At 39.7% G+C, this 72,089-nt stretch overlaps 3 protein-coding genes across 3 annotated transcripts; 2 read left to right on the top strand and 1 right to left on the bottom strand.

Annotated features, from left to right (window-relative positions):
- The first annotated feature begins 39,999 nt into the window (after nucleotides 1-39,999).
- LOC145124288 (phosphoenolpyruvate carboxylase 1) lies at nucleotides 40,000-45,301 on the top strand. Its single transcript, XM_079059565.1, has 10 exons — nucleotides 40,000-40,143; nucleotides 40,305-40,503; nucleotides 40,776-41,167; nucleotides 41,261-41,345; nucleotides 41,453-41,779; nucleotides 41,882-41,969; nucleotides 42,075-42,229; nucleotides 42,809-43,807; nucleotides 44,142-44,528; nucleotides 44,645-45,301. Exons 2-10 carry the CDS (start codon nucleotides 40,336-40,338, stop codon nucleotides 44,939-44,941), a joined length of 2,898 nt encoding a protein of 965 aa, XP_078915691.1. The 5' UTR covers nucleotides 40,000-40,143; nucleotides 40,305-40,335; the 3' UTR covers nucleotides 44,942-45,301.
- A 10,519-nt stretch (nucleotides 45,302-55,820) lies between these two features.
- On the bottom strand, nucleotides 55,821-56,252 carry LOC145127313 (uncharacterized). The gene has a single exon (XM_079062530.1). It carries the CDS (start codon nucleotides 56,250-56,252, stop codon nucleotides 55,821-55,823), a length of 432 nt encoding a protein of 143 aa, XP_078918656.1.
- Nucleotides 56,253-58,186: 1,934 nt separating this feature from the next.
- LOC145124519 (14-3-3 protein 9-like) lies at nucleotides 58,187-61,194 on the top strand. Its single transcript, XM_079059901.1, has 7 exons — nucleotides 58,187-58,355; nucleotides 58,875-59,181; nucleotides 59,286-59,373; nucleotides 59,450-59,556; nucleotides 59,657-59,805; nucleotides 59,912-59,958; nucleotides 60,893-61,194. Exons 1-7 carry the CDS (start codon nucleotides 58,283-58,285, stop codon nucleotides 60,893-60,895), a joined length of 774 nt encoding a protein of 257 aa, XP_078916027.1. The 5' UTR covers nucleotides 58,187-58,282; the 3' UTR covers nucleotides 60,896-61,194.
- The last annotated feature ends 10,895 nt before the right edge of the window (nucleotides 61,195-72,089 follow it).

Genomic DNA, 72,089 nt, shown 5'->3' with positions numbered 1-72,089 from the left:
CGCCTGATCTATCATCATCACATGGGCCTCGCCCATGGGTCCTACTCATCTAAAGCTATATAGGCCCAACTCTGACTCGGTCCCCAACGGTCCTCAACCCAAAACAGAGAACACTCCTCAACAACCCTGACCGTCGTGCCTAAGGCACGAACTAATTCCCCATCACACTTCACCATTTCTAAAAATAGTCTAACTCGAACTGGTGATTGTTACGATCCCATCACAGTCTTACAACACCTCCAACCAACCATGGTTACCACGCCTGGTCTAACCATACCCAAACCGACACAATACCACGCTTCTTGAGCCAAATCCTGCAATCAATCAGGAGTTCGGGTCACACATTCGAATCCCATAGTCTAACATGAATAACAATGATGATGCCGACCTGCGCTTGGGAGTTTCTTGAACCCCTACCAACACAACCTCAATCTAAACGGCCACTTAATTCTCCCCCACTTGGTTTCGAAGAAGGTTTCCCACCTTTTAATCCCTATGGATTTCTGATCCATCTTTCTCAACTGGTCTGAACCGCCCATACCATGTGCTCAACAATACTAGCGTTCCATTGCTAGCCAAATTCATTGATCACCTGATTCCTGAAACCTTGACGAATACCCTTATAATCTCGACCTATCTGATAAACCAGAACACCTCCCACGATGCTATACCAACTCCCCGATCTCTTATGCTGGCGACTAAAACTATAATCCCTTGCCTTGAACCGACGAATCTTATCCCACGTCCGATATGAAAGAATTGTCGGATTCTGACTGACTGCAACCCAGGAGAATATAAAGCTCCTCTGTCACTTCCGAAGACCAAACAACCCCTAAAGACCAGCTGAACACTTCCCGAATCCCAACATTACTGATAACCCCAGATGCTCAAAATGATATTACACTCAAATCTTGAAGTCCCAAGGACGAGTACTCCAATCTAAACTGCAGCAACAGACCACTTCCCTCAGCACCCTCAAAAGCCAATCCGCGCACCAATGCAAAAACCACTGAATCCTGGCGATACTTGATAGCTATCCCGCTGAATTCTGACCATAAACATTCCTCACAATGCCCCTAAACCGATCTTGACTACAAACCAAGATAACACCGAATACTCCAAATCCGCTATAAGGGAAATAACCCTTCACTAAACCACTAATGATTCATGGCATGCAAATGCCATAAAACAGTTCCCAAATATATAACCCAAAGATAAGAATAGAAATAACCCAAAGATACGCTTACCCAAACCGATGCAAGATTCCAAACAACAAAATTTAGATAAAACCGAAAAGAAAGCAAAAGATACATACCCACAACATCGCCTGTTGGAGTCCTGGCCTCCCTTGTCTGACACTGCAAAGCCCGACTCCTCTCCGCTGGGGATCCTGCCCTACCCTCTAGTCCATCGGTGATCCTCAAATTAGTCGGAGCAGGCACACTCACTGCTCATTCCCTCATTGTCGGACAGTCGGCCTTCATGTGGCCTACCTGATCGCAGTGAAAACATAACGGGCTTGCCCCTTGAGGACAATCCCTGCTGCGTGGCCTTCCCTGCCACACTTGTAGCAACACAAACCCCTGGAACGACAAAATCCCTCATGCAATTTCCCGCACGTGCTACACTGACCCAGGCCCTGCTGGCCTCTCAATCGTTGATCTGAAGTCTTGGGTCTCTTCCCGGGACCCTCCACTACATGCACCTGATCTGATCCCCTCTTCCCAAGATGCTCCAAATCGATCTCCCGTTCTCGGGCACTAGAAACCATATCATTTAGGGTCTCGCACCCTGAAATACTCACAAACTCCCAGTTGTCATCCCGCAACATATCATCATATCTCACCTTCTTCATTTCCTCATCTACTACATATTGCGGAACCATCAAAACCCTCTCCCGAAACTTGGCAGTGATCTCTGTCACTGTCTCACTAGTTTGGCAGAGGTCCAAAAACTCTTACGCTAACTGTTGCACCTCAATGGTCGATGCAAACTCAGCTCAGAAGGTGGTAGAGAAGTCATCCCATGACATAGCATCAACAACATCATCACCTAACTCACTACTAACCTCTTCCCACCAATCCCATGCCTTGTCCTTCAAAAGCCAGGAAGCATATCTGACCTTCGCCTCCTCGGGGCAGAAACTCGTCCTAAATGCATTATCCATATCCGCTAACCATCTCCCACTGACAATGGGGTCCCTCTCCTCATGGAAAGTGGGAGCTCCACAAGCATGAAACTCCCGGAAAGAAAGAGTGCGAGCTCCAACAACAACCATACTCTCAGCATGGAACGCGCCCAAGCGCTCATCCAAGATCTCCGAAATACTGCGAGAAATATCCAATGAAACGAACTCCCGCAACTGCTCGCTAATCAGCTCGTCACCTGCACCTGAGCCATAACCCGAACCAGAACCAGAATCGGAACCTGAACCACCTCCCTGAGTGCTTATCGCTAGACTGAAATACAACAAGTCATCAATCAAAACATACCCAAGAATCCTCCTCCTATAAGCTTCTTAGATTCTCCAAGACTCTCACCGATTCGAGTATGGATCATGTGCTTTCAGTAGTACGGGCCCAATACTACCTTCCACACCTATCCATAATTTCCTCAACAATCCTCCTGAATCCTCAAAGTCACTTCCTTAAACCAATGCGCCAAAGCTCACTAAACCACACCACTAACCCACATAAGCATATTTGTAACGCCCTGATTCTCAGGTATTGACTTAAATAAGAATTTCTTTGGTTTTGAGTCCTACTCGACGAGTTGGTTTCCCTACTCGTCGAGTAGCAGCGGGGTGGGATCGCGTGTTTAGTGGCCTACTCGCCGAGTCCATTAAGGGACTCGACGAGTAGGAGCTGGCAGATGAAACCCTAAATCCCGGGGTTTTGCACCCTATTTAAGGAAGCATAAGCCTCCTTTGGCCTCTTTACAGTTCTAGAGAGCTCTTAAGAAACCCTAATTCGTGTGGTGCTCTATTGTGTGTGTTTTAAGCTTGGGAGGAAGATCTTTGGAGAGAAGGAACTTGGAAGGCAAGGGAATTGGAGCAAGGAGAGTGTGGGAATCAGAATCTACCTCAGTTGTCATCTTCCAGAGGTATCAAGTCGCCACCTTTACTTCTTTTCCCTTCTAGATCTCTTTTTGGTTGAGTTTGGGGCTTTTATGGACCTTTGAGTTGATAAGTTGGACTATGGGCTAGATCTGAAGTTGTAACTTCAGATCTGGACCCTTCTTAAGTTCTAGAGTCATAAAGTTTTTGGTTTGGGCGTGAATAAAGCCTCCCTTGGGTAGGAAACCCCATTGTGAGCTTGGATTTGACATTAAGAGTCTTTGTAGCTATGCATGCACGTAAAGTTTGCAACTTTACGTGAAAAGCATGCCTTAGAAGCTTGGATCTGTAGTTTGGAGCCGCTGCATGGCTTAAATGAGTCTGTATGGCAAAAAGGACTGAAGGGACTCGGCGAGTCGCATGGTCGGCTCGGCGAGTCACATGAAGATATGCATGAACTCCGCGAGTTGGAAGAACAACTCGGCGAGTCCGATGAAGATTACCGTAGACTCGACGAGTGTATGAACACTCGGCGAGTCCGATGAAGATTGCCATAGACTCGACGAGTGTATGAACAACTCGGCAAGTCGGTTGAGGTTGCTCCAATTTATGTATGTGCGGGTAACAGTCGAGTTGCAAGAACGAAGCTCGACGAGTGGCCTTAGGGTCTCGATCGTAAACCAAAGGAACTCGACGAGTCACTCAGGTGACTCGGCGAGTGGGTTAGTACTTCAAGGGACTCGGCGAGCAGCCGGGGGTACTCGGCGAGTCAAGGTCAATGTCACAACTAGGAATTTTGATGCTTTGTAACAACAACAATGATAACATTGTGAACCAAAAATGTGAAAGCATGTAAGATGCTTATTCAATAACAACAAAACTTCCATCAAACACTTTATACAAGCACTGCAAATAGTCAACAAGGAATTGGAAACCCTAGAAATCCCGGCTTAAGCCCATTTTGGACTAGGATTTCTTATTGGGCCTAATGGACCAATAAGCTTCCAATTTGACTATTTTGGGCTTAGGACCCTTAAATGGACCCTAATTGGATCCACTTTCTTTTATTTTAACATTTTGGGCCATAATGGGCCTAGAATGAAATAAAATACCCTAATGGGCCATAACAAATCTAATTAACTTAATAAGCCATAAAACTCATTCTTTGAATCATATTAGGCCGTGAATCACCTCCAAGGACCAATTGGACCGAAAATCGTCAAAATGGGCCCCTAATATGGACTTAAGCACAAAAAGGGCCCAAAAATCTTTCCTCCTTCTCTCTTTCTCGGCCCAAGAAGAAAAAAAAAAGGAAAATGGCTAATTATCCAAGCCATGCCACCTCACTAATACATGGAGGTAATCCATGCAAACTAACCACTAAACAATACTCAATCCCATACATCCATGCAACTCTCTCTCTCTCTTCTCCCCCTCTCTTTTTCTTCTTCGGCCGAGAGCAAGAGGAAAAACACACACACACCTTCAAACTCCTTTCAAACTCTCTCTAAGTCTTCAAGAACATCTTCTTACCCTCTATCAAGATTTTCGAGATTTAGAAGCTCTTCAAGGAGGTTATTCCATAATAATCATCACCATTGAAGCTTCTTAACTTTGAAATCAACCCAAGAAAGCTTGTTAGGGCCGAAAAATAGCATCAAACTCTTCCCTTTCTTCTTCAAATCGAAATCAACAAGCAAGGGTGAGTTCATACCCCTCTCTTTTCGGTTTTCACAAGTTTTATGGGGGGGATACAAGTAAAATGTGTAAATTTATGTGTATGTGTATGCTATGTATGATTTTATGCATGTATGTGTGATTTTATGTGCTTATGTGTTGAATATGTAAACAAAAAGGGAAGAAAACTCGAGATCTATGGCATGAGTAAGAAAACAAACATGAACAAAGTTATATTACACTAAAAAAGTCAAGAAAATTACCCTCCAAGATTATGATAAACATATTGTAACATAAAACCAATTTTTGGGCTTAAATTGTCAAATAAACAAAAGTTGAGTTAAAAATTGCCATTCACGGTTTTCTCAAGGGTTAAAAGAGTCAAATCAGTTAAAATAAATGTTTTTATGAATATTATGTTCTTCAAAGGACCTGAAATGTAAATATTAGCTTAATGGGCTAATTTTTGGGCTTTTCGGCCCATTAAGCCCAAAGTTGCGAAAATCATGACTTTCAAAGGGCTGAAATGGTAAATTCTTCAAAACATGGGATAAAAAGTTAAACAAAACTATTTCAAGGCTTAAAAATGCTTTTCTTTTCCAAAAAGGATAAAAAATGTATAGTTTTTGGATTTTGGGCCAAAATTGTAAAATTGCAAAAAGTTTGGGCTTTAACCGTAAAACACTTTTCTGGAAGGGCTGAAACAGCCAAAGAATAAGTTTTGAGCTAAAAATATCACTTGAACAAGTCTATGGGTCAAATGTGTCAAGAAAATGATTTAAGGGCTAAAATGTCTCTTTTTTATATAAAGGACTAAAATTGCTATTTTTATTAAAGAATAGCGGAAAAGGTCAAACCAATATTTTGAATCAATTCTTTTACTATTAAGATGTTTGAGTCAAAAAAAATACAAAACTACAACTCATGAAGGTGAATATATGTATAATTCCAAAAATCGTTAAAAACGACCGAACGGCCCCGTGCCGATCCGAAATTATAAATCGTTCAATCAAACCTTCCAACAATTATGCAATTCCTAAAACAAGTAAACATTCAAAACTTTGGGCTTGAAAGTTCCAATCATGCTAGTTGGACCTTTGTGATCCATTAACATGATCTTTGGGCCCAAGGGATAATGGTAACCAATGTTATTGGGCCTTCTATAACCCAATTCCATATTTAAGGGACCTTCAATGGCTTTTAAGTGCCATTGGGCCTTAGTGGCCCATTAGCATTGCTAGTAAGGTCCAAGTAATTAAATGCGAAATGGGTCATCGTGTCCTTCGTATACCCAACAGCCTAAAATAACTCACGGAAGTAGCAGGACTTTATATTCCTCTTCTCCTCGTTTGCTAGGCTTATGTGTAATTAAAGTAAACAAATTCAGGTCGTTAATCAATAGTAATCAAGGTGGTTTGGATTAAGTGAGTAATAACGGATGACACCTCTATGGGTCGTTCGTAGTTGGTAGTTATAACCAGTCATTACCATGCATGGTTATAACGACTCACAAAAATTGATAATATCCAACACTACCCGAGTAATCAAGGAAGAGTAATCAAAAATCATTCGTTGTGGCGGTGTAGCAATTCGTAAACAAGTATATTTCGCGTTATCGGAAAACATCGGGTTTTTCAAGGAAATCAACACCACTCGCTTGTAATTTCTATAACTATAATACAAAACTCCCTTTTATATACACGTTTTGAAAATCATTCATGCATCAACTTATGGATCTTCACACTTTGATAAACTATTGTCTTTTCAGAAAATATCGGATTTTCTGGGTTTTACAAACTACACAAATCATTTTTATCACAACCTTGCTTATGAACTCACCAACATTTCATATGTTGACGTTTTTCAAAATAACTTATATTCTCAGGTAACAGGTAAGCTGAAGAGTAATATCAAGTATGTTAGAATATTATGTTTTGAAAACTCTCAAACAACTTAGGGTTGTGGATCTGTAATATTTAAAACAATGTACTGGATGTGAACAATATCAGTTGTAATGTATTGATGCATGGTGATGTTTATGTTATGATTCATGTATATTCATTGTGATGATATTCAATTTAAGTCACGCGAGCCCTCGGACGTTTCCGCCGTCTGGGTTCAGGGGTGTGACAGTCAACATGGACTGTTGACCTTGACTGATGACTTTGACTTTGACCAGGGTTGATTAGTTGACTTATGGGGTACCTTGAAGAGTTGGGAACTTATGGTATGATTATACTATGGTAACAGGTGGTGGAGTTTGTGGCAGTGATCCGAGGGTTGAAGTTTATCTACCGAGTCAACATCTGCAAGGTGAGTTATCCTCACTATATCGATAGGGTCTAAGGCACCAAGGTCGGCCCTTTAGTTGTTATCGTTATGGTATGTTACATGTGGATATGATCTGTTAGATCGGAATCAGGATAGACAGTATGTTATACTCTTATGATCCGTAGGGATTAATATGTTAGTGACCTGCTAGGTCAGTGCTCTAATTATGAGTGATTGCTATGTTTGGTGATCAGTGAGATAGATATGTTTGGTGATTGTATATGCCAGTATATGTTAGTTATGCGCACATGATTAATTGTTTGTTGCTTGGGTTGAGGCGGTCTTGCTCTGTGCTGAAGGCTAACACACCCTATGAGCGGTCCGGGGAGACTGTAGGCCCACGTGGCGGTCCAGTCATTCCGAACGCTCGGTATAGATTCAGTTGGACTATAGGCCCTGTAGGGCGGTCCAGTCAGGCCGATGGCCCAGTATGCATGTTGATTGATTGATCATTACGGATGTGGTATTATCAGTGTGGTATTGGTATTTTGGGGGTAGCTCACTAAGCCCTCGGGCTTATAGTTTCCAGTTTATTGTTTCAGGTACTACAGGAGATCATGGCAAGGCGAAGGTGTGACCGTACCGCTCCTCATCCTTATGATCTGGCTTTTGGGACACTCTGATTGAATAATGATTTGAAAACATTTTTGTAAACAATACTATTGGGTTTTATTTATGCTTGAAAAGTTTAAATTTGACGCAAAATTTATGGATGTTACAAGTTGGTATCAGAGCCTTGGTTTGAGTGAATTGGGGGAAACACACGTGTGAACCCAGTCTCAAATCAAGGAAATTTTCAGAATAAATTCTAAAATGGTTTTCAAAATAAAGGATGGAGGATGCAGAGGGTACGATCAGCCGGAGCTTGTAAGTAAACCCAAAATACCATACAGTTATTGATATTATGATATGTTAGAACAGTATGCTAGTGCTAGGCTAGTGATCTTCAGGAATCACATGATAGACTTGCCTGATTATATGATGCCTACTAGCCTAGGGTTTCTTGTATATGGAATTGACATCATTACTGTAGTCGTTAGTGTAGGCATCACGGTTGTGCGTAATCAAGATCTTGTAGCCTGAGAATGTTTGATCCAGTCTTCGGATAGGATTGGATATTCGGAAGTCTATTGGGTCCAGTGTTATGTGCGACTAGCATGTACTAGCACTACAGGGGTTGATGAAACTTTCATGGATGTGTGGGTTGTGAGGATCTATGAGATCAGTTGCGAGATAGGCGATGTTTCCCTAGGAGTGAGGGTTGAGCGCATATTATGTTGATGCTAGTGTTAGGGTGTTGTGGTGATACTTGAGACAAATATGGGTAGGTGTGGAAGGTAGTATGGGCCCGTACTACTGAAAGCACAGGACCCATACGCGTAGCAAGGAAGTCACAACCCCTAGGGTTTGTGGGTTTTGGTCTCCCGATATTATGTTATTTATCTGATGACTTGAGTATATCTTTCAGTATGGTGGTGACGAGACGTTTTGCTGCTGGGCCCGGATCAGGATCAGGGTCCGGATCAGGGTCAGGGTCGGGAGACGGAGGGTCGGAGGTGCCGGTAGCACCTGAGCCCGTGGTACAGATAGGCACAGAGGAGTTGGATGCCAGGATCCGGGAGATTATGCACGACGAGATTGTTGCGGCGTTCCGAGCGCAGCTGCCAGAGATGTTCGGGTCGATTAAGACCGCGATGGTTGAGTACTTTGATGAGCGATATGCAGCTCTAGCAGAGACAGCTGCCGCTGCAGCCACATCGGCTGTAACCGCGGCAGGGGTTGGAGGAGGAGCCGGCAGGGCTTTCCAGTACCGGGACTTTGATAACACGAAGCCCCCGACGTTTGATGGTACACAGGATGCGATCAGGGCTATGAGGTGGTTATCTGACGTGGAGGGATGTTTCTTCACGTGTTCATGTCCTGCTGACCGGAAGGTCAGGTGTGCCCTGAACCTGCTGAGGCTTGGGGCAAAGGACTGGTGGAGATTGACGACAGGGTCGTATAGTGATGACCAGCGAGCTGCTATTACTTGGGGGCAGTTTCGGGATATGTTCTGCACCCGCTACGTTCCATGCGTTGAGCGGGAGCGGCTTGCTTAGGAGTTTTTGACTTTGAGACAGGATGGAGAGTCAGTGATGGAGATCACTCGTATGTTCACGGAGAGAGCTATGTTCTGCCCGGAGTTTGCTTCAGAGCAGTCTCAGATGACTCGTTATCTGAGCATGCTCAAGACTGATATTCGACAGTTCGTTGCTACGCAACGTTGTGAGACTCTTTTGGATCTTCAGGAAGCCGCGAGGCGGCGCGAGTTGGAGATAGAGCTGCAGTTGAAGGAGCAGTGTCAGGTTACGACACAGTCTCAGCCGACACCTAAGCGGTCCAAGACCGCTGATACTCGGACCGGGCGTCAGCAGAGCCGCACTTGTGGAAAGTGTGGCAGGGGTCATTCTGGGATTTGTCGAGTAGGAGGTGATTGCCACAAATGTGGCAAGGAGGGGCACTATGCCAGGGACTGTCGCCAGTCCGCCCCTCCAGCAGATATGAGGATTTGTTATCATTGTCATCAGGTTGGTCACGTGAAGACCAACTGCCCGCAGCTCGCTGCCAATCCGGCGCAGGGATCCGCACCGGCTACTTTGAGGATGGGAGATGGGAGGCCAGTCAAGGTGGAGCCTCCGAAGGCTCATGGGCGCGCCTTCCAGCTCACGGCCGAGGAGTCCAAGGCAGCACCGGATGTGGTTGCTGGTATGTATCTATTTTTTTTTCTCAGTTATTTTATCTTTGTTGTGCTTATCGTTGGTACCTATGTTTAGGTACGTTTTTAGTAAACTCTATGCCTGCATTGGTTTTATTTGACTCGGGGGCGAGTCGGTCGTTTGTATCTCAGACTTTCAGTAGAGAGTTCAGTGTGTCGGTAGATGAGCTTGAGTGTCCGTTGCGGGTTTCGATCGCCAACGAGCACGGGATTTCTGCTTCTTCGGTTTACCGGGGATGCGAGCTGGAGATTTTCGGGGTGTCATTCCCGATAGATTTGATTCCTATTCCCATGGGGGAAGTATGTGTGATCGTAGGGATGGATTGGCTTAGCCGATTTGGCGCCATGATCGATTGTGAGGGACAGCGAGTAGTAGTTCGAACCCCAAGTGGGGGAGAACTGGTGGTATATGGTGAGGGCACCAGAGTAGGATCAGGGTTTTGTTCGGCCGCCAAGGCTCGGCAGTATATTCATCATGGATGTGCAGGTTATTTAGCGTGTGTGGTGGACATGCGGGTCAGGGATCAGACTTCAGTTTCAGAGGTCCCGGTGGTTAGAGAGTTTGCTGACGTGTTTCCAGAAGAGTTACCTGGAGTGCCTCCGGAGAGGCAGGTGGAGTTCAAGATTGATCTGGTGCCGGGTGCGGCCCCTATCGCTAAGGCACCGTACCGACTGGCACCGCCAGAGATGCAGGAGTTGTCATCTCAGTTGCAGGAGCTGCTGGGTAGGCAGTTCATTCGTCCGAGTAGTTCCCCATGGGGAGCACCGATCCTCTTCGTTAGGAAGAAGGACGGTTCGCATAGGATGTGCATCGACTACAGGGAGTTGAACAAGCTAACGGTGAAGAACCGTTATCCACTCCCAAGGATAGATGATCTTTTCGATCAGTTGCAGGGTGATCCGGGTATCACCAGGTCAGGGTCAGGGAGGAAGACGTTGAGAAGACCGCGTTTCGGACTCGTTATGGTCATTACGAGTTCGTGGTGATGCTGTTTGGGCTCACCAATGCGCCGGCAGTGTTCATGGATTTGATGAATCGGGTCTGCAGACCGATGCTCGATCGCTCGGTCATTGTGTTCATAGATGATATCTTGGTGTATTCCAAGACCCGAGAGCAGCACGAGGAACACCTTAGGGAGCTGCCGGAGGTTCTGCGACGAGAACGGTTGTATTCCGAGTTCTCGAAGTGTGAGTTCTGGTTACGAGATGTCCAGTTTCTTGGACATTTCGTTAACCAGGAGGGGATTTTGGTCGACCCGGCCAAAGCCGAGGCGGTTATGTAGTGGGTGATTCTGAAATCTCCCTCAGACATCAGGAGCTTCTTGGGATTAGCAGGGTACTACCGGAGATTTATTTGAGATTTTTCCAAGGTTGCAGTACCCCTCACTCGTCTAACGAGGAAGGGGGTGGATTTCCGGTGGGGCCCTGAGCAGCAGAGGGCGTTTGAGACCCCCCGACGATGTTTCTGTGAGGCGCCAGTGTTGACGCTCCCCGAGGGAGTCGAGGATTTCGTAGTATTTTGTGATGCGTCCATCACAGGTCTGGGGGCTGTCCTCAGGCAGAGGGGACGGGTGATAGCCTACGCATCGCGGCAGCTGAAGCCGCATGAGACGAGATACCCTACGCACGATCATGAGTTGGGAACGGTGGTTTTCGCTCTCAAGATTTAGAGGCATTATCTATACGGGGTCCGATGTACTATATACACGGATCACAAGAGTTTGAGGCACATCATGGATCAGCCGAACCTGAATATGAGGCAGCGCAGGTGGCTGGATGTAGTCAAGGACTATGACTGTGAGATCCTTTACCATCCCGGTAAATCGAATGTGGTTGCGGACGCTTTCAGCCGCAAGTCAGCTGGGACTACTACCCCAGCAAGGTGTATGAGGATAGCGGTGGATTCCCCGCTTGTGAGTTTGATTAGAGATGCTCAGGTTGAGGGCATGAGACTAGAGAACTGGAAGTTGGAGCGAATTAAGGGCGAGAGCACCTGGTTTGTTCAGGATAGTCGCAGATTATTGACCCGACACGGTCGGGTTTGGGTTCCGATGACTGGAGGGGTCCGACAGACAGTGATGGAGGAGGCTCATAAGTCTCACTTTTCTATACACCCGGGGGCCACCAAGATGTACCGAGATTTGAGTTTGAACTACTGGTGGCCATGTATGAAGCGAGAAATCGCTTGGTATTTTGAGAGGTGCCTGACATGTAGAATGGTCAAGGCCGATCATCAGAGACCGCATGGTAAGCTGCAGCATCTGGAGATTCCCATGTGGAAATGGGAACAGATCACGATGGACTTCATTACGAAATTGCCGAGGACGGCAAAGGGGTTCGATGCTATATGGGTCATCGTGGATCGATTGACCAAGAGTGCCCATTTCTTGGCCATACGGGAGAGTTCGTCGGCCGAAAGATTGGTTGATATGTACGTCAACGAGATTGTCTCTCACCATGGGGTTCCGGTCTCCATTGTCTCCGATCGGGATGTTAGATTTACATCCCGTTTCTGGCAGAAGTTCCACGAGGAACTGGGCATGCGGCTGCACTTTAGTACAGTGTTCCATCTGCAGACTGACGGTCAAAGCGAGCGGACCATTCAGACCCTCGAGGATATGTTGAGGGCGTGTGTTATTGATTTCGGAGGGAGCTGGGATTCTCACCTACCGCTTGCAGAGTTCGCCTACAACAACAGCTATCATTCCATTATTGGCGCCCCGCCTTTCGAGCTGTTGTATGGACGGAGGTGTCGCACCCCACTTTGTTGGGGTGAGGTCGGACACAGGCTGATGGGACGGACGGAGGTAGTATTGCAGACTATTGAAAAGATCCAGCAGGTTAGGCAGCGGCTGCAGACCGCTCAGAGTCGGCAGAAGAGTTACGCCGACCGGCGCCAATCCGAGCTAGAGTTTCAGGTCGGTGATATGGTACTCGTGAAGGTCTCGCCCTGGAAGGGTGTGATCCGCTTCAGGAAGAGGGGAAAATTGGGTCCCCGATATATTGGGCCGTTCAGAATCATTGCCAGGGTTGGCAAAGTGGCTTATAGGCTAGAGCTTCCGGAGGAGTTTAGCCGGATCCACAGCACGTTCCATGTTTCGCAGTTGCGAAAGTGCATCATGGACCAGGAGGCAGTAGTATCGCTGGATGATATTCAGGTCGATGAGCGCCTGAATTACGTGGAGAGGCCTGTGGCCATCTTAGAGAGGAAGAAGAAGATTTTACGGAACAAGGAAATACCTTTGGTGAAGGTGCAATGGGAACATCGGAGGGGATCCGAGTGGACATGGGAGCCGGAGGCGGAGATGCACGAGCACTACCCGTGATTGTTTATCCCAGAGGACTTCGAGGGCGAAGTCTAGTTCAAGTGTGGGAGAATTGTAACGCCCCGATTCTCAGGTATTGACTTAAATAAGAATTTCTTTGGTTTTGAGTCCTACTCGACGAGTTGGTTTCCCTACTCGTCGAGTAGCAGCGGGGTGGGATCGCGTGTTTAGTGGCCTACTCGCCGAGTCCATTAAGGGACTCGACGAGTAGGAGCTGGCAAATGAAATCCTAAATCCCGGGGTTTTGCACCCTATTTAAGGAAGCATAAGCCTCCTTTGGCCTCTTTACAGTTCTAGAGAGCTCTTAAGAAACCCTAATTCGTGTGGTGCTCTATTGTGTGTGTTTTAAGCTTGGAAGGAATATCTTTGGAGAGAAGGAACTTGGAAGGCAAGGGAATTGGAGCAAGGAGAGTGTAGGAATCAGAATCTACCTCAGTTGGCATCTTCCAGAGGTATCAAGTCGCAACCTTTACTTCTTTTCCCTTCTAGATCTCTTTTTGGTTGATTTTGGGGCTTTTATGGACCTTTGAGTTGATAAGTTGGACTATGGGCTAGATCTAAAGTTGTAACTTCAGATCTGGACCCTTCTTAAGTTCTAGAGTCATAAAGTTTCTGGTTTGGGCGTGAATAAAGCCTCCCTTGGGTAGGAAACCCCATTGTGAGCTTGGATTTGACATTAAGAGCTTTTGTAGCTATGCATGCATGTAAAGTTTGCAACTTTACGTGAAAAGCATGCCTTAGAAGCTTGGATCTGTAGTTTGGAGCCGCTGCATGGCTCAAATGAGTCTGTATGGCAAAAAGGACTGAAGGGACTCGGCGAGTCGCATGGTCGGCTCGGCGAGTCACATGAAGATAGGCATGAACTCGGCGAGTTGGAAGAACAACTCGGCGAGTCCGATGAAGATTGTCGTAGACTCGACGAGTGTATGAACAACTCGGCGAGTCCGATGAAGATTGTCGTAGACTCGACGAGTGTGTGAACAACTCGGCGAGTCGGTTGAGGTTGCCCCAATTTATGTATGTGCGGGTAACAGTCGAGTTTCAAGAAGGAAGCTCGACGAGTGGCCTTAGGGTCTCGATCGCAAACCAAAGGAACTCGACGAGTCACTCAGGTGACTCGACGAGTGGGTTAGTACTTCAAGGGACTCGGCGAGCAGCCGGGGGTACTCGGCGAGTCAAGGTCAACATAGATTGTTGACCTTGACTGATGACTTTGACTTTGACTAGGGTTGATTAGTTGACTTATGGGGTACCTTGAAGGGTTGGGAACTTATGGTATGATTATACTATGGTAATAGGTGGTGGAGTTTGTGGCAGTGATCCGAGGGTTGAATTTTATCTACCGAGTCGACATCTGCAAGGTGAGTTATCCTCACTATATCGATAGGGTCTAAGGCACCAAGGCCGGCCCTTTAGTTGTTATCGTTATGGTATGTTACATGTGGATATGATTTGTTAGATCGGAATCAGGATAGACAATATGTTATGCTCCTATGATCCGTAGGGATTAATATGTTAGTGACCTGCTAGGTCAGTGCTCTAGTTATGAGTGATTGCTATGTTTGGTGATCAGTGAGATAGATATGTTTGATGATTGTATATGCCAGTATATGTTAGTTATGCGCACATGATTAATTCCTTGTTGCTTGGGTTGAGGCGGTCCTGCTCTGTGTTGAAGGCCAACACACCCTATGAGCGGTCCGGGGAGACTGTAGGCCCACGTGGCGGGCCAGTCATGCCGAAGGCTCGGTATAGATTCCGTTGGACTGTAGGCCCTATAGGGCGGTCCAGTCAGGCCGATGGCCCAGTATGCATGTTGATTGATTGATCATTACGGATATGGTATTATCAGTGTGGTATTGGTATTTTGGGGGTACTTCAGGAGATCATGGCAAGGCGAAGGCGTGACCGTACCGCTCCTCATCCTTATGATCTGGCTTTTGGGACACTCTGATTGAATAATGATTTGAAAACATTTTTGTAAACAATACTATTGGGTTTTATTTATGCTTGAAAAGTTTAAATTTGACGCAAAATTTATGGATGTTACAATATCCTAGGCTTTCCTAGGTTCCCGACCTCACTCTGCCTTTAGCTGCTGAAGAGCTCTTTATAATGCCAGTCATCTACCTCATGAATACTTTCATATTCACTTAGTAGCTGACTCCCATCATCAAGAGTTCCACAAAGCACAAAGCAAGCAACATTCGTGCAGTAACACACCTATCCATGAAACTATCATAGAACATTCAACCCACACGCTATTACTTCAACTATAAATTCCACCCTTACTATCGGTTGCCTTATGCATGCAAATTATATACAAAACAGTATCAAACAGACTATCGAATAACATACTCTACCCTAGAACCACAACCATACAAGGAACAGGAAATAAGGCCAAATCAGTTATTCTAGGGCTATAAGATCCTAACCGTATACAATTTTTAAAGCATGCACTTAACAATTACTAATCCCAATAGGCATTCCTGTCTCAGCGTAGCATTGAATACACCCAAAACAACAAGGTATCTCATATATCAGCCAATCTACCCGGACTAATCAGCCCTAGAATTCTATCATGCAAAAACTGAACAGATCCTTAGCCCTAACTAGCATACGATTCGTAGATTCATAAATCAAATCATAACAGATGACAAGTATAGGTATTTTGGGAAAACTTACTTGAGCTCGGTTGATTGCATGCACCACACCCTTCTCTTTTCTTAGAAAACTCTTTTCTTGAAAATATTTTTCTTTTCAAAACTTTACCAATCCTCAATTTGAGTTCAGACACACCCGAGAGTATGTCTGAATCCCTCAAACCAAGGCTCTGATAACAACTTCTAATGACCCAAAATCACGACACAAAAAAATTATTTTTAAATAGATAAATTGTTAATACAGATTGTTTTCATAAAACCAGAGTAATTCACAATATGCGGAAACATGTGGTGTGTGCTCTGCAATCATCCCGAGCTCTTCCATTTGAAAACCGGAGTACCTGAAACATAAACTGAAAACCATAAATACAAAGCTTAGTGAGTTCCCCAAAATACCATACAACATACAAATACAGATTATAATGCAACATACATATAGTTGCCATGGGTTCCCCCCATGGTCTTAATCTGATATGACATGGGCTCCCCCATGGTATTTACCTGGAATGGTATGGGCTCCCCACATGGTATGATATCCAAATGCCACGGGCTCCCCCTGAGTCTTCCATGCAAGTATCACAGAGACAACTAGCATACCACATAACATGTAATGGGTCGGCATTGGTGCCTTCGACCCATAGATATAGTGAGAAGACTCACCTCAATTGCAGAAGCTTACTGAAAGAAATCCCTAGTTGTTGCCCTGCCGACTTCCCAAGATATCAATACCAACAACACACCCAATTAGCAATTGGGTTCTAAGCTATAATCCATAATCCTCACTTGGGGTAAAATGACCATTTTACCCCTGACCCAACATGAACCAAAACTGAGGCCCAAATCCAAAAGATCCACAAAGGCCCACTAAATGCCTAATTTTCCAAATTGGGCCCAATCCCATATGGGTCTTTTCCTAAGCCCATAATTTTCTTAATTACAATTCTGATTACCTCAAATACCCCCTTATAACAACTTGGTCAAAGACAGGGTTAAAAGTCAAAGTCAACGGCCTGAGTTGACCCAACTCGCCGAGTTTATCCTTCAACTCGCCGAGTTCCTCTAACAACCGCAAAGTCGGGGAAAAACCAAGCCAACTCACCGAGTTTATCCGTAAACTTGCCGAGTTCGCCAGAAACCCACATCTTAATACATTAAGCCCACATTATTAACTCCAATAAACTCCCCAACTCAGATCTCTACCAATATGAGATCTAGAAAGGTAAAGTTTCCAAGTTTATCCCTAGGAACCACCGCAATGGGTCCAAGCCCAAACCCTAGACTTAAAAGAATGAGGGCTTAACCATTAAGCACTTAATACTTAAAGACAAAGCCCCCAAATTGCAGATCTAATACTCTAGAGCTGGAAGACCACGTAAAGTTTCCAAGTTTACGCTCACACATGACTAGGAGAGGCTCAAATGCTCAAAAAGGGCTTAATAAGGGACTTAAAGAATGCATGAAGCCCTTAAATCCATAACGTTGGCACCTTTATGCCAAATAATTCCATGAAAACCCCAGATCTGAAAGAACAAGGCTTTGGGACGTCCTAATCCCATCATCCATCCAACCTATGACTCAAACATAACAATTAACCCAAAAAGGAATATCTAAACATCTAGCCATCAAGATAAGAACTTGATACCTCAAACTCCTTGAAAAATGGATAATGATTATGGATCCAAGGTCCATCCTCCAAGCTAAGAAACTTCGCGGTCTTCAAACTCCTTCACAATGCACATAATGGACACGAAACTTCCTTCCAAGGCTCAAATGCTTGACAATTGAGGCTACAACTCGATTTAGGGTTTTGACAACAATGGAGGCTGATAAGGAGGCCAACCAAAGGAACTAAAGGACTTTAAATAGGGTACAACATCCAAAAGATTAGGGTTTCTTAATCAGCGCCCAACTCGTCGAGTTCCCTTCACCAACTCGCTGAGTTGGTTCATAAGAACGTGCCTCCCAAAAGCCTCCAACACGTTGAGTTTCCCACCATCAACTCGCCGTGTTGGTCCCTAGGAAAGGGCATTTATTCCCACCATTAGTCTTCTAGATTCCAGGTGTTACAGTTGCCAATACACGGTAATGCTTACGTCGTGAGATCCGTCCTGGACAGCTTTGAGCATTAAGCACTTAATCTCTTAAGCCACTCATTGAGACTTTCCATACGACTTTTCCCAACCCTAAGGACCATAAAAATCGTAGCTTTTTAGTCTTGCATGTCCAATGCACGACTTGAACACTAACTATGCCAGTAAGAAGATAATGGAATCAAGACTCATGCTTGGAGTCTAAAACCAACTCCAAACATTAGATCTGAACTCATACTAAAAGGAAATGCCTCAATGATCCATAAAGTTGCTAACTTTATGGATCATATGCATGCTACTCAACCCATCCATGAAAAGTAAAGCACAAATCTTAGATCTAGCATGCATAATAGATAAAGGCAGAAGCTTTATGACTTAAAAAGGTCCAAAAGCATAGCAAATCGATGAGGTAGGAGCTTGATTGCCAAGAGGATGCACCCAAGGAGTTTTTTTCTTCTTCAAAGAGACAAAAACCACCAAATGAACTCTTTAAGGTCACCAAAGGAGGCTAGGAACGTTTTGGGCAGGAAGGAGGTGATGGAGGCTGAGAGTATGAAAACCCTAGCCTCTCACTTCACTTAAATAGGGAGAAAAACATAGGATTGGGGTTAGCCTGATCTCACGACGTGAGCACCTATGTGTCACGTCGTGAGCCTTAAAAATGGCCATGTGTCTCCATCAAATGTCACGTTTTGAGACACCATCTCTCACGTTGTGACCCTCTTAAATTCCGGGTTTTCATTCTTAATTAAATCAAATATTAAAAGATTGAGTGCCTGCAATAGATGTTACAGAAGCTATAAAATACAAAATGAAAACTAAAAGCAATAATCAGGAGCTATGAAAGATAAAGTGATAAACTGATTTAAAAGCAATAATTAATAATCTGATTTAGAAGCTATAAAAGATAAACAATTAAACATTACCTAGTCTATTATCTGGTTTAGAAGCTAACATATGGTTTTCGGTTTTCTAAATAAACAATCATAAAATCATAAAATCATAAAATCATTGAAGCTTTTTTTTTTTTTGAAAAAAACAACTTGAAGATTTTTTTTTTGAAATGGCACATCCAATCTACTCATAAACTACTCTTTAATCCGCCTATGTCCATGATGAGACTTAAACCCTCAACCTCAAGGAGGGAGGACAACACCTGATACCGTTGGATAACAACTTGAAGATTTTATAATGCAACAATCTCACAATATGATTTTGCACACCGATGCTTACAAAAAACAACTACTCATAAAAATCTTTTTTGCAAAACCACTTGAAGTTGAAGCTTTTTGATTAAATAAAAGAATATATAAAACTTGTACCCGAGCTTTTTTGTAACACCTGTTCCAGGTATTATTTAATTTTATAAGTTTTTAGGGTTTTGTACTGGGACTCGGCGAGTTGGAGAGCTCCAACTCGTCGAGTAGAGATCATTATGAGGACGCGGGATTTAAATCCTACACGACGAGTCAGAAGGCCTCGACTCGACGAGTAGGCGTTGTAAAGGAAAACCCTAATTTTAGGGTTTGCACCCTATATAATGGACTTAATCCGCCTCTTGTGGCCTCCTTTACCACTTCACTACCCAGAGAAGAAACCCTAGCCGTTCTTTGCTATTTCCTTGAGATTGAGAGGATAAGAGAGAGCTTTTGGTGCACTTCGTTGAAGGAGTTTGAAGATTTAGAAGCTTGGAGCGGGAATGAGACTGTAGATCCAGCATCTACAACGTTTGGACACCCATTTGAAGGAAACAAATTGTTACCTTGATCATTCTAGCATTAGATCCCCTTTTATTGAACTTTTGGGCCATTTCTAGTATATTAGTGGAGCATTTTGGGTGTTGGGAAAGATCTGGAGTTGCAACTTCAGATCTGGACTCCTCTAAGTCCTTAGAGTTATAAAGTTATAGAAAGCATCAAGCTTCGGTCCTTCTATTTGGTTTAAACCCCTCCCTTAGCTTTGTATTGGCATTAAGAGTTTGCATGCACGTAAAGTTTGCAACTTTACATGGAAACCATGCCTTAGGAGGCTAGATCTGCAATATGGAGCTTTGGGGTAGCTTAAAAACGTCGGAACACATGAAGGACCGAAGGAGCTCGTCGAGTCCCTTAGTTGAATCGAGGAGTCGGGTAGGGTTTACCCGTTTTCGAGATTCTGAATGAGTGCAATGAAGGATTAGAGTTTTGTCCTGCATGAACTTTTGGTCTTCTGGACATTTGATGAACTCGACGAGTCACTTAGGTGACTTGGCGAGTTAACTCGGGATTCAGTGGAATGGACTCGGGAGGAACTCGACGAGTTACATAGGTAACTCGACGAGTTACATAGGTAACTCGGTGAGTTGACGAGTTATTCAATTAACTCGAAGAGTTCTTGGATGCACTCGACGAGTTGAGGTCAACATGGACTGTTGACCTTGACTTTGACCAGGGTTGACTTTGAGGGTATTTATGCTATTTCGGGATTGTGACAAGTTAATCACATGATGATTATAGGCAGTTGAGTTGGAGCAGTGCATGGGATTTATCTGATCTTAGCTTGTTAGTTCAACATTCGAGAGGTGGGTCTCCTCACCAGACCATGGGTCTAAGGCACCAAGGCCGGCCCATTTTGTGATATGTGGTACACTAGTTGAAGTAGAGATATGTGGTATGATAGTTAGCTATATGCTAAGTGGTATGCTAGTGATTATATGATACCTGCAGGGAAGACCATGGGGGAGCCCATGGCACTTGGATATAAGACCATGTGGGGGAGCCCATGGCAGTCGGATGAAAGACCATATGGGAGAGCCCATGGCTTGTCGGTTAAAGACCATGGGGGAGCCCATGACACTGGTATAAGACCATGTGGAGGAGCCCATGACATCCTTCTATGTTTGTATGCATGGCTTATGTTATATATGTAGCTTTTATAGCTAATATGATATGTGTTATGTGGATTGTGTGTGGGGTATGCTCTGGGGAACTCACTAAGAATTAGCTTACAGTTTGTGGATTTGTTTCAGGTACATCTGATCCCTAGGGCAAGGGCATGGCTTGATGGCGCGGCGTGCACTCTCTCTCAGGCATTTTTATGGGACACTCAGATGATTTGAAATAAAATTGTCATTGTTATGAATTTTGAAAACAATTGTATTTGGGATTTCATGGATTGTGGAAAGTATTGTGGTTAATCAAAAATCAAAAATCAAAAATTCCTTTTGAAAATTGGGTCGTTATAATTTGGTATCAGAGCCTTGGTTTGAGGGATTCAGGTATACTCTCGGGTGTGTCAGGACTCAAACTAAGGTCATTCAGAGCCGAGGTGACGAGGGGCATCCTTGACGCTACCCCATTAATCTTTGGGACGGTCAAGTAGGGTATGATGGAGATTATGGAGGAGAGGCTCAGGTCATTTAGAGCCGAGATTGTTGTGGGCCAGGTCGGGGCCTGAACTCCCTCGTTCTGGGAGTTTAAGGCATGTGGGGCGCCAGAGTTTTTCAGGGTCAGGGACCCCATTGTTAGCCGATGTTGGGTGGCGGATATAAAGAACGCCCAACGCACGAGTTCTTTCCCTGATGCGGTAAAGGTGGGTTTTGTTTCATGTATGATGAGAGACAAATCCCGAGACTAGTAGGGAGAGGTGACTAGTCAGGTGGGAGCAGCCGGTATGGCTGAGATGATATGGGCCGAGTTTGTTTGGCGATTTGATTTGGAGTTTGCACCAGCTATTGAGGTGCAACGGTTGGTGAGGGAGTTCCAAGAGCTCCAGCAGACCACTGAGACTGTGGCGGAGATTACCACCAAGTTTCGGGAACGAGTATTGTTGATCCCACAGTATGCAGGTATCATTCCATGTTGAGGGATGATATTCGTGAGTTTTTGAGCTTCACAAGGTGCAAAACCCTGAATGAGATGGTGGAGAAGGCCCGTGAGCTGGAGATGGAGTTGGAGTTCCGTACCAAGCGGAAACCCGAGCAGGAGCCAGCAGGGTCATGGCCGGTGTGCCAAGTGCGGGAAACCGCACAGTTGAGTTTGTCGGATGGCGGGATCAGGGTGTTAAGCATGTGGCCAACCGGGTCACTTGAGTAGGGATTGCCCCAAGAAGAGCTTGATTTGTTTCCACTGCAACCAGACTGGCCATAAAAAGGTCGATTGCCCGAGGTTTCAGGGAGGAGGAGGAGGAGCAGTGTCGGCGCCTACGCCCATCATAATGAGGATTACTGATGGCCTCCATGCTAAGGCGGATGCTCCAGTGGTGAAGAGTCGCGCATTTCAGTTGACTACCGAGGAGCTTCGGGCAGCGCCAAACGTTGTGGCTGGTACGTGTTTATTCTTCCCTGCTCTAGATTTATTGCATTGCTTATGTGTATACTGTTCTTGTGTATAGGGACCTTTTTGGTCAATGGTATGTCGGCTCACGTTTAATTCGATTTGGGAGCTACCCGATCATTTTTGTCTCTTGCGCTTAACAAGAAGTTTCGGGATGCGCCGAGAACTTTGGATTCCCCGCTTGAGGTGAAGATTGCAGATGACCACACCGTGAGTGCTGCGAGGGTGTATCGGGACTGTACCCTGAATGTGCTTGGGGAGAGGTTTCATGTTGATCTAGTCCCGATACCGTTGCGAGGGCTGAAGGTGATTGTCGGGATGGACTGGTTGGGGGCAAACGGGGCCATAATCGATTGTGAGCGCCAGTTGGTGAGGGTTCGAACCCCAAGTGGGGAAGAACTGATTATTCAAGGAGAGAGGGCCTCGAAGGGGCCAACCCTCTGTTCAGCTACGAGAGCTAATAGATTTCTGCAGCAAGGTTGTATGGGATTTCTGGCATATATCTCGGATACGAGGGTTGAGACCACGACAGATGTGGGCAGTGTGCCGGTTGTACAAGAGTTTCGGGATGTCTTACCCGAGGACTTATCGGGAGTGCCTCCGGAGAGGCAAGTGGAGTTTTGCGTTGATTTAGTGTCGGGTGCCGCTTCGATAGCGAAGGCACCATACCGGCTAGCACCACCTGAGATGCAGGAGCTATCTACGCAGCTTCAGGAGCTGCTAGACCGAGGGTTTATCCGTCTGAGCAGTTCCCCATGGGGAGCACCGATCCTGTTCGTGAAAAAGAAGGATGGGTCACACAGGATGTGTATTGATTATCGAGAGCTGAACAAACTAATAGTGAAGAACTGTTATCCGTTACCAAGGATCGATGATTTGTTCAATCAGCTGCAGGGCGCGTCTTGGTTTTCCAAGATTGATCTTCAGTCAGGATACCATCAGATGAGGATTCGGGATGAGGATATACCGAAGACAGCTTTCAGGACTCGGTATGGGCACTATGAGTTTGTGGTGATTCTATTCGGGCTCACCAATACCCCAACAGCGTTCATGGATCTCATGAACAGAGTGTGCAGACCGATGCTGGATCGGTCGGTGATCATTTTTATTAATGATATTCTGGTCTATTCTAAGACCAAGGAGCAGCATAAGCAGCATCTGAGGGAGGTATTGAAGACATTGAGAGTAGAAAGTTTGTATGCCAAGTTCTCAAAGTGTGATTTCTGGCTGCGTGAGGTGCAGTTTTTGGGGCACATCATCATCCAGGAGGGTATTTCGGTTGATCCAGCCAACGTTGAGGTAGTGATGCGGTGGAAAGTACCAAAGAACGCATCCGAGATCCGTAGCTTCTTGGGGTTAGCGAGCTAATATCAGAGATTCATTTAGGATTTCTCCAAGATTGTTGTGCCTTTGACCCGCTTGACCAAGAAGAATGTGACATTTCGATGGGGAACGGATCATCAGTTGGCTTTTGAGACCCTGAGACAGAGGTTATGTGAGGCACCGATTCTAGTATTACCCGAGGGATTGGATGACTTGGTGGTGTACTGTGATGCATCAATCTCAGGGTTAGGCGCAGTACTAATGCAGAGGGGGCATGTGCTTGCTTATGCCTTGAAACGTCCGTGTTTCTAGGCTAGGCATTAATATTGATGTAATAGTCTAGGTTAACCTTTGTAACTAATTTTGAAATAATAGAAATGTATTATTTGAGTATTATGTGTTTTATGCTTAATTGTGTGACTTAAATGAATTAAGAATAAAAATAAGCGTAATAATAAAATATTAGATAAGCCCGATATCTATGAAGGAAGTTGTAGTGGTCGTTGCGAGGATTCCGAAAATATAAAGAATGCCGAAATCCAAGTTATAACGAAGGAGTTATGACCTGTCGAAGTTTCGCGACAAAACCTGTACGACACTGTGTGACGTAAATAGTGAATTTAAGATAGAGCATTATTTAGCCTTAGTAATCTAAACGAAATTCGTAGAATAAGTTAAACCGAGAAAGTGCATAAGAAGAATGTCCAAATCTGACTTCGTATGAGGAAGTTATGATTTTTCCAAGTTTCGACTTAGCAGTATGCAGCCCAAAACTCGAATATGAGATCGAGTGATTTCTAGCCGAAACAATCTAAACGAGAATCGAAGATCTCGTCTATAGTAGTTCAGCGGTAAAAAGACAGACGAAAACGGACGTCAGATGAAGGAGTTATGAATTTCTAACGGAGTTTTCCTGTCCCGACCTACTAAAAATAATATAATAAAAATAAAGTCAAAATTAGCCGACGGAGTCTAAATGAAAGTTGTAGAGCATAGTCTCACCTACGCGTGGATATAAAGAACAACGAAAACGGAGCTCGTATGCGAAAGATACGAATTTTTGAAGTTTGAGAAATGAGAGTACGCCCAGCTTACTCATGTTCTTGGTCTGGGTTGGGCCACGTCGCCCTAATCCACCACTCGAGTGCCTCGGGTCCGAAGCCGTGACGCACCCCGTCTTATCCACCCAGTACGCCCAGCGTACTAGGCGTACGCCCAACGTACATGTCGACGAGTGAGTACGCCCAACGTACATGTCGACGAGTGAGTACGCCCAACGTACTCTGGGCTTACCCCCAATGTAATCCGGTGCTCAGCACCCTATAAATAGATCGCAAGGGCAGCCGAGTTTAGTTGCCAAATTTCTTCTCTCTCACCCATATTACCTTGATTTACGTGCAAGATATACCCTCGAAGCCCCGGTATCATCCCGACACCCGAAACAAGTCCCGAAGCCCCGAAGATCCCGAGAAATTGAGTTTTCGAGCCGAAACTCTACTCGTGAGAAGCCCAGTTTTTTTTTGTGAAGATTTCCCGGTTTCATCGAAGAATATAATTTTAAGAGTCATAGTGTTGTCTGATCATCATCTTATCAAGTGAGTGTATATTCATTTTCTTCTAAGACATAGATACGAAGTATTCTCTACGAAATACGTGTTATGTGTTTGTATATTATTTGCTTATTTGAAATAATTGTTGAATGAATGATTTGTACAGGTTTTAAGCTGTATATAAATGTATATATTTTTATCTACTAATATGTTGGGTAGAACATGGGTAGACAGTTGTTGTGTGATGAAATAAAATGATGAGAGGCCTCGATGTTGTGGTTGATCTAGTCATTTAGCGGAGTATGGATGACGACCACAAACTCTTTCTAGACTGTCCAGTGGAACGCTGGCAGGTTCATAACCTGTAGGTGTTGTGAACGATGTGTTCATTGGTGTACTCTATCCCCCTCATGGTTTCCTTTAGGACATCTATTGTCGAGGAAACCCCTTTTGCAGTAATGTCCATCCCGATGAAAAATCCTAGACTAAGTCCCTTATGATAGTTGTTGTTTTAGGGACGTAAAGTGAGGATAACGGGAATGGGTAATCGGGTTATTGTTGGTTGGTGAAATTAAATATAATTATTTATTGTGGGTTGAAAACCCTATATGCTCACAAGGCTCCCAAGCCTAACCCACTCAGTTTTATTTGTATTATAGGTAGTGGCATGAGAGCAAAAGATGGATGAACCATCAAGTTATTTTGTTTATAGGCCTGTAGTTGTAAATAACCGTTGTAAGGCCTATAATGTGTCGTTTATGCTTTTGGTCTGTATCGGAACATGACATCCTGAGTTTTGTTATATATGAAAATACATTTCTTTAAGAAATACTTTTGATAAATTTTATTTTATCATATTTTGTTTTGGGAACAAATTTCGCAACTCTTTTAATCAAGGGATTACTCTGAAATTATTTTAAAAGCATAAATTAAATCGGTCTTTTCTGGCCGTGATTTTTGGAGATGTCACAGTTGGTATCAGAGCATTAGTTTAAGCGAACTAGGAATTTGTAGGATTTCTAGACTTAAACTTAGAATGCTAAGTGAAGATTGTGAGATGAGTGTCTGTTATATTTTAGACACGAGCACTAGTTTATTTTAGGAAAGATGCCTAAAATGCTTTTATGTGCTAAATGTTATATGTTTGCCACATATGATATCATTTGTTCGGATCTACGGTTTGTTGCCAACCGGATCTGGAAACCATATGTGTTTAGGATTCTAAGCGTAGGACTACGGTATTAGAACTCGCATGTAAACGTTTCGGAGTGATTTGGATAATTTAATAAATTATCATGAATAAGGATCTAAATTCACCTTATTCGTTATATAGATCAACAATGGCAAGAACAAGAAGCGGAGTTGGAAACGTGAACGAAAACAGGAATCAACCACCTGTAATCGAGCAAATACATGTTGTAGAGCAGGACCTTCTGGAAATCAATAACGAGTTTCAGAATTTGAAGAAGGGAAAAATGAGCGTTACTGAATACGCTGCAAGTTTCACAGAAAATATGAAGCTTATCCCATACCTAGTTCCAACAGAACTCTCAAAGGTCAATAAGTTTGCCCGTGGATTACCAGCGGACTTTGGTCCAATGGTTCAGCAAGCAACTACATTGAAAGCCGCCATCTAGGCTGCTAAGAATGTTGAGACCCAGATCAGGGAGAAGGGTAAGGAGAGGTCAGAGGTCGGTGAGAAGAGGAAGTTCGATGGACCTTCAGGGTCTAACAAGAAAAATTAGTTCTCGAAATCCGGTTCGAGAGGAGGTGGAGGAGGCGAAGCGAAATGGTGCGACAAATGCAAGAAGAAGCATCATGGGAAATGTGATGGGGAAGTCACATGCTTCAAATGTGGAAAGCCAGGGCACTATGCCAACGAATGCACCCTTACCAAGAAAGTCTGCTATGGGTGTGGTGAGGAGGGGCACATCTCGAGGGATTGTCCGAAAAAGAAGGAGGCAGCAAAACCCAACATTCCACCAAAGCCGAAGGCGAGAGCCATTCAGATAACACTGGAAGCTGCTAAAGAAGAAGCTATGTGAAGCACCGATTCTTTCTCTACCCGATGGAGTTGAAGACTTCGCTGTCTATAGCGATGCATCTGGTGTTGGATTGGGTTGTGTGATGACAAAGAGAAAAAGGTGATAACATATGCGTCTCGACATCTGAAAGAGCATGAAAAGAACTACCCCACTCATGATTTGGAGTTGGAAGCAGTAGTATTTGCTCTAAAGATATGGAGGCATTACCTCTATGGCACGAAGTGCAAACTTTTCACTGATCATAAGAGTCTCCAATATCTCTTTAATCAGAAAGAATTGAATATGAGGCAAAGACGCTGGATGGAGTTACTCAAGGACTACGACCGTGAGATACTTTACCACCCCGGTAAGGCCAATGTTGTTGTTGATGCTCTCAGTCGGGAAGTCAATCTTGAAAGAAAAAGGCCAAGAGCGTTGAGAATAGAAGTTGTCTCGACAATTGTGGAGAGTATAAAGAAAGCTCAAGAAGAAGCTTCAGAGAAGAGTGACCGAAAGGAGGAACGTTTGGGCAAAACGTTAGTGTTCGGTACAAACAGTCATGGACTGAAGGTATTCCAAGATCGGATTTGGGTACCTAAGACAGGAGGAATAAGAGATCTTCTGATGGAAGAAGCTCACAAAACCATGTATTCGATTCATCCCAGTAGCACTAAAAGGTATAGGGACCTGAAACCCTATTACTGGTGGCCGACGATGAAGCTTGATATTGCAAGTATGTGGCCGAGTGTGTGACATGTGTGAGAGTTAAGGCACAACATCAGAAACCATATGGGAGTTTAGAACCTTTACCTGTACCGATGGGTAAGTGGGAACACATTGCCATGGATTTTGTCACTAAACTGCCCAGAACAAAGAATGGTCACGACATGATTTGGGTGGTCGTTGATCGTTTCACTAAGAGTGCGCACTTCATAGCAGCCAATGAGAAATGGTCTATGGATAAGCTTGTGAATTCTTACGTGAAGGAAATTGTGAGGCTTCACGGTGTTCCGTTAACTATTGTATCAGATCGTGACAGCTGTTTCACCTCGCGATTTTGGAGGAGTCTACAAGAGGAATTGGGTACCAAGTTGTGTTTGAGTACAGCTTACCAGCCACAGACTGATGGGCAGAGCGAACGAACGATACAAACACTTGAAGATATGCTGTGGGCATGTACCCAGGAATTCCAAGGTAATTGGGATGAACATTTACCTTTGGTAGAATTTTCCTACGATAATAGTTTCCACTCAAGCATAAAGATGGCACCTTATCAAGCTTTGTACAGACAGAAGTGTCGTATGCGTCTTGTTGGCTTGAGGCTGGGGAAAAGCAGTTTATGGGACCTGAGATAGTCCATCAGACTGCTGAAAAGTTGAAAGTGATTAGGGAGAGAATGTTAGCAGCTCAGGATCGTCAAAAGAGCTATGCTGACAACAAGCGAAGACCGATGACTTTTGAAGTTGGAGATTCGGTTTTGCTTAAAGTCTCACCGTGGAAGGGACTAATAAGGTTTGGAAAAAGGGGAAAGTTAAGTCCAAGGTTTATTGGATCGTTTAAAGTTCTTCATAGGATTGGGAACCAAGCTTACAAGCTCGAATTACCCGAAGAACTGAATGGAATTCATAACACTTTCCATGTGTGTTATTTGAGGAAGTTCACAGGAGAAGTTACCGACATAATTCCAATTTCTGAGTTAAGGATTGATGAGAACAAAAGGTTGATTGAAGAACCAGAAGCAATCGTTGACCGAAAGACTAAGAAGTTACGACGCAAGATGGTCGAATTAGTGCTTGTCCGTTGGAAACATACGAATGGGCCAAATCTCACCTGGGAGACGTAGAGTGACATGATGAGTCGCTATCCGCATTTGTTTGTTGATGTGTGATTCTGGGGACGGAATCATTCTAAGGGGGAGAGAATTGTAACGCCCTTGTTTCTAGGCTAGGCATTAATATTGATGTAATAGTCTAGGTTAACCTTTGTAACTAATTTTGAAATAATAGAAATGTATTATTTGAGTATTATGTGTTTTATGCTTAATTGTGTGGCTTAAATGAATTATGAATAAAAATAAGCGTAATAATAAAATATTAGATAAGCCCGATATCTATGAAGGAAGTTGTAGTGGTCGTTGCGAGGATTCCGAAAATATAAAGAATGTCGAAATCCAAGTTATAACGAAGGAGTTATGACCTGTCGAAGTTTCGCGACAAAACCGGTACGACACTGTGTGACGTAAATAGTGAATTTACGAAAGAGAAATATTTAGCCTTAGTAATCTAAACGAAACTCGTAGAATAAGTTAAATCCAGAGCGTGCATAAGAAGAACGTCCAAATCTGACTTCATATGAGAAACTTATGATTTTTCTAAGTTTCGACTTAGCAGTATGCAGCCCAAAACTCGAATATGAGATCGAGTGATTTCTAGCCAAAACAATCTAAACGAGAGTCGAAGATCTCGTCTATACTAGTTCAGCGGTAAAAAGACAGACGAAAACGGACGTCAGATGAAGGAGTTATGAATTTCTAATGGAGTTTTCCTGTCCCGACCTACTAAAAATAATATAATAAAAATAAAGTCAAAATTAGCCGACGGAGTCTAAATGAAAGTTGTAGAGCATAGTCTCACCTACGCGTGGATATAAAGAACGACGAAAACGGAGCTCGTATGCGAAAGATACGAATTTTTGAAGTTTGAGAAATGAGAGTACGCCCAGCGTACAGGAGTACGCCCAGCGTACTCATGTTCTTGGTCTGGGTTGGGCCACGTCTCCCTAATCCACCACTCGAGTGCCTCGGGTCCGAAGCAGTGACGCACCCGGTCTTATCCACCCAGTACACCCAGCGTACATGTCGACGAGTGAGTACACCCAGCGTACTCTGGGGTTACGCCCAGCGTAATCCGGTGCTCAGCACCCTATAAATAGATCGCAAGGGCAGCCGAGTTTAGTTGCCAAAATTTCTTCTCTCTCACCCATATTACCTCGATTTACGTGCAAGATATACCCCCGAAGCCCCAGTATCATCCCGACACCCGAAGCAAGTCCCGAAGCCCCGAAGATCCCGAGAAATAAAGTTGTCGAGCCGAAACTCTGCCCGCGAGAAGCCCAGTTTTTTTTGTGAAGATCTCCCGGTTTCATCGAAGAATATTATTTTAAGATCCGTAGTGTTGTCCGATCATCATCTTATCAAGTGAGTGTATATTCCTTTTCTTCTAACACATAGATACGAAGTATTCTCTACGAAATACGTGTTATGTGTTTGTATATTATTTGCTTATTTGAAATAATTGTTGAATGAATGATTTGCACAGGTTTTAAGCTGTATATAAATGTATATATTTTTATCTACTAATATGTTGGGTAGAACATGGGTAGACAGTTGTTGTGTGATGAAATAAAATGATGAGAGGCCTCGATGTTGTTGTTGATCTAGTCATCTAGCGGAGTATGGATGACGACCACGGACTCTGTCTAGACTGTCCAGTGGAACGCTGGCAGGTTCATAACCTGTAGGTGTTGTGAACGATGTGTTCACTGGTGTACTCTATCCCCCTCATGGTTGCCTTTAGGACATCTATTGTCGAGGAAACTCCTTTTGCAGTAATGTCCATCCCGATGAAAAATCCTAGACTAGGTCCCTTATGATAGTTGTTGTTTTAGGGACGTAAAGTGAGGATAACGGGAATGGGTAATCGGGTTATTGTTGGTTGGTGAAATTAAATATAATTATTTATTGTGGGTTGAAAACCCTATATGCTCACAAGGCTCCCAAGCCTAACCCACTCAGTTTTATTTGTATTATAGGTAGTGGCATGAGAGCAGAAGATGGATGAACCATCAAGTTATTTTGTTTATAGGCCTGTAGTTGTAAATAACCGTTGTAAGGCCTATAATGTGTCGTTTATGCTTTTGGTATGTATCGGAACATGACATCCCGAGTTTTGTTATATATGAAAATACATTTCTTTAAAAAATGCTTTGATAAATTTTATTTTATCATATTTTGTTTTGGGAACAAATTTCGCAACTCTTTTAATCAAGGGATTACTCTAAAATTATTTTAAAAGCATAAATTAAATCGGTCTTTTCTGGCCGTGATTTTTGGGGATGTTACATGCCTCGAGGAAGTTGAAGCCTCACGAGGCGAATTACCGCACTCACGACGTGGAATTGGGGCCAGTGGTGCTTGCCCTCAAGATTTGGAGGCACTACTTGTATGGACTGCGGTGCACTGTTTATATTGATCATAAGAGTTTGAAGTATTTGATGGATCAACAGAACCTCAACATGCGACAGAGGAGGTGGTTGGATGTGCTGAAAGATTATGACTGTGAGATCTTATACCATCCAGGGAAGGTCAACGTGGTGGCTGATGCTTTGAGCCGCAAGACGGCAGGTTCCCCGATTCGGAACGTTTGTTTGAGGATGAAGATAATATCTCCATTGTGGGATATGATCAAGGAGGCTCATGTCGAGGGTGTGAAGAAAGAGAATTGGAAGATAGAGAGGATTCAGGGTCAGTATCCCTTATTTGTTCAGGATAGTCGAGGTCTTCTAACACAATGTGGCCAGGTGTGGGTACTGGTGACTGGAGGAGTGAGACAGAAGATATTGGAGGAGGCACACAAGTCCAAGTTCTCTATACATCCTGGAGCTACGAAAATGTATAGAGACCTGAGACTGAGCTATTGGTGGCCCTGCATGAAGCGGGAGATCGCTTGGTTCGTGGAGCGGTGCTTGACCTGCAGGAAGGTCAAGGCCAAGCATCAGTGGCCTCATGGCAAGGTTCATCCGCTACCCATTCCCATGTGGAAGTAGGAAGAGATCACTATGGACTTCTTCACGAAGTTACCGAGGACAGCGAGGGCTGTGGACGTCATATAGGTGATTGTGGACAGGTTAACGAAGAGTGCCCACTTTATTCCAATCTCTGAGAGTATATTCGCTGAAAAGTTGGCAGATATTTATGTGCTAGACACGAGGTGCCAATGTCGGTAGTCTCTGACAGAGATGTTCGATTTACATCTAGATTCTGGAAGAATTTCCACGAGGAACTGGGCACTCGGTTGCATTTTAGCACGACATACCACCCCCAGACAGATAGCCAGAGGATGATCCAGACACTTGAGGATATGCTTAGGGCATACGTGTTGGATTTTGATGGGAGTTGGGATACATACATCCCATTGGCAGAGTTTTCATACAACAACAGTTACCATGCCAGTATCGACCGACCTCCGTTTGATATGTTGGATGGTAGGAGATGTAGGACCCCGGTTTGGTGGGGTGAGGTTAGACACCGAGTCATGGGGAGCACTGAGGTAGTGCTCAAGACTACCGGGCTGATTCAGCAGGTGCGCGACCGGCTGCGAGTCGCGCAGAACCGTCAGGTTTCGCAATGGAAGGGAGTCATCAGGTTTCGGAAGGGAGGCAAGTTGGGGCCCCGATATATTAGACCGTTCAGGATTACAGCCTGGGTGGGCAAGGTGGCCTATCGCTTGGATCTGTCGGATGAGCTTAGCCAGATTCACAACACCTCCCATGTGTCACAGCTTCGGAAGTGTGTCACCGACGAGGCCGCGGTCGTTTCTTTGGACGATATTCAGGTGGATGAGAGCCTGAACTACATTGAGATACCTGTTGTGATTCTAGATAGGAAGACCAAGGTCCTTCGGAACAAGGAAGTGAAGCTATTAAAGGTGCAATGGCAGCATCGAAGGGGCTCCGAATGAACATGGGAGCCGGAGGACGAGATGCGAGACCACTACCCGAGCTTATTTGGGTTAGCAGACTTCGAGGACTAGTTCAAGTGGGGGAGATTTGTAACACATGTTCCAAGTATTATTTAATTTTATAAGTTTTTAGGGTTTTGTACTGGGACTCGACGAGTTGGGGAGCTCCAACTCGTCGAGTAGAGATCATTATGAGGACGCGGGATTTAAATCCTACTCGACGAGTCCGAAGGCCCCGACTCGACGAGTAGGCGCTGTAAAGGAAAACCTTAATTTTAGGGTTTGCACCCTATATAATGGACTTAATCTTCCTCTTGTGGCCTCCTTTACCACTTCACTACCTAGAGAAGAAACCATAGCTGTTCTTTGTTATTTCCTTGAGATTGAGAGGATAAGAGAGAGTTTTTGGTGCACTTGGTTGAAGGAGTTTGAAGATTTAGAAGCTTGGAGCGGGAAGGAGACTGTAGATCTAACATCTACAACGTTTGGACACCTATTTGAAGGTAACAAGTTGTTACCTTGATCATTCTAGCATTAGATCCCCTTTTCTTGAACTTTTGGGCCATTTCTACTATATTGGTGGAGCATTTTGGGTGTTGGGTAAGATCTGGAGTTGCAACTTCAGATCTGGACTCCTCTAAGTCCTTAGAGTTATAAAGTTATAGAAAGCATCAAGCTTTGGCCCTTCTCTTTGGTTTAAACCCCTCCCTTAGCTTGGTATTGGCATTAAGAGCTTGCATGCACGTAAAGTTTGCAACTCTATGTGGGAAACCATGCCTTAGGTGGCTAGATCTGCAATCTGGAGCTTTGGGGTAGCTTAAAAATGTCGGAACACATGAAGGACTGAAGGAACTCGTCGAGTCCCTTAGTTGACTCGACAAGTCAGGTAGGGTTTACCCGTTTTCGACATTCTGAATGAGTGCAGTGAAGGATTAGTTACCTCGGCGAGTTGACGAGTTATTCAGTTAACTCGACGAGTTGTTGGATGCACTAGACGAGTTGAGGTCAACATGGACTGTTGACCTTGACTTTGACCAGGGTTGACTTTGAGGGCATTTATGGTATTTCAGGATTGTAACAAGTTAATCACATGATGATTATAGGCAGTTGAGTCGGAGCAGTGCGTGGGATTTAATTGATCTTAGCTTGTCAGTTCAGCATTCGAGAGGTGGGTCTCCTCACCATACCATGGGTCTAAGGCACCAAGTGTCACACCCCCAAACCAGACGGCGGAAACATCTGGGGGGTGGAGGACTTCAATTGTAGTATCACAACACATGCATCATAGTAATCAAAGTACAAACAACCATTGTATTTAAAAAGTATAAGTATTTACATGTGTTCAATCATTGTATATTGAACCAAAATGTAGTTATACAAAAGAAGATATGACTCAACAAAGCTCCATCTTCTCAAAAGCTCGGGGAGTACCTGTGTATTATTTCCCTGAGAATACAAGTAATTTGAAAAGAGAGTATCAACATAAAGTTGAGTGAGTGCATAAGTGTTTATGTTTAAAGGATGTCTCTGTATCTTGTATATGTAAATTGTTTCAGAAAATCCTATATTTTCTGTTGTATATGAAAAGTAGTTTTATTCTCATAAAACCGTTCTCTCTGTATCAATGTTTTGTATTTGTATTCCTTTATGAAAACTTGTAACTGAGAGTGTGCCTAACTCCGCCAGCTGTTATTAAAAACTGTACTGAACCATTGTAGTTTGTATTATGTAAACTGGTACTTTGAAGGTATACTTCCGTTTACTTGTTTATATACTAACGTATTGTTGATATCTTTTTAATGAGTTCTTATAACCATACTGTGACGGATGGCCTGAAACAAACGCTTTGTGGGGGTTTAAACTGTTGATAACAATTGCCACTCATTGGCGTGTATGCCGGACTGTAGCTAGCAGCCTGAGTGCGGGGTTGTCAATCCCGATATAGATCTACACGCAACTTGTTTCGATCCCCGAGGCTGGAGATTCTGGTTATAATGTCAGGACTTTACCTTGGTTGTCTAAAATGAATTAAACAACCTGAATTGAATGTCTCATAAAAAGCATATAAATGTTACATGTATATTAGTTATGAAAACCCAATCATTCTGAAATAAATGATTGACAGTATGTTCTTGATTTAGTATTTCAAACATGTATTTGATAAGTGTAAACCTTGATTTGTTCTGTATCAAAACTCTAGTTTCTTATAAGACTGTATATTCTTGTATCATGAATTATTGTTCTATGTATAAATTATACCTATTATAATTTATATGTACTTTCTGAATGTGTATATAATTGTATTTAGCATGTAACCCCTTGCTCAACGTGTTACAAAGGTGTTTGAATTGATGAAATAACTTTTATATTTATATACATACACAATTTTATATACAAGTAAAATTTAAACGACACTCGGACAAATAACCGGAACTATAAGCCCACATCCAAACAAGGAAAAGGACCCAGAATGAGTTATCAGTCCTAAGCCTTTTAAATCTTATTTATATACAAATATGAATTTTGGGAAAAAAAATATAAGATTATAAAAGAGTTTGATGTTTTGAGTATTTTTGGATAATTTAATGTTATTTTATCATGATTTGAATCATGATTTTATAACACAAAGTTCTTGTGTTATGCTTGTATTCCCCCCCTTAAAACAGTAGAAATTATGAAAATACGGGGGTATAAACTCACTTGATAGGTGGTGAATTGGACGGAGTTTCGTTTCACGAAAAGGAGTTTGTTTGTCGAGAAATCGGCTCAAATTGGGCAGAGTTTCGACAGGAGAGAGGTTACTTCTCGGGAATCTTGGGGATGCGAGGCTTGCTTAGGGTTCGAGACTTGATACTGGGGCTTTAGGGGTTGTATATGAGTTTGTGGAAGTGGAAAATGTGAAAGAGAATGAAATTAGGGGTGAAAAGTGTAAAATATTTCGGAACCCTCGCATGCCTTATATAGGCCGAAGCCTCGGATCCGAGGCTATGCGAGGCTGCCACGCATCGGACAGGTGGCGAAGGGAGGGGGCTTCTTCGGACCGCAGGCTCGCTGTTGGCTGGCTCGGATTGGACCGGACTTCGGTCCAATAGAAGAAGGACACGTGCGAAGGTGGCATCCGAGGGGCGTGCGAGGGTGAGGTCCGGTGTGTCTCATGCGAGGCTGTCCGAGGAGGATTGGACCACGGAGTTGGTCGAATCAGGAGGTGCCACGCATGGCTTCGGTCCACTCAGCAGCTGCCACGTGCGAGGTGACGTGTCACATGCGAAATTGCCCGGTTTTCCTATTTTTCTTTATTTTTGTGCCAAAACTTGCAAAAATCATAACTTTCGCATACGAGCTCCGTTTTTGGCGTCCTTTATATGCACGCGTAGGTAAAAACATACTCTACGACTTTCGTTTAGACTTCGTCGGCTAATTTTGACTTTATTTTTAATATTATTATTTTAAACAGACCGGGACGGGAATCCGTTAAAAATTCATAACTTCTTCATCCGACGTCCGTTTTTGTCTGTCTTTTTACCGTTGTACTACTACCGACGAGACCTTCAATTCTCGTTTATGTTGTGTCGGCTAAAAATCGCTCGATCTTTATTTCGAGTTTTTAGCTGTACACTGCTATACTAGAACTTAGAAAAATCATATCTTCGTCATACGAAGTCAGATTTTTCCGTTCTTTTTATGAAAGTTCTCGGTTTAACATAAACTACAACTTTCATTTAGATTGTTAAGGCTAAAAAGCCTTTTCTTGAAAATTCAGTTTTTACACTGAACAGTGTTTTGTCGCGGATTTTCGTTTGGTCATAACTTCTTCATTATAACTCGGATTTTAGTGTTCTTTATGTTTTTGGAAACCTTGTTACAATCTCTATTACTTGGTTCATCCCAATCGAGATTGCTAAATAATGTATTTTTGAGGGTCAATTATGTAAATATGCACATTATGCTAAAATTTCTCTTTATTATTATAAAAAGAAATACACATTGACCTATACTATTACATAGGTTTGAAATAACGATTTGTTACACCAAGGCCGGCCCATTTTGTGATATGTGGTACACTAGTTGAAGTAGAGATATGTGGTATGATAGTTAGCTATATTCTAAGTGGTATTCTAGTGATTATATGATACGTGCAGGGAAGACCATGGGGGGAGCCCATGGCACTTGGATAGAAGACCATGTGGGGGAGCCCAAGGCTTGTTAGTTAAAGACCATGGGGGAGCCCATGACAGTCGGATGAAAGACCATGTGGGGGAGCCCATGGCTTATCGGTTAAAGACCATGGGGGGAGCCCATGACACTTTGGTATAAGACCATGTGGGGGAGCCCATGCCATCCTTATATGTTTGTATGCATGGCTTATGTGATATATGTAGCTTTTATAGCTAATATGATATGTGTTATGTGGATTGTGTGTGGGGTATGCTCCGGGGAACTCACTAAGCATTAGCTTAAAGTTTGTGGATTTGTTTCAGGTACATCCGAGCCTAAGGGCAATGGCAAGGCTTGATGGCGCGGCGTGCACTCTCTCTCAGACATTTTTATGGGACACTCTGATGATTTGAAATAAAATTGTAATTGTTATAAATTTTGAAAACAATTGTATTTGGGATTTCATGGTTTGTGTAAAGTATTTTGGTTAATCAAAAATGAAAATTTTCTTTTGAAAACTGGGTTGTTACATTTTTGAACTAAGTAAAAGAACATATGAAACTTGTGCCTAAGCTTTTTGAAGTAAGTTCTTTTGAAAAACATAAAAAAGTCGATCCTTGGCTTCCTAAAAACAACTTGAAATCAATGCTTAGGATAACCAAATTAACATTTCACCTATTAAAGTCGATGCTCATAGATTCATCGCTACATTGCGTGGGAAGTGGAAATTTTTTAAGTGTATGAGGGTCGATTGGGTTTTTTAGAGTGAAAGAGGAGAGTATGAGATGTATGAGCATCACCCATGGTAATTCAGAGTCAAAAGAGGCTTCAACTTCAATTTACTCAAAGTCCCTTTTATGTTTTGTGCATCAAGAATTTTAGGCCCAAAAGGTGGGATCAGATCGTATCCGATTTTACGATCCCACTTACGATTTTACGATCTTGCTGTTGATCCCATAAAGACGTGATATATAAGATTTAGATTGGTATGCTACCGTGGGATCGTATGATCGTACCATCCTACGATCAAACTCGTGATACTCATCTTAAACACATAGAATTTGTGGAGTTGGGGTAGGCATAACACTATTAATCGGTATCAACTTAGAAACGACATACTCAGGTATTGTTGTATGAAAATAATTAAATCAAGATCATAACCAATGACTAGAAACTTGAAGGACGTGAAAAATCACATTGTAAATGTCATATATCATATATCTTATAGGTAGAATCCCCAAACCTTTAAACATACACGTATTCAAATACGTTGCCTCACAACTAAGTAACAATCTTAATTTTTTAGCTCATGGTGAACGACACATTAAGAATAAACAAAAAAGTATTATTCACGAGGAAGGTTGTAAACAAACTGAATTTTCAACGAACTGTTTGTGAACCATTCGGCAGGAAGTTTGTTTATGTTCGTTTATTTAATAATTGAATACACATGAACACGAATTCTCGCTCGTTTAGTTAAATGAATGAACATGAACAATGATTTTGTTCGTTCAATTATGTTCATGAACATTCGTTTATGTTGTTTGTTTACGTTCGTTTATGTTCGTTCATTCAAGTGTTTTTTATGTTCATATATGTTCAATTATGTTTGATTCCATTACTATATTGTATGTTTGTCTATGTTCATATGTGTTAAATTATGTTTGTTTATCTCCGTTCGTTTATGTTCATTTAGCATGTTTACGAACATAAACGAACACACATGAACAATGAAATTTGTTAAACGAACGAACATAAACAATAAAACTCGTTCATTTATCTGTTCGTGATCGTTCATTTGTTCGGTTAACTTAAGTGAACGAACATGAATATATGGTGTGGATTTATGTAACCTTTGTATCTTTCGTAAATATTTATCACGAAGCATAAATATAGATTGCGAATATATAACGGGGTTATTTTATGTTAAAAAAATATTATTGTAAGTACACATACAAATATTCACGGTAATTATGATCATTTTGTTAAAATATAGAAATGGTCTTGCAATAAAAACACCAGTTATTTGCTTAGTAAACATCTACATAAAAATTCATTTGAGACCAACCAACCATTATCACAAAAGGTAGTGACTCATTTTATTATATTGTTTACATTACCCTCTCATAATATTCTATCTCTCCATTATTACTTATCATCCAACTAAACAAATCATTAATTTAGTGTACAAGTTTAATTTACTAAAAACTTACAAATATTATAAAGCCCAAGTTCCACATGGTTTTTCAGATTCTTCAATAATCTACACATATAAGAATACCTCAATTATATCATTCAAGCAAGGTTCTTCAATGGTATCAATTGAACAATTACTATAACAAAAATACATGTTCTAGAAATAGCATACAATTTCATAACTTTTAAGACTAAAACAAAATTAATTTAATTTATGATTTATGAACCACATAGAAAACTATTTGCTGTAAATAGGGAAAGAATTGAATCAAGAAACAAAAAAAGCTACATTTATCAAAAACCCATTAAAGAGTTGCATTGCAAATAGGGAAATGGAAATCAAAATTGGATCTTTCATATCACCAAAAGGCATGTGTTCTTGAAACTTGACCAAGAGGTGTTTGTAGAGCCATTGTTCCACATTAATACAAACAAAACAATCAATGTTGATGAATCAAATTGCTTTTTTGATTTTGTCTCTTTATTCGAATGATTTTTTACTTGATTTTATATAAGTTACATATATGGAAAATAGGTCATAAAGAGATTATAATACGGTTAACAATCGATCATATGATTGATTGTGTTTTTTTCGTACAAATTGAAGTGGATGGTTGCAATGGTGTTCTTGATTTTCTTGGAACTTTAGTAAAGTAAACAAGGAAAAAAAAAATAAATGGAATAAAAAGAAAGAAAAAGACTTTTATTTATTAGATAAAACTGGATTTTAATAATAATTATATTCTATAAAAAATATTGGAATAATTTAGGCGTGAAGTTTGCCGATTTGGCAGGGGAGTTACTTTATTGTTGCTACTTGCAACTATAAACTTCAGTGTTCGTAGTTCCTCTATATATACCCAATCCCAAATCCATATTATTTAGGTCACAAACACTCCAAAAAAACCCCTCTTTCTGTCTAATCGATATTCACTTCGATTCTTCAGGTGATCTCATAATAAGTTTTATGTTTAATTTTTTCTGGGTTTACGGTTTTCTGTTGGATGGATTATTATTTTTTTCAATTGTTCTTGATTTCATTATGTATGGCGATCAGAAGTTTGTGATGCGATATATAAAAGGCGTTAAATTTATGTTTACTTTACAGGACTGGTGGGAAATTGAAAAGGCTTTGTGTAATGGCTAATCGGAACTTAGAGAAATTGGCATCGATTGATGCTCAGTTGAGGCTTTTAGTTCCTGGAAAAGTTTCTGAGGATGATAAGCTTATTGAGTATGATGCCTTGCTTTTGGATAAGTTTCTTGACATTCTTCAGGATTTACATGGAGAGGATCTCAAGGAAACGGTACGTTTACTCGAATCATTGTTTGTTTTTGCTTCAGATTTCGATCTTTTTCTGTTGATTTGTAACCTATCGAAATAATTTTAATCTCAATTGAGGAATCTACTGATAATGAAACTGGTTATTCGTCCTATATACAATTGGTGAATCCCGATTTCGTTATCTTATATGCATTAGGCCTGGAAACCGTTCGACAAAATGTCACACTGGAATTAATCCATCGGTTAACGGATCCTTTGGTTGCATGAAACTGATTAATGTGTTTGTGTGTTTAGGTTCAAGAATGCTACGAGCTTTCTGCTGAGTATGAAGGAAAGCGTGACCCAAAGAAGCTTGAGGAACTTGGAAGTGTGCTCACAAGCTTAGATCCAGGGGACTCCATTGTCATCGCAAAAGCTTTCTCTCACATGCTTAACTTAGCAAATCTGGCAGAAGAGGTCCAGATTGCTTACAGACGCAGGATCAAGCTGAAGAAGGGTGACTTTGCTGATGAAGCTAATGCAACAACTGAATCCGACATTGAAGAAACTTTCAAGAGACTTGTGCATCAGCTTAAGAAGTCCCCTGAAGAGGTTTTTGACGCACTCAAGAATCAAACAGTTGACTTGGTCTTGACTGCTCATCCCACTCAATCAGTCCGCAGATCTTTGCTTCAAAAGCATGGAAGGTATAACAATAAAACTATAAATTTATAAAATAAAACAGATCCAAGTTTTATCAAATAACAAACTTCAAAAATTGACCCTTGATTACTTTTCAGGATTCGTGACTGTTTGGCTCAGTTATATACCAAAGACATTACCCCTGATGATAAACAAGAACTGGATGAAGCTTTACATAGAGAAGTAAGTATCAATAATCCAAATCCAAATCCAATATCTTGATTTCCTCTATAAGATCTTTATGATGAATTGATGATTAATTGGTGTTATACTGTTATGTGATTTTGTAGATTCAAGCTGCTTTTCGTACAGATGAAATCAGAAGGACTCCACCAACTCCACAAGATGAAATGAGAGCTGGAATGAGTTACTTCCATGAAACAATCTGGAAAGGTGTCCCTAAATTCTTAAGACGTGTTGACACTGCTCTTAAGAACATTGGAATCAATGAGCGAGTTCCCTATAATGCCCCTCTGATTCAGTTCTCTTCATGGATGGGTGGTGATCGTGATGGAAATCCCAGGGTTACCCCTGAGGTAACCAGAGATGTTTGCTTGCTTGCAAGAATGATGGCTGCAAACATGTACTTTTCCCAGATTGAAGATCTTATGTTCGAGGTATATCATATGTGATTATGTAAATTCCTTTTCTACCCTTTACAACACTTGATTCATGTATTGTTAAATCTTAATTCTTGTTAATCACATTGTTCTTTTTAGATGTCTATGTGGCGTTGTAATGATGAACTTCGTGTTCGGGCAGAAGAACTGTATAAATCAGCAAGGAGAGATGTGAAGCATTACATAGGTACTATTATTACTAAATACTATCAAGTAGCATTAACAAAGTGAAATTACGAGAATACCCTTTCAAAGTTGCTTATGTAAATTTTGGGTGTTTTGTTTTGTTCAGAGTTCTGGAAACAGGTTCCTCCAACTGAACCTTATCGAGTGATTCTTGGTGATGTAAGAGACATGTTATATAAAACCCGTGAAAGATCTCGCCATCTTTTAGCCCATGGCAAATCTGAGATCCCAGAAGAAGCAGTTTACACCAATGTTGAACAGGTAACTTTTAATATTTAATTATTTATATTAAATCTTAGATAACATTTTAAGTTAATCAACAAAATAACCAAAAGATAAAAATGTTAACACCAAAAGACCACATTTTCAATATTTATCACAATATGACAACCTTTTTTGCTAAAAAAAAGGTCGTAAATTCAAGATATTGATTTTTCAGACATCATATTTCATGATTTTTTATTTTTGTTTTACAAAATTGACATGATATAGTGCGAAAATGACATCATATTCGTGAAATAAAAAACGATTTTTTTTTTTGTAACATGGAGAATTAGGAAATAATATAACTAATGGTTTTTTAAGTCGGTTATCCATATACCCTCATTGGGAAAGAGCCATCTACATCCCAAAGTAATAAAAATATGTTTTTATAGTTATAAAAAAAACATCTATTAGTTCCCAATGCACTCATTAGTTTTATTATTTCTAAGCCCACCAATATTTTAATATTCCCCATGTAAATTAGTTTCATTTTTATTATTTTTAAGTTCTCCATGTACCCATTAGTTCTATTTTTATTTCGCAAATTAACATATATATATTTTTTAAATGTTATAGTTTTTGGAGCCCCTTGAGCTATGCTACCGATCGCTATGCGCGTGTGGCGACCGTGTAATCGCAGACGGGAGTCTCCTCGACTTCCTCCGCCAGGTGTCAACATTCGGTCTGTCCTTAGTCAAACTCGACATCCGCCAAGAATCCGATCGCCACACAGACGTCCTCGACGCGATCACCCAACATCTAGAAATCGGGTCCTACCGCGAATGGTCCGAAGAAAAACGCCAAGAATGGCTCCTCGCGGAACTTTCCGGAAAGCGTCCCCTCTTCGGCGCCGACCTTCCAAAAACCGAAGAAATCGCCGACGTCCTCGACACCTTCCACGTCATCGCCGAACTCCCATCCGACTGCTTCGGCGCTTACATCATCTCCATGGCCACGTCACCATCCGACGTGTTAGCAGTCGAGCTTCTCCAACGCGAGTGCCACGTCAGCAAACCGCTACGTGTGGTCCCGCTTTTCGAAAAGCTCGACGACCTCGAAGCCGCCCCCGCAGCCGTTGCGCGTCTCTTCTCGATTGAATGGTATAAGAATCGGATTGACGGGAAACAAGAAGTGATGATCGGGTATTCCGATTCCGGGAAGGATGCCGGGCGGCTTTCGGCGGCGTGGCAGTTGTATAAAGCGCAAGAGGAGCTTATAAAGGTGGCGAAGGAGTTTGGGGTGAAGCTTACGATGTTTCATGGACGTGGTGGGACGGTTGGGCGAGGTGGTGGGCCCACGCATCTTGCTATTTTGTCTCAACCACCGGAGACGATTCATGGGAGTTTGAGAGTTACGGTTCAAGGGGAGGTTATTGAGCAGTCGTTTGGTGAAGAGCATTTGTGTTTTAGAACTTTACAGAGATTTTGCGCGGCGACACTCGAACACGGGATGAACCCGCCGATTTCACCGCGACCGGAATGGCGTAAACTTATGGATGAGATTGCGGTTTTTGCAACGGAACAGTATCGGTCCATTGTATTCAAGGAGCCACGCTTTGTCGAGTACTTCCGCCTTGTAAGTATCCGATTCCGATTCCGATTCCGATTCCGGAGTATTATAATTTATAAAGTGAATTGCTTTTTTTGTCCCGGAGTATGGCTGATTTTTTCAATTTTGGTCCTTGTGAACAATTATATTTTTGGGAGCAAAATTGCAAAAATCAGCTATAGTTAGGGACCAAAGTCGTAATTTACTTGGGAGAGGAAAAAAAAATGTTGAAAGAACCTCAAATTCAAATTAGTACCAACATTGCAATGGAAAACTTTTTGGGACCAAAACTGCAAAATTCAGCACTATTCGGGGACCAAAAATGTAAATTATCATAATTGATGTATTAAAATTGTTGTAGGCGACACCGGAATTGGAATACGGGCGTATGAACATCGGGAGTCGTCCATCAAAGAGGAAACCGAGCGGAGGAATAGAATCACTCCGTGCAATTCCATGGATCTTTGCCTGGACTCAAACCCGATTCCATCTCCCGGTTTGGCTCGGATTCGGGGCGGCATTCAAGCATGCCATTCAAAAGGACGGAAAGAATCTTCAAATGTTTCAAGAAATGTACCAAAAATGGCCCTTTTTTAGGGTCACCATCGATTTAGTTGAAATGGTGTTTGCTAAAGGTGACCCCGGAATCGCTGCACTTAATGACAAACTACTTGTGTCTGAAGATTTATGGTCATTTGGAGAAATGTTGAGAGCAAATTACGAAGAAACCAAAGCTCATCTCCTCAAGGTACAACTTTTTCACAATACTTAACAAAACAGGTTGTACTGTTTTCTTTTTGTACGTGGAAAAGACATAAATACCCTTTTTCTGATTTTGAAATTTTTTTCTCTTTTGTTTTGTAGATTGCGGGACATAAGGATCTTCTTGAGGGAGACCCCTACTTGAAACAAAGACTTCGTCTGCGTGACTCGTACATCACAACCCTAAACGTGTGTCAAGCATACACACTAAAAAGAATCCGTGACCCTAACTATCATGTCACATTAAGACCTCATATCTCAAAGGAGTATTCAGAGCCAAGTAAACCAGCTGATGAACTTATCCATCTGAATCCAACAAGTGAGTATGCACCGGGTCTTGAGGACACTTTGATCTTGACCATGAAGGGTATTGCTGCTGGAATGCAAAACACCGGTTAAATTAATAAAGAAATAAATAAATAAATTAATAAATCGTGTTATGCAAGTATCTATCTTGTGTTTTTATTTAATGTTTTTGGACATCGGAAAGGCGTTGCCATGTTTATGTGTAATTTCGAGTTTTTTTTTTTCTTGCTTTTTGTGGTGAACCGCTTTGTTATGTTATTTCACCTGATGATCTGAGTTATGGAGTTGTACTGTAGGCAGTGTCGATGGTACGAATGAACCATTGTACACGTGATTACAAGTGATAAGTGAAGTGGTTAACATGTTATATTGGTCTTTTCATTGTACCAATATATGTATTGGAACGAGCCATGACTTTTTAATAAATGGTTTAAGTAAAAATGTTTTGATCTAGTGTAACAATTTATTTAATGGTATATTTGCAACATATTGAAGTTGAAGGCAACCGTGCTAAAGAAGTAAAGGTGGATTCATCAAACCACCCGAAATATTATACATGATACAATGAGACGACGATAAATACAAATATTCCAATACTAATTTGGGGTCACATGCTACACAAAAAGAATCTAAAGACTTGTACAAGATATGATTTGGAAAGAATTCCACTACGCATTATCTTGGTATATGGATAATGTCAAGGTTTTGTACTATGGATTGTTTTTTGATAGCATCAGGGTAGGATTGTAGGAGAGCATCATCTTGAAACCTTTGATAATGGGCCTCATGTCTATCATAGATTCCTACCATGATCAAAGTCTACAAATAAGTTTGATAATGGGCCTCATGTATTATTATAGATTCCTATTTCATACCATGATCAAAGTCTGGCAAATAAGGATTTGTAAGAAAGATTTAGCATTCTTTGATTCATTATCCATCCACAAACAAAATGTTTGTTGTATGGAATGGAATATCCTTGGAAGATATGTTCAATTCCAATAAAAATAGTGGGAGATAGTATATTGGTATATTTGTATCTAATCTTACTTTGTTTTAGTGATATCAAATCAAAACCCGAATTACATCTTTTCTAACAATCTCATAGTATTGTACGAGATTAAATCTTCAATGGGTTGATCATTTAAAATAAAAAATCATCATCCAATGCTACTTGAAGGAATAATCAAGAAGATGATGAAAATTCAGCAAGTGATGCTATTGCTTTAGAAGGTTGCCATTAGTCTAGAAAAGTGTTGTCTTTGTCCGAAAAATTGTTATTTTTTGCCACCGTTTAGATGTATCAAAAATCTATTAACCAATAATTTATTAAATATTGGTGAAATATTTGAGTAGAGATTTTTCATACAATTTTTTTAGTAAAATTAATTATTCTTAGATATTAATTAATTTTTTTTTTTGAACCCTATTAATGCTTGTTTTTTTTATAAAGCTAGATGTGGACATTTTTATGCTCTAAATCAGAAGATTTTTTTTGAGGTGTTTCATATACCTTAAGTTATGTTTATTGGTAAAATATATTTTGTTTTGATAAAAAAAATATATATATGTTTAGGCACCTCATATTATTTTATAAAAAAAATCCTTGTTTTTGTAGAAACTGAAACGTGAGAACTTTTGTTCTCCAAATTAAAGTTATTTTAAATGTTTTTTTATATATTTATATTTAAAATGAAAATTTCAAGGTTGTATAAATACCTCATTTTATCTTACAAAAAAAGCAAGTTTATATAAATTATAAATGTGTTGCTGCTTTTATATTGATTTGGGATGAAAAAAAAATTATCTTGAATTTTGAAATTATTTTAAGAAAGTTAATCGGAAAATATCAAGTGTTTGATCTATTAAATTTCACCATCTTGGTAAAAAAAATTCCAATTTCATGTAATCGAAGGATATTGTTGGTTGACAATAGTTTGTAGATATAGTTGGCGTTTAACCGAGTTACATCACTCTCTTACTTTTCCAGTGAAAATGGCTTTGATAAGAGAATAAGCGAGAGCATTCATTTTTTTCAAGAAGCTTTGACAATTTTCTCTTACTCTCTATCTCATTTCAATAAGCAAAGCAACTAAGATCAATATCAATTCTCTCTTGCTTCCTCGTACAAAAGCTCCAAATTATCTCCACCTACACATTTCAAATTAATATATGGTTGAGTGTTGGCTTATAGAATATCATTGTAAGTACAAGAGAGTGAGATTGATCACATTATGTTAAGACTTTGTATAAGCTTTGAAGTCTACGATGAAAACTTCTTGTGTTTCTAATAAGATCATAGTCAACGGGTAAGTCGTCTAGACATAGTAATTTTTATAGAAGTGAAGTAAGCTCTCAGTGTAGAGCTCAATCATTATACTGTTTGGTTTGTACTTTGTATTTTTCTTCATTAAGTTTATTTTCATATTTATATGGTTGTGATTTCAATCTTACAAGTTTGGTTGTTTAATTTGTTTTGGTTAAAATATTTGTACTCAAAGTTATTCAATTGTTAAGAAAGCTCTTGTTGGTTATATTTTGTAAAGTCAAAGTGATAAAAGAAAAAAGACATCTTATGTCTTATGACAAATAATGAGGTATCATACTTTTATCCCTCGAATGAATATGAATATAAATCTCGTGATAATACTTTATCTGCTAGTTCTAGTGATATTAAAAGTGATTACGATGATGACGATCTTAAACATCTTTTTGAACATGGGATATCCATTTTTCCGCCCATTTTATTGTTTTCAATTTAGTAATCCATCTTTTTTTTTTTTTGTCTACTATGATGTTGTCTTTGCATGCAAATTTTTTTTTGACGCCCTTCTGTGTTCTTCACACCTCTCCATAGCAGCCCTCCTAACTCGGATAATATTTATGGAAATGACCCACCACGATAAAAATGCACACCTCTTAGACAAAAACATGAAATGACTTGTTCATCGAACATTCATGATCTTCGTTTTCACAATGCTAATCACATTTGTTGGCATCAGAAGAGCTTGCAATACCTTATTTTGTCAGAATCATTGGATGATTTACAAGTCACTTTTAAAAACGAAGATTTTTTTTTTAACTAAAGATGTAATCTGAGTTGTGTGAATCAACAATATCCATCATAGTGATGACTTCGAAACTTGTTGGAATTTTGAAACTTCAAGTTGCGAAGCCTAATAAAATAGTTGTATATTTTTTCTAGAAAAAATTATTTTGAACTTATATTTCATGTTGTACAAAGTTGCAAAACTTATAGAAACCTTCTTTACACTTTTTTTCGAAAAAAAAAGTATTTCAAATTTTTTTGGTGTGTTACAAATGACCAAATTTAAACTTGATGATCATTCTTGTGATTTTTCAAAACCATATATTTTCTTTAAATGATGATATAAAAAGTATTATTTTTGTTAATATAGAGATAAGTAAGATGTTATGAATAGATCTATAGTTGAAGTGAATTGAGTTGTGGCAAATGACGAAAGTAACCCGGTACTATTGCACATGGCCACTTTCGGTTGAAGTCATGAAGTACCTTTACTTTAAGGATATGAATGTAATCATTTACGAAGAATGCATGCATCACTCCATGATCATCGTGCCCTTTGCAAAAGTTTACCTGCTTTTCACCACGGTAGAAACTTTATACGTAACTAATATTGACATTTTCTTTTATTCATGTAAATGATTATATTATTTAAGGAAAAAAAAAGACAAGATGTTAAAAAATAAAAATTATATATATATATATATATATATATATATATATATATATATATATATATATATATATATAGTAACAATCTACCAATTTTATTTACTTAATTTTAATCGACTTTCATCTATTTTTGTTTTGATCAATGCGATGGTAGAAAAAAGTCATTGTCAATCAAAATCATACGTGGTCCAATGGTTGCCCCAAATGAAAAAAGATGAAAGTTCATTGAATTAAAATTTTACAATATGACGCTAATAGTAATTCATAATTGTCAAAATCAACAATGATCCAAATTTTTCTAACAAGATAGTATCTTTTATCACAACAATTTGTATTTTACGCACTAGATATTTTTTATACGATATACATGGGTATATCCTGACTTGTTGATTTTTCCACAACATTTTCTTATCTATCCATGACATTTTATAGTTAATTGACATATATGCCCCTCATTTAAATAGATAATGTATTTCAGTTTACGGGTTGATTTGTTTCCTTATACCTCGTTCTTCCTCCTTCACTGTTGCGATCATCCTCACATGATTTGTTTCCAAATGATCCCAAGATAATCTTCAAATCGTATGATTTCGTGTGTATCGAACTATAACTTTCACAACATATATGATTCCCTTTGTATGTGTCTGATTCCATGTGTATGTATATTTTAATCATATGATGCAGCTTCCCTTCTCTTTCTTCAAATGCATATATTACCTCCAACAAATCAAACTATAAACTCTTCTTTTTTTCCGTAAGAATAAAAAACATGCTTTTAGTTGATAATAATAATCAGTAGAAACGTAATTGTCAAATTGGAATAACTGAAAATGTTGCAGAATCATTAGCTATAAAAGATAGAATCACATCTCTCTCAATTCAAAATGACTTTCAAGTGTGGACCTGGTTCTTCCTTACCAATTTGCTCACCCATGATGAATTAAATTCTCATTACCAGTTTGCTCACCCATGATGAATTTTAAAGTTAAATCGTCATTAGCAGGAAGAAAAATGCCCTGACCAGGTGTTGCCTTAAGATATCGCAACACACGAAGTGCAACATTCCAACGGGTCTCAAGAGGATTCGAAACAAATTAACTAGGCATGTTGACAACAAATGTGATGTTAGGTCTCGTAGCTTGTAGATAAAGAAGACGGCCAATTAGTCGTCTATATTTCCTAGCATCAGCAAGAGAAGAATCATCTTCAGTAGTGAGACAAATGTTTTGTTCCATGGGAAAAGAACTCGGTCTACAACCTTCCATACCACTATCAATGTAACGTCCCGTTCCTGGTACGTATTTAATTTATTAAATGTCTTTTATAAAGAGCTACTCGGCGAGTAGTAACCCTAACTCGTCGAGTAGATGCCAGGTTGGACGCGGGTTTTAAGTGATCTACTCAGCGAGTCCGCGCCTGGACTCGACGAGTAGGCCAGTCAGGAGGAAACCCTAACCTTTAGGGTTTGTACCCTATTTAAACGTCCTTATAGCCCCCATCCCAGCCTCCAACACCCTTAAAGCGTTCCCCTCAAAACCCTAGCCTCGACGAGTTGGATGCACTGAAATCGATTAGAATCAACTGTTTAGTGAGGACATGCATAGGACTCGACGAGTTGTTCTTGGACTCGGCGAGTCGGAGTGCAAATCCTCCCGATTTCTCCGATTTTGGAATTATGAGTTGAATCAGGGAGTGGAAGAGGACTCAGTGAGTTAGAACAAGGATCTGGAAGTAGAGGGACTCGGCGAGTCCACGTCCCGACTCGGCGAGTTCATAGTAGGACTCGGCGAGTAGAGTCAACCAGGAAGTTGACTTTGACCAGGGGTAAAATAGTCATTTTACCCTGAGATTAGTATCAGATTTTGATCTAGTGTTTATGGGATTTGTAGCCGGGGAGTTCCGAAGCAGCAGTCAGACAGTCTCAGATTTAGCACCTCAGCAACCAGCGTTACGAGGTGAGTTTTCCTTCCAGTAGGAACGGGTCTACGACCACAATGCCGACCCATTTAGTTAGCAGTAGTTCCGGACTTCGGTCCGATGCAGTAGTTCAGTGTGCTTGATGTCTTTGTGATTCAAGCATGTCTTTGTGTTATGTGTTCCGGACTTCGGTCCGATGCAGTATGCAGTATATGTGCTTATGCTAGTAGTTATGATTATGTTATGCTATGTTCAGTCAGTTTCCAGACTTCGGTCCGATGCAGAGGGCAAGGCCCTGGATAGTTCCGGACTTCGGTCCGATGCAGTTTCCGGACTTTGGTCTGATGCAGAGGGCAAGGCCCTGGATAGTTCCGGACTTCGGTCCGATGCAGTTTCCGGACTTCGGTCCGATGCAGTGGGCAAGGCCCAGTAGTTGCTTTATATGTTATTGTATGGTATGTGGTAGTTTGGGGGAGCTCACTAAGCTTTGTGCTTACAATTTCAGTTTTTGGTTTCAGGTACTTCCGCTAGTAAGGGGAAGAGCTCGGGATGATGGCATGGCACACACCACAGCTTCAGTTTATCCTGGGAGTTTTATTCAGACATTTTGATATGTTTTGACATAAGTTGATTTGATTAACTTATTATGAAATTTTGAGACGCATGATCCATGGATTTATCTTTTAATATTTAATATTATGGTTTAGTAAAGTTTTCAAACGAAAAATTTTTGGGTTGTATTTTTGGGATGTTTCAATCAACTAATATGTCCAAGGTATATTTTCTTTTACTACGAACCATTCTCTCAAGTAGTTGAGCAACTTCAATGCCAAGCGAATATTTCAAGGGGGCAAGATCTTTTATACTGAACTTCCTATAAGAAAAGTTTTAACTTTGGCTATCTATTGATCATCATTTCCCAAAAGAATAACATCGTCAACATAAATAAGAGCATATATATATATATATATATATATATATATATATATATATATATATATATGTCTTTTTGTTTGAAGACAAAAAGCGAATGATAAGCTTTTTGAGTGTTTAAAACCGATTTGGATAAGAGTGTTGGTGAATTTATTATACCAGTTTCGAGAAGCTTGTCGTAAACCATACAATGACTTTTGGAGATGACACACTCTAGTATCTCCTTCTTTTGCGAACCCTTGTGGTACTTTCGTATATACTTCTTCATTCAAATCGACATGTAAAAAGGCGTTATTCACATCGATTTGATAAATAGCCCACCTTTTCTGAACAATAACAGCTAACACAATCCTTACATTAACGAGTTTGGCCACCAGTGCAAATGTTTCATGAAAATTTACACCTTCAATTTGGGTGAAACCCTTTGCAACATGTCTGGATTTGTATCGCTCCACTTCACCTGACAAATTTTATTTGATTTTGTAAACCCTCTTGGAGTCACTCGCTTTCTTTCCATGTGGAAATTGGTCAAAACCCACATCTTGTTGTTCTCAAGTGTTTCAACTTCCTTTCTCATAGCATCTTTCCGATGTTGACTTTGAATTGTTTGGTAAAAACGCTTGGGCTCATCTTGAGAAAAGTTGACTTTTAATTGTTGTTAAAACACACTCTATAAGCTTCATATCTCTAGAAACGAGAATTTTCTTGTCTGCAATTTCAAAAACTCTATACCCCTTTTGCCCTTGTGGATAACCAATGAAAATACAAGGCCTCCCCCTTTATTCAAACTTATCCTTTCCAGCATTATTTTCCTTTACATAAGCTAAGCAGCCTAAAACTCTCAGGTGGTCATATTGAGGCTTATTTCAAAACAAGATTTCGTATGGAGTTTCGTTTTTTAAAGATCAAGAGGGTAATCTATTTATGATGTATGTGGTAGTAAGAACACATTCTCCCCAAAACTTAATGGGATGACTAACTTGGAAACGTAGGGATCTTTCTATTTTTAACATGTGTTTGTGCTTTCTTTCAACAACTCTGTTTTGTTGTTGGGTTTGAACACACGAGGTTTCGATCAGAATGTCATGTTCTTCATAGAACTTAAGCATATTATTTGAGACAAATTCACCCCCGTTATGTAACACTCGGTTTTGGATTTGCTTCATTATTCAGGGCTGTGACCCAATCATCAGTTGTAATGAGGCTTAGGGCCTTGGGGAAGAAAGGATTTGGTCCTTTTCTGATGTGGGTGTTATGGTTTAAGTGATCCAAGTGTTTGATGATGCCTTCGGGGGTCAAAGGGTATAATTGTAATTTGATAACTCGGTCTTTTATGGATTTTTGGTTTTGTTCGGGAAGTTTTAAGGCTATGGTGTGTTATTAGAAGCAGGACTTCTCTCCACCTTTCTGTGGATATAAGGTTCGTTGGAAACGGACCTAAGACGAGGAAGTTAGAGTAGTTTGAAATAATGGCAGAAATGGCCGTTGGTGGAAAAAAATGGCAAAGTTGGTCCCATGCGTGCATGGAGGAGGGCACATGCCTGGGTGAGTACGCCCAACATAAGTTGGGGGTACGCCCAGCGTAATGAGCAGAGTGCCAAACCCTAATTTTTAGGGTTTGAGCACTATTTAAACATCCTTATGAGCTTAAGGCTCTTTCATTTCTCAGCCTCCATTGTCTTTGAGCCTCATTTCGAACCCTAATCCTCTTGGTGGTACATTATTGAGCTTGGAGGTTATTTTAAAGGGTCCTTAGTGTATTTCAAGGAAGTGGATCTTGGTGATCAAGCTTGGTGTAGTCGTGGGGTTATAGATCCAGAATCTTCACACTCTTGGGAAGCTTCAGGAGGTAAAAAGTTTTTATCTTGGCTTCTTCTTATGCTAGTTTGAGTTTAGGGCAAGATTAAGGGCTTTTATGGTGTATTAAGTTCTCCTTGCGAGTTTGAGTCACTCCAGGAGTTAAGGTTGTTAGATCTTCCCTTTTCTGAGTTTATAAGTTCATAAAAATGGTATATTGATCATTGCTTTTGGTCCATGCATGTTTTAGTTGGGTTAGAATGGGTTTTAATGGATTAAGATGGTTGTTGGGTCCCATTGAGTCATGCAAATGCATAAAGGTTCCGACTTTATGCATTAAGAGCTTTATTTTGAGGTTCTCTGAAGTTTGGGTGCAAAGTGCTTAAGCCAGAAAACGAGTTTTGGACTAAGTCAGGTTATACCCTGCGTAACTGGCCGTACGCCCAACGTAGCTGAGCGTACGCCCATGTTCGATGTGGGCTTTGGGCTTGTTGTATTTTGGGCTTTGCATCTTAGGCCACCTTGTTGCTTTGGGCCTTTTGGGCTATCTGAGATCAACTATTGGACTAAAGGAAGTATTGGTCTTAGGATAAGGCCCATATGGGGGTTGGGCCTAATTTGGAAAATTAGGCCATTAGTGGGCCTTTGTGGATCTTTTGGTTTTGGGCCTTTTTGGTCTTGGGCTTTGGCCTCAGTTTTGGTTCACGTTGGGTCAGGGGTAAAATGGTCATTTTACCCCAAGTATAGATTGTGGGCCTTAGAATGGAACCCAATATTGGGTGTTATTTTATATTGTAGCTCGGGAAGTTGTCAAGGCAGCAACTAGGGATTTCTTACAGTGAGCTTCAACATTCGAGGTGAGTCTCCTCACCGTTCGATGGGTCGAAGGCACCAATGCCGACCCATTTGATTTATATATTGTAGGAAGACTCGGGGTGACACTTGGCATTTTGTATGAAAGACCAGGAGGCGGCTCCTGGCAATCTGTATGCAAGACCAGAGTCTGAACTTTGGCAGTTATTAGTTAAGTAGTCGTAGATTGTATGTTAGTTGTCTTTGTGATGCTTGCATGGAAGACCAGAAGGTGGCTCCTGGCACTTGTCTGTAAGACCCAAGGTTTTGGTCCCCGACCTGGTAAGGAGGACCACGAGACGGCTCGTGGCATAATGGCAAGACTATGGTTGGCACATAGCACTTTTATTGATTGATTGGATATGTATGACATGTATGGCTCGTTTGATATGTATGGTATGTGGTATTTGGGGAACTCACTAATCTTTGCGCTTACAGTTTGTGGTTTATGGTTTTAGGTACTTCCGGTTCGAAAGGGAAGGGCCCGACTTGATCGCAACACATACACCCGGGTTTTCCGCAATATGTGATTTTGGGAATGGACTCTGATAATTGTATTATTTGAAATGATTTTAAATGTTTGGATAAAAGTTACATTAGTGTTTTAATTATAATAAAAACGAAATTTTTACCCTATGATTGTCGAGATGTTACACGTTATCACTTCTAATCCTTTTGATTTTCTTTACAAATTGAGTTTCAACCAATTTGTAGAATGCAACAAGGTTGGAGCTTGTATCCGATTTATGCTTTAATAAATAGACCCAAGTAGAAAGACTATAATCATCTATAATAGTTAAGAAGTATTGTGCGCCAGAAAGTGAAGGAACACGATACCCTCCCCATATATCACAATGAATAAGATCAAAATAAGAAGTAGTTTTAATAGAACTAATTTGAAAATGTAATCTGATTTGTTTTGCCTGAATACATGAATCACAATAATCAAAATTTCCTAAATTGTTTATAAAGCTAATATGTTGTAATCTAGAATATGAAGCATGTCCCAATCTCCTATGCCAAACTTTCGTGTCAACTTTAACAGCCATCACCTTGCTTTTTTGATCCATCTCTTCCATGCTATATAGACCATATTACACCTCCCCATGTGAATCAGCTTCCTCGAATGTAAGTTATGTATGTAACAAAAATATGAAAAAAATGTTATGAAACAATTATGATGCTTGGTGATTTTACTAACCGATAAGAGATTGCATTAAAAATTCGGTATGTAAAGGACATTGTTGAATTTTAAATTGCTAGGTAAACATGCACTCCCTATTCCTTAAACATGGATACTGTCACCATTTGGTATGTTAACAAGAACGAAGTCTGGTGATTCCTTTAATTCAATCATGACAAAATCGTTAATAACAATGTGTTTGGTGGCAGCGGAGTCGATAACCCATAGATGATGAAAATTGATCTTACCATCCATGTTGACTTCAGGTTTAGGATTGTTGTTTGATTATTAAATCAACTTCTTATATTGTTCGACACTCAACCTAGGTATAGGGCTAACTTCTATTCCGATGACAACATCCTTGGGTTTTGTTTTTATTGTCTTCCTTTGTCTGTTTGTTGTTTTCCATTGGCAGTTTTCCTATCAGTCGGGATACCTGTTTTCTCGAAGCAGCCATCGATGGTATGACCGGTTTTATTGCAAAGCTTGCACTTTAATCCTTCACGATTGATGTGTTTATTTGAATAGTTTGTTTCAAAACTTTGTGGTGCTCGATCTCGATAGGCGACAACCTACACTACCGGTTTTCTTGTAGCACTAATATTCTTCTGTTGTTCATCTTCAATAACAAGATGATAGACGGTGCCCAAACCTGGCAGGGGTTTGGTGCTGAGTATTTGAGTCTTTATGGTTCCAAAACTATCATCGGGCCCCATCAAAAACTCATATATACATTCCTTTTCTTTAGACTCCATGAGTCTCTTTCTTAGATTGCAAGAACAGTTGTTACATGTATATGTTGGTGAAGGTGAGACATATTCAATTTCATCCCACACACCTATCATCATTGTGAAGTAGGATGCAACTGGATGGTTTTCTTGCCTCATAGTGGTAAGGATTTGTTTTAGTTCGTAAGCCCTCAAAGCACTTTCTTTTCCAAATCTTTCTTGAAGATCTTCCCAAATCTGTTTAGTTGTTGTTGCGTATTTCACACTGATCTCCATTTCCATAGCAGTGATAATCCATCCTTTAATGATAGCGTCGTTGCGCTGCCATGATTTGTAATCCTATGTATCTTCTGCTGGTTTAGGGATGGTTCCATCAATGAAACCCACCCTATTCTTGGCGACGGGGAAGTCGCTCATCTCTCGAGACCAAGTCTGTATAGTTATTATCATTCAGAGTGTCATTCACATGCATCTAATGAAGATAATCAGTAGGGTGAATGTAATATGGTGAATTAGGATCAGACGAAGGATTTTTGGTTTTATCTTTTCGACTGCCTTTACTTGTGCATTCTGGTTTGGCCATGGTTGCTTATCATTTGAGTTTCGGCGGATCGGACGCGCTCCGATACCAAATAGAAAACATAATTAAGGTTTTAACTGGAACAAGATGATTCCAGGTTATGAGTTTATTCAATCGATCAAAAGTTTAAACACATCAATTTGTAAAAAGAAAGAAAGAAACTAGATAATCCTACCCAAAAAAAACTAAGAAGATAAGATAAGCATATCATAAATAATATATTTTTTTTCATATAACTTGATTAGCATGTTAAGGTCAGACAGTTATATCATGACACTAATAATTCAACTTTATAAATGTGACAATTAAGATATTGCAAACATTCGAATACTTTCATGCGACTATTAATCCATTTTTAATACTTTTATGCGACTATTAATCCATTCTCATATTATTATTTTTATTTTACACGATATAAAAAAATCACAAATTTGAATTCTTTCATTTTCGTGAATGCATTGACTTTCACAAATATACTGATCCATGATCGCTTGGATCTCGAGATCACTAGATTCTTACTAAAAATGAGACATTATTTTTTTCTTTTTAATGTTTTTTTTACGCACAAGAGGCTTAAATGTGTAAAATTGTAAATTAAGATGTATCAAAATATAAATAATATAAGCAACATGATCAAGTTGCGATTAAAAAAGAGAAAGCACGTGCCGAGTCAGTCCTACGTGGCGCACTATGAGTGGTAGCCATACGCTAATGTCTACGCTGTGTGGGTCCATTTGTCGTTTTCCATCCACTTGCAAGTACATCATCTAATGCTCCAAAACTTTCATGGGAATCCTCTTACTTTTTATTCTTTGCATCTTTATTCACATTACTTTCTATATATTCATTATCACCCATACATTATCAAAAATGATGTTTTGGCCACCCAAATTATTTATTTATCTATCTTGTTCGATTCTTTTTACCTTTTGAAACTAACTCCCACTCTCTCTTAACAAAGTTTTATAAAAAACTTGTGCATACCGATCTTAAGATAATACATTATAGTAATATTTTTTCAATATATCCATCATTTAACAATTACCCTTTGCCACTAAATAGTTGCATCACAAACTTTTAACCTACCGATGAGTATTCATTTGCAATGTGAAACATGCTTCTTGATAGACATCTAACTTATAGTCCTATATATTAGTTCAAATACAAGATACAACGTAGCCAATAAAAAAAATATAATATCGTAGATGCTCATTACTAATTTATTTCAAAACACGTGATATATCAACATAAAAAGAGAATATTGTTGTATTGTAATAAGAAACTAAGTTTACAAAACACACTACTTAGTGTAACTATTTTCACTGTGTTGATAAAGACTATATTACGATATAATCTATATGTTTGTTTAATGGAGGAATAACACTAGACGTTACTTTCACCATGAAAGTATTTCCCACTACAAATACTTTTTAGCTTTTTTATTTTTTTTCAAAGTTTAGGGATAATCTACATGCAAAAACAAGGAATAATATTTTAAATCATCTACTTGGCTTAGTGGCCATGCAATGTTTTTGTTTTGTCTGTGGCAGAAGTGGAAAATACCGAACTTTGGTGGCAAGAATAAAATATTCTCCTTCACTATATTTACAGACAGACATATACAGCTACCAGTCTCACAGACGCATCTTTCCGCGTTTCTCTATTTTTACAAAAAAAAAAAACAGCAGAGAGAGAAAGTAGTGGTTGAGCTCTAAGATCGGCATCTATGGCGGCATCAGCTGAACGCGAGAATTTCATCTATGTTGCCAAGCTCGCCGAGCAAGCTGAACGCTATGATGGTTAGAATACTTCCTCTTCGTTTTCATCTTAGATCCGGTGTTAACATGTTGATTTTCTTACTTTACTTTAAAAGTCGCAGCTATAATCTGTGGTGGATGTATATTTGTGCCTACTGTTTAAGTTCCACACACATACACCTATGTTATCGATGCTATTGACTTTGAGATGTAAATTAGGGTTACAAAAAAAATACTTTTAGATAATTTTCGAGGCTAGATTTAGGGTTTACTAGATCCTACGAATCATACACCCTACGGAGGTTAATCACGAGTTAAATTTTTAACTTTTTCGTGCCTAGACATATTCAAATCGATATTCAATTTTGAAACTTTGTAGAAAAATATTGATAGCTACGTTAATCTAAGTAAAAAGTACCAAATTAGAAAGAAATAAATGACCTTAACATATCAAACGTTGACTGTTTAGAAACTAAGCTATTGGTAAGGAAGGTAAACATTGAGATTCGGAGGATAATTTTGGTTGATTTTGACTATTGATCTGTATTGTTTTTGTTTCAGAAATGGTGGAGGCGATGAAGAAGGTAGCAAAGTTGGATATCGAATTGACTGTTGAAGAGAGGAATCTGCTTTCAGTTGGATACAAGAATGTGGTGGGATCACGAAGGGCATCATGGAGGATTTTATCTTCAATTGAGCAAAAAGAGGAATCCAGAGGCAATGAAGTGAATGTTAAAAGGATTAAGGAATACAGACAGAAGGTGGAAACAGAGCTTTCCAACATCTGTGGTGATATCATGACTGTGATTGATGAGCATCTCATTCCATCTTCATCTGCTGGAGAATCCACTGTTTTCTACTACAAAATGTAAGTATTATGTATATTACATTTACATTTACATATATAACAAATGTAACAAAAAATCCAAAACATCATTCTTGATATTATTTTGTTTTGTTTATGGGATGCAGGAAAGGAGACTATTATAGGTATCTTGCAGAGTTCAAGTTTGGTAATGATAAAAAAGAGGCAGCTGATCAGTCACTGAAGGCTTATCAAGTAATTACCTTTTTAAAAATTCTTGATGAGTTTTACATTTTCTGATAAATGACATATTGACTTATTTACCCCTCAGTTGGCATCTACTGCTGCAGAGGATTTATCTCCTACTCATCCAATCCGATTGGGTTTGGCTTTGAACTTTTCTGTTTTCTATTATGAGATTATGAATTCTCCCGAAAGGTAATGTCGGATTTCTTTAACAAACCTGTTGATAATTTTTTAAACAAAAAGAAAAAACTAAAATGTTGTTTTATTAAATCTTAAATATTGGTGTTGTTAGAGCCTGCCACCTGGCGAAACAAGCATTTGATGAAGCTATCTCAGAGCTTGACTCCTTGAGTGAGGAATCATACAAAGATAGCACTTTAATTATGCAGCTTCTGAGGGACAATCTCACTTTGTGGACTTCTGATATTCCAGAAGATGGAGGTAAAAACATATATTAATTTTCAATTACTTTTTTAATTTGTTTATTAATTTGTTGTTTCTTGTTTGTAACTACTTATTAACATGATCTTGATTCTTGCATTTGCAGATGACCAAAAGATGGAGATCACAAAATCTGGTGCAGAAGATGCTGAGGTTAGGGCATTTCTAGTAAAAGAATTATTTATTTTGCCACATCAGCTTTCCACTAACTTTTATTTAAGATAAATCTATTATCACAAACCTTCTTTAGTTTGATTACCTTTTTTTAAAAAAAAAAATTTAACAAATTTATCCTCATCCATTTTAAATATTTTATAAAGTCACTCTTCTAATTGTTTCATCTAATTTTTTGTTTTTAAGCACATGTCATATATCTAAAAAGGAATATTACCTTGCATTAACATTAAAATAAGATAAAAACGATACATATTATTTTTCATTGCAACATTTTTAATATTTAAAATTTGTGTCGTTTTGATTGTTTTGAAAAATGTTTTTTGTTGATATATTTCTCTATAAAATATAAGGTTAATATCATAATAGACCTTATATACCGAGCTTTTTTTTATTAAACTTCAACTTTTTTTTTTCCTAAAAAAGACCTTGTATTTTTTTCATTTTTGTCTGAAAACACCCTCAACTTTTTATTTTTTATCCTGAAAAAACCATCAATGTTTTTTTTTTTACTTTTCCAAAAAAACTCACATTTGATAAGTTTTTTTTTTTGAAAAAAACTGCTAAAGGGCCAAATTCTAAAAAAATGGAAAAATACAAGGTCTTTTTCGAACAAAATAATATAAAGTTGAGGCTTAATTCGGAAAAAAAAAACACAATTTATAAGATCTTTTATGATATTAACACTAAAATATATTCACGGTAATTTTGTATCTTCAGTAAAATAGATTAACTTGTCTGAAAAAGTAATAAAGAATTAATATGTCGATATTATTAAGGTGTAAAATAATATATAGCTATAAGTTACTAATTCATGTTTTTCTATTTTCACTCCCAATCGCAATAATTACAATTTTTTTTTTTTTTTTTTTTTTTTTTTTTGCAATTAATAATATAAAATATTTGAATGCAGTAAAATATGGATTGGCGAAGGGGAAGGGGAGGGGTGTAATATGAAATATGTATTTTTCTAATCCTAAGTTTTAAAAGCGGTATTATGAGAATCGCGTTTAGTTGTTTGTTGTTCATTTCAAGTTGTTGTAAAATGCCCGGAAAATGGGACATATTTTTATGCCATGCCCTCAGATTTTATCTTCTAGGCTGGTTTATGCAAGCAAACACAATCTCTATTTATTAGTTAATTTAGGAATTTTCCATGTTTTGTTTTGTTTGGTGAGAGTGCAAATAAGAACATGAATTTCACCTTTTTTTTCACTCTTTGATTACCTTGTGTTTTTGGTTTGCTCTATTTTAGTTGTGAAATATCCTTCAAATATAACAGATATGGGAATTTGGTTATCGGTATCAGGATTTATAAATCTTTATCACAATGTTTCGAAAGTGTTTTTTAACCTTAATTTACTTTTGACAAAAATGGGAAGTTGTCTATACCTACCATCTTTTTCACAAAGGTTATGAAATAACCATGGATTTTATTTATTTATTTATTTATTTTTTTTTTGCAAAATGAAACTGAATTTTTCACAAATTTAGGGAAGCACAATTTCTTTGAATCGAAAAGGAAATCACAAAACAAGAAAGTTCGAATACTTTATGTGGTGAAGGGTGTCGAATATAGTTAAAAAGTTTTGGAATATACATCATTGGGAATAGTGAAATGTTTTATCGATTTGTGTCGGGTATGATCATATTGTGTGTTGGTTAATTTGGTTGTGAGAAAGCGGAGTTTAACATATCATTGTGTGACATTAGGTTATCTTATAAGCTTCCAACATATGTCATTTGCCATCTAGTGTAATTGGCATTACTAGATACGCCAATAGGGACTTAAATTGTGATGTAATATAAGTTAGGTGGTTCGTAAAGTATACTTATATATAAGACGAGTTTGATTTCAAACATGACAATATGTAAGGTTAAGGAGTCGTGCCTCCTTACGGGGTCCAACGGGTAGAGTCCTTTGCAGTGGAAAAATTATGAAAAATATGATCAAAGTAAAGAAATATGGGAAATAAGGCAAGTCTAGGGTCTCCTCATGGACAACAATGTTGCCTACCGTCTAAGCTGCTTGGAAGTCTAAGCTAATAATAACCTAAGTTGCATATAACTATTATGTTGTTTAACAACTTCCTAATCAATTCTCTCTAAAGGTTTTCCAAAAACCATATTTTAATAATAAAAAACTGCATTTTTGTAAATTTTATCATATTTTTGGTTGTATAAGTGTGTGTATATACTCATCGAAAAAATAACATATGGTACTCTCTTAAGATCTTCAACATTAATATACTCTCAAATATTATTGCTTTCAAATGTGCGCTTAAAACTAATTATGTGATTAAGGATTACTCCAAATTGAATTTCTAAAAATACATAAAGCATACATATTAATCAGTGCTGTAAAAATCATGACTAGTCCTCAATTAATCCCTGATTAGTCCCTAGGTGCTACTCGGTGTAACACCCGGTTTTGGAAAGTGTTCGGTTGTGGCTTCGGAGGCCAAGGGCATAAGCGTAATATGATGATTCGGTCTTTTATGGGTCTTGGGTTTTATTCAGAAGGCTTTTAGGATTACGGGTGTAGCTAGGAGCGTAGGGCTTCTCGCCACCTTTTCATGAATATAAAGTTCGTCGGAAACGGACTTAGAACGAAGAAGTTATAGCACTTTGAAGTTATTGGCAATATTAGTCCCTAATGGAGAAAAGTGACAAGGTATCATGCATGCAAGGTGGCCAGCACGTTGGGGGTACGTCCAGTGTAGAGGAGTAAGTGGACACGGGGTGTTGGAGGCGTACGCCCAACGTACGAGAAGTACGCCCAGCGTACGCTCAGAGTTCCTAAACCCTAATTTTAGGGCTATACCACTATAAAAGGAATAATATGTCTCAATGGTCGGCCTCCATTTCACCCTTAGACAGCCACCACGAAACCCTAATCCTTCTTTGAGTGTTCTTAGAGCTTAGGAGGCCATTAGAGAGCATTTTGGTGTTGTGGATCCATTTTCCAAGCAAGTGAAGAGCAAAGCAAGGTGGTGGTTCAAAGGAGAAGCTGTAGATCCGAGATTGTAGCTTCATTTCAGATCATCTTGAGGTATAAAGTCTTAAACTTGCCTCTTGAATGCTTAGATCTATTATGTTGAGGTTTTGGACCTTTTTGGTCCCAAGGATGGAGCTTTATGGTTCAAATATGATTCCTAAGCTTAGAGTTGTCACTCTCAGTTTCTGAAATTTGTATGATCGATACTTGACAATATACCGCTGCCGCCTTCTGGTTTCTGAAATTTGTATAATCGATACTTGACAGAGAACTTGAATCATCGTTGAATGCTGATCGATTAATCGACTAATAATATGCCCTCTGGACGTCTGGACGCTGGAGCTTAGCATTTGGGCTTCAAGTTTTGATAACATAGAATATAGGTAAAAAAAATAATGGGCCTTGTGCACAAGCCCATCTTACCCCCTCAGGTCATGTTTGTTATGATAATAGTCATATTTAAGTTCATAAATTTTCACGAATTTATAATTAAGGGTCTCCGATTAATTCTCGCCCATACCGACTAATTGCTTAAACCCCATTCGACCAACTAGCTACCGCCAAACATTTTTTACACCCTTGATATTAATACAGAAAGTGAACTTATATCATTTTCAAGATATCCATTGACTCATACAATTATTAAATCGTCCTACTTCTTGATACATAATTTCTAGCAATATCGACATAACACATCGCCTAGCAGCGACCATAATATCTAACTTTATATTAAATTATTTAAAAAAATTAAACAAGTAACTTCCCGACTCAAATAGTGAATTAGAAAATTATATAGCTTCTAATGTCTATTCAAACCCACACTCACCATATAAAATTAACCTTTATGTATTATAACGGAGGTATCGACCTCATTGGACAATTTTGTAGAAGGGCTCCAAGGAAATAATGACTTTTTTTTTTCTATTGCGTGTTGTTAGGAAATGATTTTCTAACAAGTTTTTTATTTTCGGAATGCTTTAATGATTTTCTAACAAATTTTTTATTTTCGGAATGCTTTTTTCTCTTTCTTTCAACTTCTGCCCTACCATCTACTTCTAAAATCTTGATTTTTTTTAAAAAAAATTCTTTTCTTTTCTCCCATCTTTATTATATCATTTCACAGTAAATCCAACATAGATAACTAATTTGAAACTGATAAACAAGTTTGAAATTATAATCAAGATTGGAATCAACCAAAAAACATGAAGAACAAGCTTGGAATTTTCGAACTAGATATATTCTAACTATCTAAGGATTTCTGAAACTACTAAAAAACGAGTTTAAAAATTCGAACTACTTTTTCTGAAAAAGCAATTTTCAAAATTGTTTTTTTGTTAGAAAAACAATTTGGAAAATTACAATTTTTAAAAATAATGGTTATTTATCAAATTTAAAAAACATATGGTCGTTATTTAAGATATCTTCTTTTTGGTGGTTATTAAGGTCAATATGTTATTATACTATTCATTTGTTAATTTTGGTCACTCTATGTTTATATATTTCTATTTTTTTTAAATCGACTAGTTAAAATTTCATGTAATAAGTAATATTTGTAATATCATGTTGTAAATTTATTGATTATAAATATAAGTTTATTTAACAATTTTGTGTTATACATGTAGTTTTATTATTTAATAAATTTTTTCTTTAATAAAATCATAATAAATTCAAATTAACTTATTTTATGATAATATAATTTATAAAGTTATTGTAATAATAAAATATATAAAAAAATATTTGTTAACAATTAATTAAAAGAAAGACAAATTTTAAAATCTATATATGTTACATATGAAATATATGTTATCAATATAATTTATTTTGTTGTGCAACAGTGTAAATGGTCTTTAAAGATTATTATCACAAAAAATTTTGAAAATTTTCTTAACAAAAAAACATCATTTTAATAAAAATATAAACAAATTCGCACTAAACAATGTTTTTTCAAAAAAAGACATCATTATGGTCATTTTGGTCGACCAGTGATTTTTTTTTTAATTTTTTAATTTTTTCTTAGAAGTATATCATTTTAAGCATTTTAAAGGCCAAATGTTAATTTCATAAGTTAATCTATAAAGTTTTATGATTATTTAAAAAAACCTTTATTTTTGTTTAATTTTTAGAAAAAGAGCCAATAAATTTAGTTAGTTTTGGTCTTTAAGGTGCGTATAACGACCATTTTGCCTTTTAATTTTATAATTTTATAATTTAATACTATAAGGATATACTCTTTTCGTCTCATATTTATTGTTCACTTTTGATTTTAGAAGTCTTTATTCTTCAATATTGACCTTAAATATTTTTATTTGTGTTATAAATTACTTGATAAAACTTATAACAATGAAAAGACATTTAAAACACAATTCATTCATATATTTTGCATTAAGTATTATATATCAAAAAAAAAAATATATTTAAGGTCAAAATTGAAGAATAAACTCAATAAAAACTTCAAAAGTCAAAAGTGAACAATAAATAAGGGACAAAGGGAGTATTAGAATTAAGAGAACCCTATCTCATACTGTCTCATTCCCTTCTTACATCTGCCTCATCCTTATCCTTCGCCTTAAGACACCACCACCCACCCTACCCTTTCTCCATTGCAATTCTCCTACCCCCACCCATATTCTAGTTTGCCAAAGCAAACGATGTAACATCCATAAAATTCGAGTCAATTTAAAGCTTTTTAAATCATTTAAAACCCTTCAGTTATTACAATTTGTTTTCAAAATAGTTTAAACATCAGAGTTCCCAGAAATCATAATCATCAATCGAGGAAGTGTACGGTCACACATTCGCCTTCCCACGATCATCCGCTGAACCTGAAACAATGAACTGAAACTGTAAGCTCGAAGGCTTAGTGAGTTACCCCCAAAATACCCATACACAACAATACGCATACAATAACAAACAACATACTATGGGTCCAATCATCCATAGGGATGGAATACCTCAGGCCCTCAACCATCAGGTTGGAATGCCCACATACTACGAGTCCAAACATCCTCGGGATGGAATACTCTCGGCCCATAACCATCGGGTTGTGTGACAACCGTCAAATTCAAGTCAAAGTCAACAAGTCAAGGTCAACAAGTCAAACCGGTCAAACTTAATTAATACTTGTATGTTAAAAGTTATTCTATGTATAAAAATGTACATTTGTATGTCAAAAATTCAAGTGTCTTGAAGAATCTATGTGTTAACAATGTAAAAACCCTAAAAAGGGAGTTAAACGCATCAAAACACGACTAAGGACCCTTTCGGGGACTTAAAACGATCATAAACGAAGCATAACGGGGTTCACGAACCTTGCATTGCAATATTATACAATGATAATGACTAAAAACAAATCTCTCCTAAATCTCTCTAAGTATGTGAAATCTCTCCAAGTATGTGAAATCTCTCCCAAATCTCTCTAAGTATGTGAAATCTCTCCCAAATCTCTCCAAGTATGTGAAATCTCTCCAAATCTCTCTAAGTATGTGAAATCTCTCCCAAATCTCTTCAAGTATGTGAAATCTCTCCAAATCTCTCTCAAAATCTCTCTCAAATTTTTATAGTCATCCCGACCCTTAACTTGGCCAAAAACCGCTTGAAACGGTGAGTTATATCGAAAAACAGCTAAATAGGGCCAAAACCCCTCTTAGGAACCGGACCTCTTAGGAACCGAACCTTTTAGGGCCGAACCCTTCTAATAGGACCGAACCCTCTCGGAGCCGAACATGTCAGAAGCGAACCTGTCAGAAGCGAACCTACCCACTTCGGACCGAGCCTTCGCACCTTCGGTCCCTCCCTTCGCATCTTCGGTCATTCTCCTTCCCTCTCGGTTCCTCCTTCCCTTCTCTCGGTTCTCACTCTCTTAGAGCCGAACCTCGCAGGTTCGGTCCATATTGCCCGGTTTTCGACTACTTTCGCTTCCTAAGCCCGTTTTTGACGGGATTTTTTCACCAAATTCATATTTTTATCATTTTTAACCCCCAGAACTCTTATTTTAATTATTTTTCAAGGATTTATTAATTAAAATAGCTTAGATTATCAAGTGGGTCAAGTGTGCCCACTTGCCCTCCATGTGTCATCCTCTCATTTGCCACCTTATCAAAATCACACAAACCAAGGCACACATCACTTCAAACTCACAAGTTGCTCCAACAACCTTCTATATAAAGAAATCCCTGGAGGATTTCTTGATTTACTTGCTCATTTCAAACATACACACTTCTCATACCACGTCAAGAAAGCTTCTTTCTCTATACTTCCCACCACCTTGTGCAAGTGTTCTTGAGTTACTACTGCATTTTTTGGTAAGTATTCCATCTAAACTCAAGTGTTATTCCATAATTTCATAACACTCTTGGATCTTTGACTCATATCTTAACACCAAAAATCGTTCTTAGGATCATCCAAGTCTTCACGTGTTCATCAAGTGCTCTTGACTTGATATTCCTTAACTTCAACCTTCCACTCTTCAAGTCATCACTCAAGGTGAGTTCACACCCCTACATTTTCTAGTTTTCTTCCGTTTTCAGGGGGGAATACAAGCTAAAGCACCAAAACATATTCAAAACTTAACTTGACAGATTACAACAGAAAAGTTGTGACCTGTTCACGAACTGTTTTACCCAACTTAAACTTAATATTTTTCAAAACTGTTTAATATGAAAATAGTTCAGGTTTATACCTTTAAAATGACTACTTTCACATCTCCATACGATTTTTCTACAATTTATGGTGATTTTTACAAAATTGTCTATCACTGCAGCAACAAAATCGGACCAGTTGTGAAAATGAACATTTTCACACTGGTTTGAGACCACCAAAAATTATGGGAAAATTTATGAACACATTAGACACTTTTTCCAAATACACAGAGTTTGCAGATTCAGTTTTCGACTTACGATGATTTTTCTATAATTACTCAAAAACAGCGACAGTTATGGGTAAAACTGCCAAATACATATTTAAGAGTTATTCACACCTTGTAACATGTTGAGCAAGGTGTGTAAGATTTACACTTAGTATTTCCAACGTCATTTATTTGAAATACATATACATGCATAACAAGGTTTCATACCATCATACAACACTTTTGATAAACTATAATATGTATAGTTTTGAACACTTTATTTAACAAAGAAATCGGTAACATTATCGATTTAGAAAACGAATTTTTCACTACACACTATGTGAACTCGTTAATGAATATTTGTGAGACATTCTCATTCGGGGTACTCTAAGTACCACAGAAAAGTCCTTTATTTATAATCAGAATCTCCTGGAGGGAGAACGTGATAGTTGTGTATAGATCTATAATGGGTCCGACAAACCCGCACCTAAGTTGCTTGCAACAGCTAGACCGGCAGGTCTGGGGTGACAAGTGTCATAACATTCTGACGCCTGAAGAACGTCGCATACGAGGCCATCTAGTCTTTAGTATGATTATAACATCTCACATGGAATATTAACAAAACATACAGTTCACGGAAATTCTAAGGCTTTATACAAAAGAGTTTTATTTAAATATGAAACACACACATAAGTATGACGATTTACTTACACATACTAAGCCTTGTTTCGGTTAAGACTACAACAAACCTTCTAAGAAAATATTGGATTTTCTGGAAACAAACTTGTAACAAACTTTAAGGAAACAACATTTATTTTCAAAAATGCTTATGGACTCACCAGCTTTATGCTGATACTCTCTTTTCAAAACAACTTGTATTCTCAGGTAATCAGTAATACAGGTAACCGCAAGATTTTTGAAGTCAAGACGCTAAGGCGTAGATTCTTTTGCTGCATTTTATCATCATATGTAATTTAATTGGAAAACATGTATTTTTGGAAACAATGTAACCTTTTAAATTATATCTATGATGGTTGTGTTTTACTTTCTTCACTATGATTATGATACTGAGCATGACGTCCTCTGCCCCCGAACGTTTCCGCCGTTCTGGTTTGGGGGTGTGACAGATTGGTATCAGAGCTTTGTTTATAGTGAACTAAGTATATCGAACCGCGTAGGATATACAAACTATAAACACAACGGCACAAATTCTCTGACGTAGCTTTTCAAAAGTACTTTTAAAAAAATAAAAATCTGTATTTTTATAAAAAGTACACATACAACCGCACTCATCAATTCAGTATCATAAAGGTAACAACATAAAAGTATTAAGACAAGTTGGACACCATGGTCCAGCTTCGGGGTATGTAGTCAGATCTTGGATGAATATAGTCTGATCAATTATATTCAGCCAAGGTAGAACCAATGTATACCGAAGAAGGATCATGGTGAGCAAAAAGTCTGCAACTTACCAAAGATTTGAAGAATCAAACATAAAAATACTATGGGAGTATTTTAACACAAAAAGCCGTAATAATCACAACTGCGATAACTAACTTCTTATTCCCAAAGTTTCTCGCGACATTTCTCCTTATCCCTATTCTCGCACAGGTACGATGGCAGGATTTCATTTGCCGGGTGATCCCTATTTCCCCAACCAAGGGAATGTCGGCTGGATCGTGGAAGACCCAGAGGAGGATCCCGAAGAGGAACCCATGGAAGATGAGGAACCCATGGAAGAGGAAGAATCTATAGACGGTGAAGAGGAAGAAGACTCAGATGGAACCGACTCCGAACCAGAAGTTTACAATCCACACCCTGCCCCTATTCCTCCGCAACACTTTCAGGGCCCGACGCCCCAATGGGCCGAGACTATACATCGATGGAGCCGAGAGCAAGGTCAACGACCTCCCTATGGCATGCAACAAGGTTTCTACGATCTCAGTAGAGGAGGGTCAGCCAACCGAGCCCTCCCTGTCATAGTTCACTGTGTCACACGCCACGAGGAGCAAACAAGAGTAAACCTCTGCCACCTCATGGAAATTGGTGCAACCAGTCAAGTCAACTCCGTTCGCATTCGCCGGTTGGACGACGACCACGATCGGACTCGAGACCGCACCGAGCTTCTTCGACGGGAAATGGCTGCAACCCGAGCTGAAGTGCAAGAACTCCGAGAACACCGAGCCACTTTAGAGGGACGTCTGGCCGAAGCAGAGCGTCAAGCGGCGGAATCTAGAACCGAAATGAGGAACATCGTGTCTACACTTCGTGATCCTCAGAGCTTCAACCACCGCAAGTAGTGTTTGCACTACTCGCTCCAGTTTAATCTAGTTTTGCGGATAAATATTACTGTTATTTTCTAGTATTTTTATGTCCGATCTCGCGATTTAAGTGTTTACACTTCCGGGATCAGCTAGGTGGTCAAAATTTTCCCATGCATTGATGTAGCATAGACCCCTGGTCGGGTCAAACTTTCCCCAATATTGTATACTAAGTTATATCAATGAAATTGGCACGCTTCACTACATCAAATTCATAACATGAACTATTTTCAGATAAAAATTTATTAGTGGCCAACCTATGATCGCCTGAGGTATAAATCAAAGTTATATGTAATTGAGACCATGTCGACCTAGAAATGGTGGTTCCGCCTTGGATCATGTTCCTTGTTTGGTTGTGGGCCCATGGCAGACCCATTAGATTCGAAAGTTTATTAAATCTTGATTACATATAAATATTGTACATCGAGCGATTGTTAGGTGGACCCGGTATGGATACTATCACAGACATTTCATGAGAATCAATACTATCGAAATTCATAAAGTCTATATTTCATTGTTTATAGACTTCTAGTATGAATGGATTCTTACAACATTCTTACAAGTCGGAATCATGATGCATATAAAGAACTAATAATGTTTAGTTTAACACTCGACTTGTATCAAAGACTTATTGTCTTTTCATTCTTGATTATGGCAGAAAATGCCACCTCGTAGAAATCCTAGACGCGGCGACGCAGCTGAGACTGCACCACCCCCACCACCACCTCCTCAGTTCGACCCAGCCATGTTCCAGGCTGCGGTGGCGGCCGCAGTGGCAGACGTGATAGCCCAAATCAACCCCAGTAATTCAGGAGGTACAGGCAGTGGTGCCTCGAATTCTAATAACGGGGACGACCAGGGACGCTCGAGAGAGTGTACCTACAAAGACTTTACTAACGGCAAGCCCAAAACCTTCAACGGAAGCGGAGGTGTTATAGCGTTGCTGCAATGGTTCGAGAAAACCGAGACCATTTTCGAAATATGCGCCTGCCCTGAAGCCAACAAGGTCAAATTTGTTGCATGCACATTCTCCGAGAGAGCCCTCACCTGGTGGAAGGGCCACGTAAAAGAACTAACGCTCCCGATGGCTAACTCGATAACATGGGAAGATCTGAAAACCATGTTAATGAAAGAGTACTGCCCCAGGGGCGAGATACAGAAGCTGGAAGAAGAATTTTGGGGTCTCAAAATGACAGGCTCTGACATCCTGTCGTACACCTCGAGGTTCAGCGATCTAGCCATGCTGTGTCCCGGGATGGTTCCTACTGAAAGCAAGAAGGTGGAAAGATACGTATGGGGATTATCTCCCCAACTCCAAGGACACGTATTGGCCTCAAAGCCAATTACCTTCGACAGTGCCAAGGAACTGGCACAGCAACTCATCGACCACAAAGCCAACCATGGCCCTGTGTCTACCACCCCCGAGCAAGCGAAAGGGGGAAACAACAAAAGGAAATTCTAGGATAAGAAGAAGGGCCAACCCGCTCAAGACCCTGCCAAGAAACAACAAGTGGTTGTTGTGCACATTGCCACAACCACTACCAACCCAACTCCGATAAGGCAATACGTCGGGAACCTACCCAAGTGCAACAAATGCAGCTACCACCACAACGGTGCATGTCGTGAAATGCATTGCACCAACTATAACAAAAAGGGGCACACCGCCCGATTCTGTAGAACTCCAGCCCAATGAAACGCACAAGCTGCCAACGCCGGAGCCAGCCGAACCTGCTATGGATGTGTAGAAGCAGGACACCCCAACGTAACTGCCCAAAGGCAAGAAACCCCAACCCCGACGAGGTGGGCAGAGTGCTGGCGATAGGTCATGAGGAAGCCGTCGCATATCCAACTGTGGTTACTGGTACGTTTCTCCTCAACAATACATACGCATGCATTCTTTTCGATAGTAGCGCGGAGAAAAGCTTCGTAAGCCACCAATTTAAACGCT

Source organism: Lactuca virosa, chromosome 7 (genome assembly GCF_052849685.1).
Source record: "Lactuca virosa cultivar CGN04683 chromosome 7, Lactuca_virosa_CGN04683_v6, whole genome shotgun sequence".
Lineage (NCBI taxonomy): Eukaryota > Viridiplantae > Streptophyta > Magnoliopsida > Asterales > Asteraceae > Lactuca > Lactuca virosa.
The sequence above is the reverse complement of the archived record's forward strand: the minus strand, read 5'-3'. Positions and strand labels throughout refer to the sequence as shown.

Bases quoted from the DNA above. Each gene is read 5' to 3' on its own strand.
- LOC145124288 (XM_079059565.1), top strand. From the start codon at position 40,336: ATGGCTAATCGGAACTTAGAGAAATTGGCATCGATTGATGCTCAGTTG. The intron at 41,780-41,881 runs GTATATCATATG...TGTTCTTTTTAG, and splicing joins TTGAAGATCTTATGTTCGAG to ATGTCTATGTGGCGTTGTAA. The intron at 43,808-44,141 runs GTAAGTATCCGA...AAATTGTTGTAG, and splicing joins TTGTCGAGTACTTCCGCCTT to GCGACACCGGAATTGGAATA.
- LOC145127313 (XM_079062530.1), bottom strand. From the start codon at position 56,252: ATGGAGATCAGTGTGAAATACGCAACAACAACTAAACAGATTTGGGAA.
- LOC145124519 (XM_079059901.1), top strand. From the start codon at position 58,283: ATGGCGGCATCAGCTGAACGCGAGAATTTCATCTATGTTGCCAAGCTC. The intron at 58,356-58,874 runs GTTAGAATACTT...TTTTTGTTTCAG, and splicing joins GCAAGCTGAACGCTATGATG to AAATGGTGGAGGCGATGAAG. The intron at 59,182-59,285 runs GTAAGTATTATG...TATGGGATGCAG, and splicing joins ACTGTTTTCTACTACAAAAT to GAAAGGAGACTATTATAGGT.